This window comes from Hylobates moloch, unplaced genomic scaffold (genome assembly GCF_009828535.3).
Source record: "Hylobates moloch isolate HMO894 unplaced genomic scaffold, HMol_V3 SCAFFOLD_7, whole genome shotgun sequence".
Taxonomy (NCBI): Eukaryota; Metazoa; Chordata; class Mammalia; order Primates; family Hylobatidae; genus Hylobates; species Hylobates moloch.
This window is the reverse complement of record NW_026652282.1, coordinates 82,874,219-82,935,301: the sequence shown is the minus strand read 5'-3', so window position 1 is coordinate 82,935,301 and position 61,083 is coordinate 82,874,219. Positions and strand designations below refer to the sequence as shown.

The following is a 61,083-nucleotide window of genomic DNA, read 5'->3' as shown; positions in this document are numbered from 1 at the left end:
CTTTGATGATGGTGATGTACAGATGGGTTTTTGGTGTGGATGTCCTTTCTGTTTGTTAGTTTTCCTTCTACCAGACAGGACCCTCAGCTGCAGGTCTGTTGGAGTTTACTAGAGGTCCACTCCAGACCCTGTTTGGCTGGGTGTCAGCAGCGGTGGCTGCAGAACAGCGGATTTTCGTGAGACCACAAATTCAGCTGTCTGATAGTTCCTCTGAAAGTTTTGTCTCAGAGGAGTACCCGGTTGAATGAGGTGTCAGTCTGTCCCTACTGGGGGGGTGCCTCCCAGTTAGGCTGCTCGGGGGTGAGGGACCCACTTTAGGAGGCAGTCTGTCCGTTCTCAGATCTCCAGCTGCGTGCTGGGAGAACCACTACTCTCTTCAAAGCTGTCAGTCAGACAGGGACATTTAAGTCTGTGGAGGTTCTTGCTGAGTTTTTGTTTGTCTGTGCCCTGCCCCCAGAGGTGGAGCCTACAGAGGCAGGCAGGCCTACTTGAGCTGTGGTGGGCTCCACCCAGTTCGAGCTTCCTGGCTGCTTTGTTTACCTAAGCAAGCCTGGGCAATGACGGGCGCCCCTCCCCCAGCCTCGCTGCCACCTTGCAGCTTGATCTCAGACTGCTGTGCTAGCAATCAGCGAGACTCCGTGGGCATAGGACCCTCCGAGCCAGGTGCGGGACACAATCTCCTAGTGTGCCGTTTTCCAGGCCCATTGGAAAAGCGCAGTATTAGGATGGGACTGACCCGATATTCCAGGTGCCGTCTGTTTCCCCTTTCTTTGACTAGGAAAGGGAACTCCCTGACCCCTTGCACTTCCCGAGTGAGGCAATGCCTCGCCCTGCTTCGGCTCGCGCACAGTGCGCTTCACCGACTGTCCTGCACCCACTGTTAGGCACTCCCTAGTGAGATGAAACCGGTACCTCAAGCAGAAATGCAGAAATCACCTGTCTTCTGTGTTGCTGGGGCTGGGAGCTGGAGACTGGAGCTGTTCCTATTCGGCCATCTTGGCTCCACCGACAAGAATCAAGAAAAGAATTTTCAACCCACAATTTCATATCCAGCCAAACTAAGCTTCATAAGCAAAGGAGAAATAAAATCCTTTCCAGACTAGCCAATGTTGATGGAGTTTGTCACCACCAGGACTGCCTTACAAGAGCTCCTAAAGGAAGCACTAAACATGGAAAGGAAAAACTGATATCAGCCACTGCAAAAACACACCAAAATGTAAAGACCTATAACACTATGAAGAAACTACATCAACTAATATGCAAAATAACCAGCTAGCATCATGAGGACAGAATCAAATTCACAGATAACAATATTAACCTTAAGTGTAAATGGGCTAAATGCCCCAGTTAGAAGACAAAGGCTGGCAAATTGGATAAAGAGTCAAGACCCATCGGTTTGCTGTGTTCAGGAAACCCATTTCACATGCAAAGACACACATAGGCTCAAAATAAAGGAATGGAGGACTATTTTCCAAGCAATGGGAAAGCAGAAAAGGGCAGGGGTTGCAATTCTAGCCTCTGATAAAATAGACTTTAAACCAACAAAGATCAGAAAAGACAAAGCAGGGCATTACATAATGGTAAAGGAATCAATGCAACAAGAAGAAGTAACTATCCTAAATATATATGTGCCCAATTCAGGAGCACCCAGGTTCAGAAAGCAAGTTCTCAGAGACCTACAAAGAGACTTAGACTCATACATAATAATAGTGAGAGACTTTAACACCCCACTGTCAGTATTAGACAGATCAGTAAGACAGAAAATTAACAAGGATATTCAAGAATTGAACTCAGCTCTGGACCAAGCAACCCTAATAGACATCTGCAGAGCTCTCTAACCCAAATCAAGAGAATGCATATTCTTTTCAGTGCCACATAGCACTTATTCTAAAATCAACCACATAGTTGGAAGTAAAACACTCCTCAACAAATGCAAAAGAACAGAAATCATAACAGTCTCTCAGACCACAGTGCAATCAAATTAGAACTCAGGATTAAGAAGCTCACTCAAAACCACACAACTATGTAGAAACTGAACAACCTACTCCTTAATGACTACTGGGTAAATAATGAAAATAAGGCCAAAATAAACAAGTTCTTTGAAACCAATGAGAACAAAGAGACAATGTACCAGAATGTGTGGGAAACAGCTAAAGGAGTGTTAAGAGGGAAATTTATAGCATTAAATGCCCACATTAAGAAGCAGGAAAGATCTAAAATCTACACCCTAACATCCCAGTTAATAGATCTAGAGAAGCAAGAGCAAACAAATTCAAAAGTTAGCAGAAGACAAGAAATAACTAAGATCAGGGCATAACTGAAGGTGATAGAGACAAGAAAATCCCTTCAAAAAATTAACAAATCCAGGAGCTGGTTTTTTGAAAAGATTAACAAAATAGATAGACCACTAGCCAGACTAATAAAGAAGAAAAGAGAGAAGAATCAAGTAGACACAATAAAAAATTATAAAGAAGATATCACCACTGATCCCACAGAAATACAAACTACCATCAGAGAATACTATAAACAACTCTACACAAATAAACTAGAAAATCTAGAAGAAATGGATCAATTCCTGGACACATACACCCTTTCAAGACTAAATCAGGAAGAAATTGAGTCCCTGAATAGACCAAGAACAAGTTCTGAAATTCAGGCAGTAATTAATAGCCTACCAACCAAAAAACGTCCAGGAGCAGACAGATTCACAGCTGAATTCTACCAGAGGTACATTCCTTCCGAAACTATTCAAAACAATAGAAAAATAGGGACTTCTCCCTAACTCATTTTATGAGGCCAGCATCATCCTGATACCAAAACCTGGTAGAGACACAACAACAACAACAACAAAATTTCAGAACAATATGCCTGATGAACATCAACGCAGAAAACCTCAATAAAATACTGGCAAACAATCCAGCAGCACATCAAAAAGCTTATGCACCACGACCAAGTCAGCATAATCGCTGGGATGCAAAGCTGGTTCAACATATGGAAATCAATAAACATAAACCACAACATAAACAGAACCAATGATCACAACCACTTGATTATCTCAATAGATGCAGAAAAAGCCTTTGATAAAATTCAACATTGCTTCATCCTAAAAACTCTCAATAAACTAGGTATTGATGGAACATATCTCAAAATAGTAAAAGCTATTTATGACAAACCCTTAGCCAATATCATGCCGAATGGGCAAAAGCTGAAAGCATTCCCTTTGAAAACCAGCCCAAGACAAGGATGTCCTCTCTCTCACCACTCACAGTGTTGGAAGTTCTGGCCAGGGTAATAAGGCAAGAGAAAGAAATAAAGCATATTCAAATAGGAAGAGAGGAAGTCAAATTGTCTCTGTTTGCAGATGACATGATTGTATATTTAGAAAACCCCATTGTGTCAGCCCAAAATCTCCTGAAGCTGATAAGCAACTTCAGCCAAGTCTCAGGATACAAAATCAATGTGCAAAAATCACAAGCATTCCTATACATCAATAATAGAAAGCCAAATCATTAGTGAACTCCCATTCACAATTACTACAAAGAGAATAAAATACCTAGGAATAGAACTTAAAAGGGAGGTGAAGAACCTCTTCAAGGAGAACTACAAATCACTGCTCAAGGAAATAAGAGAGTACACAAACAAATGGAAAAACATTCCATGCTCATGGATAGGAAGAATCAATATTGTGAAAATGGCCATACTGCCCAAAGTAATTTATAGATTCAATGCTATTCCCATCAAGCTACCATTGAGTTTCTCAACAGAACTAGAAAAAACTACTCTAAATTTCAAATGGAGGCAAAAAAGAACCTGTACAGCCAAGACAATCCTAAGCAAAAAGAACAAAGCTGGAGGCATCATGCTACCTGACTTCAAACTATACTACAAGGCTACAGTAACCAAAACAGCATGGTACTGGTACCAAAACAGATATATAGACCAATGGTATATAACAGAGGCCTCAGAAATAATGCCACACATCTACAACCATCTGATCTTCAAGAAATCTGACAAAAACAAGCAATTGGGAAAGGATTTTCTATTTAATAAGTGGTGCTGGGAAAACTGAGTAGCCATATGCAGAAAACAGAAACTGGACCCCTTCCTTACACCTTATACAAAAATTAACTCAAGATGGATTAAAGACTTAAATGTATAACCTAAAACCACAAAAACCCTAGAAGAAAACCTATGCAATACCATTCAGTACATAGGCGTGGTCAAATACTTCATGACTAAAACACCAAAAGCAACTGCAACAAAAGGAAAATTGGCAACAGAGATCTAATTAAACTAAAGAGCTTCTGCACAGCAAAAGAAAGTATCATCAGAGTGAAAAGGCAACCTACAGAATGGGAGAAAATTTTTGCAATCTACCCATCTGACAAAGGTCTAATATCCAGAATCTACAAGGAACTTAAACAAATATACTAGAAAAAAACCCATCAAAATGTGGGTGAAGGACATGAACAGACACTTCTCAAAAAAAGACATTTATGCAGCCAACAAACATGTAAAAAAAGCTCATCATCACTGGTCATTAGAGAAATGCAAATCAAAACCACAATGAGATACCATCTCACTCCAGTTAGAATGGCGATCATTAAAAAGTCAGGAAACAACAGATGCTGGAGAGGATGTGGAGAAATAGAAATGCTTTTACACTGTTGGTGGGAGTGTAAATTAGTTCAACTATTGTGGAAGACAGTGTGGTGATTCCTCAAGGATCTAGAACCAGAAATATCACTTGACCCAGCAATCCCATTACTGGATATATACCCAAGGAATTATAAATCATTCTTCTATAAAGACACATGCACACATATGCTTATTGCAGCACTATTCACAATAGCAAAGACTTGGAACCAACCCAAATGCCCATCAGTGATAGACTGGATAAAGAAAATGTGGCGTATATACACCATGGAATCCTATGCAGCCATAAAAAAGAATGAGTTAATGTCCTTTACAGGGACATGGATGAAGCTGGAAACCCTCATTCTCAACAAACTAACACAGGAACAGAAAACCAAATGCTGCTTTCTGCACTACCTACAGAGGGGTCCATATGGCGTTGTTCTGGATTCCCGTCATAACTTAAAGGGAAACTTTCACAATGTCTGGAGACCTTGATGTCCTGCAAATGAAAGAGGAGGATGTCCTTAAGCTCCTTGCAGCAGGAACCCGTTTAGGTGGCACCAATCTTGACTTCCAGATGGAACAGTACATCTATAAAAGGAAAAGTGATGGCATCTACTCATAAATCTGAAGAGGACCTGGGAGAAGCTTCTGCTGGCAGCTCGTGCCATTGTTGCCATTGAAAACCCTGCTGATGTCGTGTTATATCTTCCAGGAATACTGGCCAGAGGGCCGTGCTGAAGTTTGCTGCTGCCACTGGAGCCACTCCAATTGCTGGCTGCTTCACTCCTGGAACCGTTGCTAACCAGATCCAGGCAGCCTTCCGGGACCCACGGCTTCTTGTGGTTACTGACCCCAGGGCTGACCACCAGCCTCTCACGGAGGCATCTTATGTTAACCTACCTACCATTGCTCTGTGTAACACAGATTCTCCTCTGCACTATGTGGACATTGCCATCCCATGCAACAACAAGGGAGCTCACTCAGTGGGTTTGATGTGGTAGATGCTGGCTCAGGAAGTTCTGTGCATGCATGGCACCATTTCCTGTGAACACCCGTGGGAGGTCATGCCTGATCTCTACTTCTACAGGGATCCTGAAGAGATTGAAAAAGAAGAGCAGGCTGCTGCTGAAAAGGCAATGACCAAGGAGGAATTTCAGGGTGAATGGACTGCTCCAGCTCCTGAGTTCACTGCTACTCAGCTTGAGGTTGCAGACTGGTCTGAAGGTGTACAGGTGCCCTCTGTGCCTATTCAGCAGTTCCCTGCTGAAGACTGGAGCGCTCAGCCTGCCACGGAAGACTGGTCTGCAGCTCCCACTGCTCAGGCCACTGAATGGGTAGGAGCAACACTGAATGGTCTTAAGCTGTTCTTGCATGGGCTCTTAAGCAACATGGAAAAATGATTGATGGAAAATAAACATCAGTTTCTAAAAAAAAAAAAAAAAGAAAACCAAACACCTCATGTTCTCACTCATAAGTGGGAGCTAAACAATTAGAACACATGGACACAGGGAAGGGAACATCACACACTGGGGCCTGTCAGGGGGCGGTGGGGGGCAAGGGGAAGGAGAGCATTAGGAGAACTATCTAATGCATGTGGGGCTTAAAACCTAGACGACCGATTGATGGATGCAGCAAACCGCCATGGCACATGTATACCTATGTAACAAACCAGCACATTCTGTGCATGTATTCCAGAACTTAAAGTATAATAATAATAAAAAAAGATCAGAGCAGAAATAAAAAAACTGAAATGAAGAAAACAATACAAAAGATTAATAAAACAAAAAGTTGCTTTCTTGAAAAATAAAACTGACAGACCTTTAACCAGACTAAGGAATAAAGAGAGAAGATCCAAGTAAATAAATTCAGAAATGAAAAAGGTGATATTAAACTGATACTGCAGAAATTCTAAGGATCATTACTGGCTACTATGAGGAACTGTATATGCCAATAAATGGGAAAATCTGGAGGAAATTGACAAATTACTGGATACACACAACCTACTGAGATTGAAACAGAAAGAAATAAAAGACCTGAACAGGCCAGTAACGAGTAATGAGTTTGAAGCCATAATAAAAAGTCTTCCATCCAAGGAAATCCTGGGACCTAATGGCTTAGCTGCTGTATTCTACCAAACATTTAAAAAACTAATATCAATCCTACTCAGACTATGCCAAAAATAGAAAAGGAGGGGGACACTTCCAAACTCCCTCTATGAGGTCAGTATTACCCTTATTACCCTTATACCAAAACCAGACACAGACACATGATAAAAAGAAAACTATAGGCCAATATCCCTAATGAAAAATTCGTGCAAAAATCCTTAACAAAATAGTAGTGAACCAAATTCAACAATACCAATTCAACAATGAAAGATTATTCATCATGACCAAGTTGGACTTATCCTAGGGTTGCAAGTTTGGTTCAACATACTCCAATCAATGTAATACATATCAACAGAATGAAGGATAGAAACCATATGATCATTTCAATTGATGCTGGAAAAGCATTGATAAAATTCAACATCCCTTAATGACAAAAACACTAAAAAAACTGGGGATAGAAGGAACATACCTCAACATAATAAAAGCCATATATGACAGACCCACAGCTAGTAGCATACTGAATAGGGAAAAACTGAAAAACTTTAAGATTGAGAACAGGACAAGGATGCCCACTGTCACCACTGTTCTTCAACATAGTACTAGAAGCCCTAGATAGAGCAATCAGACAAGAAAAAGATATAAAGGGCATTCACATCAGAAAGAAAGAAGTGAAATTATTATTGTTTTAGATAATATGATTTTATACTTGGAAAAACCTAAAGACTCCACAAGAAAACTCAGAACTGATAAGCAAATTCAGTAAAGTTGCAGGATACAAAATCAACATACAAAAATTACTAGTGCTGGTTGGTTAAGATGGCCAAGTAGAAGCATCTGCGGTGCATGGCATTCACGGATAACTAAAAGGGAGAGTGAATATAGCACCTTCAACTGAAATATCCAGTTATTCCCATTGGGATTGATCAGGAAAACAACTTGACCCAAGGAGAATAAAGAAAAGCAGGGTGTGGTGATGGCCCACCTGGGAGTGACATGGAGCCAAGGGAAGCAGTGAGTGAATGTATGACCCTGGGAAACCGAGCTTCTCCTACAGATCTTTGCAACCCTTGGACCAGGAGATCCCCTTGTGAGCCCACACAACCAGAGCCTTGGGTTCAACACAAAGAGCTGTGTGGAGTCTCAGCAGAGCATCTGCTCAGACATGCACAGAGACCCAGGAGCTTTACATACTGCAGACCTAGGATCCCCAGGAAGGTGAGAGGTTCATACATAACCCTAGGAAGAAGGCTGAATCCAGGGGCTGAGCGGCATTGGTCTGTGGGCCCCACTTCCATGGCACTTCACAAGATAAGACTCACTGGCTTGGCATTATATCCAGTCACCAGCAACAGGGTGGAGTCTGCCTGAGACAAGATGAAGCCCCTGTGGGGATGGGCAGACCACCATCTTTGCTGTTTGGTCAACTCAGCTGTTCCCGCCTGTGGGCTTTGGATAGTCCAGATGGTTTGGACAAGGAAGCTTCCCTGCTCCCAGTGCAGAGCACCTGCTTTTCCAGAATGTGGCCAGACTGCTTCTTTAAGTGGGACCATAATCCATTCCTCCTCACTAACTGGGACCTCCCAGCTGGGGCCTCCAGCCATTGCCACCCACCCATATTCTATGGACGAGCTCTGAGCTCTCCCTGGAATGGAGTTCCCAGGGGGAGGAGTGAGCCACCACCTTGGTTGTTTGGATGACTCAGCAGTCCCAGCCTGTAGGCTTTGAAGAGTCCAAGCTGACCAGGGAAGAGGTGAGGTGGTTCCCTAGCATGGCATGGCTGTTTTGTTGAGGCATGGCCAGACTGCTTGTTTAGGTGGGACCTCAATCCATTCCTCCTCATTGGGCAGGACCTCCCAGCTAGGGCTTCCAGCCACCCTTGCCCACCCATATTCTATGAACAGAGCTCTGATTTCTCCCTGGGAAGGAGTGCCCAGAGGGAGTGGCAGGCTGCCATCTTGGTTGTTTAGACGACTCAACTGTTCAATCCTGTGGGGTTTTGAGAGTCCAAGCTGATGGGGCAGATGTGGCTTCCCAGCATGGCATGGGCGTTTTGACGAGGTGTGCCCAGACTGTTTCTTCAAATGGGACCCCAGTCTACTCTTCGTGGGGTGGGTCCTTCCAGTCTGGGCCTCTGTCCACCCCTGCCTGTGTTCTGTGGCTGACAGAGTTCTAATTTTTCCCTGGGACAGGGTGCCTGGGGGTGGGGCAGCCTGCCACCTTTGCTGATGGGCTTCTCAGCCAGTCCAGCATGAGGGCCTTGGAGAGTCCAAACTGATTGGGAGCTGAAGGGATCCTCAACACGGCACAGCTGCTCTACCAATATGCAGCCAGATTGCTCCTTTAAGTGGGTCCCTGATCTCATTCCTCCTGGACTGGGTGAGACCTCCCAACTGGAGTATTCAGCTACCTCCTACAGGCATGTTCAGGCCGGAAACAAGTAAGTACCCCCCTGGGACAGAGCTTCCAGAAAAAAGGGACTGGCTGTAATCTTTGCTGTTCTGCAGCCTTCACTGGTGATGCCTTCAGGTACTGGAAAAACTGAGATGACTAGGGTCTGGAATGGACCCCCAGCAAACTGCAGCAGCTCTACGGAAGTGTGGCTTAACTGTTAAAAGAAAAACAAACAACAACAATAACAACAATAAAAAATACAAAAACCCCATCCAAAGGTCAGCAATATCAAAGATCTAAGGTAGATAAACCCACAAAGATGAGAAAGATTCAGCACAGAAATGCTGAAAACTCAAAAAGCCAGAGTGCCCTCTTTGTTCCAGATGACCACAACACCTCTCTAGCAAGGGTTCAGAAATGGGCTGAGGCTGAGATGACTGAAATCACAGAATTAGTCTTCAGAATGTGGATAAAAACGATGTTCACTGAGCTAAAGGAGCATGTTTTAACCCAATGCAAAGAACCTAAGAATCATGATAAAACAATGCAGGAGCTGACAGCCCAAATTGCCAGCATAGAGAGGAATGTAACTGGCCTGATAGAGCTGAAAAGCACATTACAAGAACTTCACAATGCAATCACAAGTATTGATAACAGAATAGACCAAGAGGAGGAAAGAATCTCAAGAGCTTGAAAGCTGTCTTTCTAAAATAAGACAGACAAGAATAGAGAAAAAAGGAATAAAAAGCAATGAAAAAAACATCCAAGAAATATGGGATTATGTAAAGAGACCAAATCTGTGACTCACTGGGGTACCTGAAAGAAACAGGGAGAGTTGAACCATTGGAAAATACATTTTAAAATATCGTCCAGGAGAACTTCCCCAACCTAGACAGGCCAACGTCAAAACTCAGAAAATGAAGAGAACCCCAGTAAGATACCCCATAAGAATATTATTCCCAAAAGGCATAGTCATCAGATTCTCCAAGGTCAAAATGAAAGAAAAATGTTAAGGGAAGCCAGAGAGAAAGGCCATGTCACCTACAAAGGGAAGCCCATCAGACTAACAGCAGACCTCTCAGCAGAAATCTTACAGGCCAGAAGAGATTGGGGGGCCAATATTCAACATTCTTAAAGAAAAGAATTTCCAACCCAGAATTTCATATCCACCCAGACTAAGCTTCATAAGCAAAGGAGAAATAAGATCATTTTCAGGTAGGCAGGAAATGGCAACTGGCTGGAGGAGCTGGTTCTGTTGCTGCTGTGGGGTAAGTGGGAAAGACACCATGTATTGTCCAGTCGGGACCATTACAGGAGCCTGAGGACACTTCTCTGTTGTCACAGTCAGTTTTATATGTGGCGCCCATAAAAGATGAGGCTGAGAACATGGAAAGTTCTCAGCAGTAAACACAACTCACTGCCAGAGCAAAGAGGAAGTATTCATAGGTTGATGATAGCCTGCCTTCAGGAGGAGAAAAACCACCAAAGAATGAAACTGGCTGGTCTTCAATTAAAAAATTCATTAAAGGAAGCACACCTAAGGAAGAGAGAAAATCCTTCAAAATGGACTATAATTGAATGTGATATAGATAATAATTTGATTACATCAACACTAAGAGCAGGAGAGAAACCTAACAAATAGATATCTTGAGTAAGACAGAAAAGTCAAGTAAATGGGGAAACTGGTAGTTATGAAATGACAAATCAAAATGTAAAATAAAATGAAAAATTAGAAAATAATCCTTCCTCTGGCAGTCCTCCAAGGACTGCTTTGTTGGAGCTGAAGAAATAGTAAAACAACTTAATATGGAACGGATGGATGAGATCACTACCCATTCTACTACATCAACTAATGGAGCAGCTTACTCAAATCAAGCAGTTCGGGTGAGACCATCAATAAATAATGGTTTAGCAAACACTGCATGTTCTCACTCATAAGTGGAAGTTGAACAATGAGAACACACGGACACAGGGAGGGAAACATCGCACACCAGGGCCTGTCACGGGATGGGGGGCTAGGGGAGGGCTAGCATTAGGAGGAATACACAATGTAAATGACAGGTTGATGGGTGCAGCAAACCACCATGGCACATGTATACCTATGTAACAAACCTGCACATTCTGCACATGTATTCCAGAACTTAAAGTATAATTTAAAAATACAAAACAACAACAACAGCAACAACAACAACAAACCACAATGGTTTAGAAGAAGCAGAAGAAACAGTTAATTGTTGATAGCCCACCCCTTACAGGACCAGTCATTGCAGATAGTGGTTATTCATCAGCCCACGCAGAGGCCACCTATGAAGAAGGCTTGGAAGTATTTGACCCCTATTATTTCATCAAACATGTCCCACCACTGACAGAAGAACAACTAAATAGGAAATCTGTTCTTCCGTTGAAAACAAGAAGCACGCCGAAATTCTCCCTAGATTTAGACTTGGATGAAACAGTAGTGCGCTGTAGTCTAAATGAGGTAGAAGAGGCAGCACTTACTTTTCCAGTCCTTTTCCAAGATGTCATTTATCAGGTTTAGGTGATATTAAGACCATTTTGTCAGGGAATTCCTGGAATGAATTTCTCAGATGTATGAGATTATTCTTTTTACTGCTTCTAAGAAGGTGTATGCAGGCACATTACTGAACATAGTAGACCCTAAAAAGCAACTGGTCAGGCACCGTTTTTTCCATGAACATTGTGTTTGTGTACAAGGAAATCATATAAAGAACTTAAATATTCTTGGAAGAGATCTTTCAAAAACTAATAATTGACAACTCACCACAAACCTTTGCATATCACCTTTCTAATGGAACCCCTATAGAAAGTTGGTTTATGGATAAAAATGACAATGAACTCCTAAAATTGATTTCATTCCTGGAGAAGCTTGTAGAACTGAGTGAAGATATTCGACCACATATCAGAGACAGATTTCACTTGCATGATTTGCTGACCCAGGATTAAGTACAAAGACTTGTCAAATCACTGAAAGGGGAGAGATTGCAGGACCCTTTTGGACTAAGACAAAAAGATTGTCATTACTGTTGAAATTTTGCATTTTTGTACCCCATCTTTTCTTACATTTGATGCCTAATAATAATCAAATGTTACAGAAAGAGGCTTTATCTATCTTAGATTGAATACATACGGTAGGTAAGCTAAAACAGATGAGTCTTTAGAACTAGTGCAACTCCTGTGAAATATTTTTTTATGTATAGGACATCTGCAGTTTATAAAGAACTCTGTTTCTGCCACCAGAAGTTTGGCCTGTAGTCACACAAGATTTTATGATAATAACAGAGATGAAAATGGACTTTTATTTTCTCCCTGTTTGGTGTTCTTGGTGGGTTTGTAGCCACTTTTCTGTTACTTTATGGTTCTCATTTCAACAGGAATGGCCAGCAAAAGTTGTTTTATTTTTCCTGTTAAGGTTCATAAACTTTTTACATTTTTGACCTGTATTAGATTAGAATTTCATTATGCATTCTTTTTAGTTGAGGTATTTTATAGTTTTCTGGAAATAGTCAATTTTGAGTTAAAAAAAATTTTATGTTACTTTAAGTGCTAGGGTACATGTGCAGAAAGCACAGGTTTGTTATGTAGGTGTACATGTGCCATGGTGGTTTGCTGCACCTTTCAACCTGTCATCTAGGTTTTAAGCTGCCCGTGCATTAGGTATTTGTCCTATATTCTCCCTTTCCTTGCCCCTTACCCCCTGACAGGTCCCAGTGTGTGATTTTCCCCTCCCTGTGTTCATGTGTTCTCATTGTTCAACTCCCACTTATGAGTGAGAACATGCAGTGTTTGGTTTTCTGTTCCTTTGTTAGTTTGCTGAGGATGGTGGCTTCCAGCTTCATCTATGTCCCTGCAAAGGACATGAACTCATTTTTTTCTTATGGCTGCATAGTATTCCATGATGTATATGTACCACATTTTCTTTATCCAGTCTATCATTGATGGGCATTTGGGTTGGTTCCAAGTCTTTGCTATTGTAAATAGTGCTGCAATAAACATACATGTGCATGTGTCTTTATAGTAGAATGATTTATAATTCTTTGGGTATATACCCAGTAATGGGATTGTTGGGCCAAATGGTATTTCTGGTTTTAGATCCTTGAGGAATCGCCACACTGTCTTTCACAATGGTTGAGCTAATTTACAGTCCCACCAACAGTGTAAAAGCGTTTCTATTTCTCCACATCCTCACCAGCATCTGTTGTTTCCTGACTGTTTAATAATCGCCATTCTAACTGGTGTGAGATGGTATCTCATTGTGGTTTTGATTTGCATTTCTAATGACCAGTGATGATGAGCTTTTTTTCATATGTTTGTTGGCTGCATAAATGTCTTTTTTTGAGAAGTGTCTGTTCATATCCTTCACCCACTTTTTAACGGGGTTTTTTGTTTTCTTTTTGAAAGTTTGTTTAAGTTCCTTGTAGAATCTGGATATTAGACCTTTGTCAGATGGATAGATTGCAAAAATTTTCTTCCATTCTGTAGGTTGCCTGTTCACTCTGATGATAGTACAGAAGTCAAGAATTGAGGTTTGAGAACCTCTGCCTAGATTTCAGAGTATGTATGGAAATGCCTGGATGTTCAGGCAGAAGTTTGCTGCAGGGGTGGGGCTCTCATGGAGAACCTCTGCTAGGGCAGTGCAGAAAGGAAACATGGGATCAGAAACCCCACACAAAGTCCCTCCTGGGGCACTGTCTAGTGGAGTTGTGAGAAGAGGGCCACCATCCTTCAGATCCCAGATTGGTAGATCCACCAAAAGATTGCACCTTTCACGTGGAAAAGCCACAGACACTCAACACCAGCCTGTGAAGGCAGCCATGAGGGAGGCTGTACCCTGCAAAGCCACAGGAGTGGAGCTGCCCAAGACCATGGGAACCCACCTCTTGAATCCATGTGACCTGGATGGGAGACATGGAGTCAAAAGAGATCATTTTGAAGCTTTAATATTTGACTGTCTTGCTGGATTTTGGACCACGCGTGGAGCCGGTATCCCCTTTGTATAGGGCCAATTTCTCCCATTTGGAATGGCTGTATTTACCCAATGCCTATACCCTCATTGTATCTAGGAAGTAACTAACTTGCTTTTGATTTTATAGGCTTATAGGTGGAAGGGACTGGCCTTGTCTCAGATGAGACATTAGACTTTTGAGTAAATACTGAAATGATTTAAGACTTTGGGGGGCTGTTGGGAAGGCATGATTGGTTTTGAAATGTGAGGGCATGAAATTTGGGAGGGGCCAGGGTGGAACAATATGGTTTGGTTGTGTCCCCACCCAAATTTCATCTTGAATTCTCATGGGTTGTGGGAGGGACCCAGTGGGAGGTAATTGAATCATGGGGGCAGGTCTTTCCTATGTGTTCTCATGATAATGAATAAGTCTCATGAGATCTGATGGTTTTAAAAAGGGGAGTTTCCATGCACAAACTCTGTTCTCTTGTCTGCCGCCATGGGAAGTATGCCTTTCACCTTCCACCGTGATTGAGAGGCCTCCCCAGTCACGTGTACGTCCAATAAACCTCTTTCTTTTGTAAATTGCTCAGTCTTGGGTATGTCTTTATCAGCAGTATGAAAACAAACTAATACAGCCTTGCACCCTCTGAAGCAATGGCCCGAGCTGAAGTGGTTGGGATTCAGGGCACCAAGTCCTGAGGCTACAGAGAGCAGCCAGGACCCAGGCTTGGCCCAGGAAACCATCTTTTTCTCCTAGGCCTCTGGGCCTGTGTTGGGAGGGGTTGCTGCAAAAATCTCAGGAATGCCCTGGAGACACTTTCCCCATTGTCTTGGCTATTAACATTCGGCTCCTTATTGCTTATGCAGATTTCTGCTTCTGGCTTGAATTTTTCCCCAGGAAATTGGTTTTGGTTTTTCTTTTCTATAGCATAGGCAGGCTGCAAATTGTCCAAACTTTTATGCTCTGATTCCCTTTTAAACCTAACTTCCAGTTTCAGATCATCTGTTTGTGAACACATATTACTATATGCTGTTAGGAACAGCCAAACCACATCTTGAACACTTTGCTACTTAGAAATTTCTTCTGCCAGATACCCTAAATTATCCCTCTCAAGTTAAAAGTTCCACAGATGTCTAGGACTGGGGCAAAATTCGACCAGTCTCTTTGCTGAAGCATAGCAAGAGAGACCTTTACTCCAGTTCCCAGCAAGTTTCTCATCTCCATCTGAGACCACCTCAGCCTTGGCTTCACTGTCCATATCACTATCAGCATTTTGGTCACAACCATTCAACAAGTCTCTAGGAAGTTCCAAACTTTCCCACATATTCCTGTCTTCTTCTGAGCCCCCGAAATTGTTCCAACCTCTGCCTGTTACCCACTTCCAAAGCCACTTCCACATTTTCAGGAATCTTTATAGCAATACCCCACTTCTCTTGGTACCAATTTTCTGTAGAAGTCAGTTTTCATACTGCTATGAAGAACTACCTGAGACTGGGTAATTTACATAGAAAAATGGTTTAATTGACTCACAGTTCTGCATGGCTGAGGAGGCCCCAGGAAACTTAAAATCATGGCAGAAGGCAAAGGAGAAGCAAGGCATGTCTTACATGGAGGCAGGAGAGAGAGAGAGAAGGGAGAAGAGCCCCTTATAAAACCATCGGATTTCATGAGAATTCACTCACTATCACGAGGATAGCATGAGGAAAATCTGTTCCCATGTTCCAATTTCCTCCCACCAGGTCCCTCCTCTGACACGTGGGGATTACAATTCAAGATGAGATTTGGGTGGGACACAGAGTCAAACCATATCACCCTCCCAAGACTGAACCAAGATGAAACTAAATCCCTGAATAGACCAATAGTGAGTTCTGAAATTGACACAGTAAAAAATAGCCTATGAACCAAAAAAAGACCAGGACCAGACGGATTCACAGCTGAATTCTACCAAAGGTTCGAAGAAGAGCTGTTACCATTCCTACTGAAAATTTCTATTCCAAAAAATTGAAAAGGAGGGACTCCTTGCTAGCTTATTCTATGAGGCCAGCATCATCCTCCTACCAAAACCTGGCAGAGATACAACAACAACAACAACAAAAAACCTTTAGGCCAATATTTTTGATGAACATTGATACAGAAATCCTCAACAAAATACTGGCAAACTGAATCCAGCAGCACATCAAAAAGTTTATCCACCATGATCAAGTAACCTTCATCTCCAGGATGAGGATGCAAGGCTGGTTCAGCATACACAAATCAATAAATGTGATTTGTTACATAAACAGAACTGAAGACAAAAGCTACATGATTATATCAATAGACACAGAACAGGTGTTTGATAAAATTCAACATCTCTTTATGTTAAAAACTCACAATAAACTAGGTATTGAAGGAACATACCTCAAAATAATAAGAGCCATATATGACAAACCCACAGTCAATATCATACTGAAGGGGCAAAAGCTGGAAGCATTTCCCTTGAAAATTGGCACAAGACAAGGATGCCCTCTCTCACCACTTGTATTCAACATAGTATTGGAGGTTCTGGCCAGGCAATCAGGCAAGAGCAAGAAAGGGCATTCAGATAGGAAGAAAGGGAGTCAAACTATCCCTGTTTACAGAAAACATGGTCCTATATCTAGAAAACCCCATAGTCTTGGTGCAAAAGCTATTTAAGCTGACAAACAACTTCAGAAAAGCCTCAGGATACAAAATCAATGTACAAAAATCACTAGCATTCCTATACACCAACGACAGTCAAGCTGAGAGCTAAATCAGGAATGCAACCCCATTCACAGGAATGCTTTTACACTGTTGGTGTGAGTTTAAATTAGTTCAACCATTGTGGGAGACAGTGTGGTGATTCCTTAAAGATCTAGAGGCAGAAATACCATTCAACCCAGCAATCCCATTACTGGGTGTATACCCAAAAGAGTATAAATTTTTCTATTATAAAGACCCATGCACTTGGGTGTTCATTGCAGCACTATTCACGATAGCAAAGACATGGAATCAACCTAAATGCCCACCAATGAGAGACTGAATAAAGAAAAAGAGGAACATATCCACCATGGAATACTGTGCAGTGATAAAAATAAATGAGATTATGTCCTTTACAGAGACATGGATGGAGCTGAAGGCCATTATCCTTAGCAAACTAACTCAGGAACAGAAAACTGAATACCACATGTTCTCACAAGTGGGAGCTAAATGGTGAGAACACATGGATACATGCAGGGGAACAATACACACTGGGGCCTATTGGGGGAGGTGGGCAATGGAGGGAGGGAGAACATCAGGAAGAATAGCTAATTGATGCTAGGCTTAATACCTTGGTGATGGGATGATGTGTGCAGCAAATCATCATGGCACACATTTATCTATTTAACAAACCTGTACATCCTGCACATGTACCTCTGAACTTAAAGTTGGAAATAAAAAAAAAATCAGTAGCATTTCTATATGCCAACAGTGAACAATGGGATAAAGAAATAAAAAAAGTAATTCCATTTATAATAGCCACACATAAAATTAAATACTTAGGAATTAACCACAGAAGTGAAAGATTTCTATAATGAAAAATATAAAACACTGATGAAGTAATTTGAAGAGGACTCCACAAAATGGAAAAATATTTCATGTTCATGGGTTGGAAGAATCAATATTGTTAAAATGTCCCTATTACCCAAAGCAGTCAATCTACAGATTCAATGCAATTCTTATCAAAATACCAATGACATTCTTCATAGAAACAGAAAAAAGAATCCTAAAATTTATATGGAACCATAAAAGACCCAGAATAGCCAAAGCTATCCTGAGCAAAAAGAACAAAACTGGAGGAATCGCATTACCTGACTTCAATTTATGCTACAGAGCTATAGTAACCAAAACAGCATGGTACTGGCATAAAAACAGACACAAAGTCCAATGGAACAGAATATGGAACTCAGAAACAAATCCACACACATAGTGAACTCATTTTTGACAAAGGTGACAAGAATATACACTGGAGAAAAGACAGTCCCTTCAATAAATGGTGCTGAGAAAACAATATTTATATGCAGAAGAATGAAACTTGACCCCCATCTCTTGCCATATACAAAAATCAAAATCGATTAAACACTTAAATATGAGACCTCAAACTATGAAACTACTACAAGAAAACACTGGGGAAAATCTCCAGGAGATTGGTCTGGGCAAAGATTTCTTGAGCAATAGTCCACAAGTACAGGCAACCAATGTGCAAAATGGACAAATGGGATCACATGAAGTTAAAAAGCTACAGTACAGTAAAGGAAACAATCAACAATGTGAAAAGAAAAACCACAGAATGAAAGAAGATATTTGCAAACTATCCCTCTGACAAGGGATTAATAATTAGAATATATAAGGAGCTCAGACAACCCTATAGGAAAAAAATCTAATAATCTGATAAAAAAAGCCACAGAAGATTTGAATAGACATTTCTTAAAAGAAGACACACAAATGGCAAACAGACATATGAAAAGGCGCTCAACATCATTGATCATAAGAGAAATGCAAATCAAAACTACAGTGAGATATCATCTCACCCAAGTTCAAATGGCTTATATCCAAAAGACAGGCAATGACAAATGCTGGCGAGGATGTGGAGAAAAAGGAACCCTTGTACACTGTTAGTGGGAATGAAAGTCAGTATAACCACTATGGAGAACAGTTTGGAGGATCTTCAAGAAACTAAAAATTGAGCTACCATAAATCCAGCAATCCTACTGCTGGGTATATACCCCAAAGAAAGGAAATCACTATTTTGAAGAGAGATCTACACTCCCATGTTTGTTGCATCACTGTTTACAATACCCAAGATTTGTAAGTAACCTAAATGTCCATCAGCAGATTAATGGATAAAGAAAATGTTGTACATATACACAATGGGTTAATATTCAGCCATGAAAAGAATTAGATCCAGTCATTTGCAACAACATGGACGGAACTGGAGTTCGTCATGTTAAGTGAAATAAGCCAGGCACAGAAAGGCAAAACACTGCATGTTCTCACTTATTTGTAGGATCTAAAACTTAAATCAATTGAACTCATGAACACAGAGAGTACAAAGATAATTAACAGAGTTTGGGTAGGCATTGGGGAGGAGATGAGATGGCTAATGGGTACAAAAACAGTAGAAAGAATGAATAAGACCTACTATTTGATAGCACAATAGGGTGAATATAGTCAATAATAATTATATATTTTTAAATAAAATAATGTAATTGTTTGTAACTCGAAGAATAAATGCTTGAGGGGATGGATACCCATTCTCCATGATGTGCTTATTTCACATAACGTGCTTGGATCAAAGCAGCTCATATACACCATAAATATATATATATATCTACTACACACCCACAGTTTTTAAAAAAGTTGTTAAAAATTAAAAAAATAGACACATGACACATTTCAAGTAAATTTTTATATGGTGTAAGGTAAGGATTAAGAGTATTTTTTAAATGTAGATATCCATTTTTTCAGTATAATTTCTTTACAAGAAAATTTTTTCCTCAATGAATTAACTTGGCACTTTGTTGAAAATTAGTACTATATATGTGTGGGACTATGTGTACACTCTACATTCTGTTACATTGATCTTTTTTTAATCTTTAATACTAAATTTTCTTTAAAACTTACTATAAAGATGCAATAATCAAATAGTTTAAACCTTTAGTTTTGTTCTTTTTCAAAATTTCTTTGACTATCTTAATTCGTTTGAATTTCTATAAACATTGTATAATCAGCTTGTCGCTTTCTATTTTAAAAAAACTTGCTGAGATTTTCGTTGTGATTACATTGAATCTACAGATTTATTTCAGTAGGACTTATGTCTTAACAAAATTGTGCCATCCTCTCATGGACTCAGTATTTATAGCATCTCCATTTATTGAGGTTTTCTTTATATCAGCGGGAGTTTGTAGTTTTCAGTGTTTCCAAACTTAGGGGGAAGCATTCAGTTTTCCACTATCTAATATGATATTAGCTGTAGGAGTTTATAAATGCCCTTTATCAAGTTGAGGAAAGTCTCCTTTGTTTTTAATTTGCTAAGAGTTTCTATTATCAATGGATATTTTATTAAATAGGTTCTTTTTGGCATCAGTTAACGTTATCATGTGATTTTTCTTTTTTAGACTGTTAATATGTTTGATTACATTGGTTAATTTTTCAAATATTGAGCCAGCCTTGTATTCCTTGGATAGAATCCACATTGTTGTGATGTATTATACTTTTTATATAGTGCTGGATTCAGTCTGCTAATATTTTGTTGAAAATTTTTGTGTCTGTGTTCATAAGGGATATTGTTCTGTAATTTTATTTTTTGTGTGTGTCTCTGTCTAGTTTTGGTGTCAAGATAGTAAAGGCCTTGTAAAATGAGTTGGGATGTGTTTCCTGTAACCATATTTTGTGGAAGATGCTGTACTGTACTGGTATTAGTTCTCCTTTAAATGCTTATTAGAATTCACCAGAAATGGATAGCTAGACCTAGAGATTTCTTCGTTTTTGTTTTCTTTACTACAAATTCCATTTCTTTAATAGTTATAGTGCTGTTCAAGCTATCTATTTTATCATGGGTGAGTTTTGGTCATTTTCAGTTTTCTAAGAGATAGTCTTTCTGATCAAAGTTGTTAAATTTTTGTATGTTGAGTTGTTTGTAATATTTTCTTACTGTCCTAATATCTGTGCATTCTGTGGTGATATCTCATTTTCTATTCCTCATATTGGTAATTCATGGCCCCCCTCTTTTTTTCTTTATAAGTTTTGCTATGGGTTTATAAATTTTATCAGTCTTTTCAAAGAAGCAGCTTATGAGTTAATTAATTTGTTCTATTGTTTATACATTTTTTGGATTTCATTGATTTTAGCTTTTATCTTGATTACTCCCTTCTTTGTTCTTGCTTAGGGTTTATTTTATTTTCCTTTTTTAGTTTTCTTAGGTGAAAACTTGGATGATTTGCTTGTGACCTTCCTTTTTTTCTAATGTAAACACTTAATGCTATAAATTTTCTTTTAAGAACTGCTTTAGCTGCATCTCACAAATTTTGATATGTTATGCTTCATTTATATTAAGTTCAAATATTTTAAAATTTATCTTGAGATTTTCTCCTCGACCTGTGTATTATTTAGCAGTGTATTAATTTTTAATTGATTGGAGATTTTAATCTATTTGTTATTGATATCTAGATTAATTACATTGTAAAATAGTATACTTTATATGATTCCAGTTATTTTAAATTTGTTAACGTTTGTTTTATGACCTACAACAGGGTCTATTTTGGTGTATTAGTCCATTCTTACACTGCTGTGAAGAAATACCCAAGACTGGGTAATTTATAAAGGAAAGTGGTTTGATTGACTCACAGTTCCACAGGGCTTGGGAGGCCTCAGGAAACTTACAATCATGGCAGAAGGGGAAACAAACATGTCCTTCTTCACATGGCAGCAGCAAGGAGAAGTGCTGAGTGAGGGAGGGGAAAAGCCCCTTGTAAAATCGTCAGATCTCATGAGAACTCACTCACTATCACAAGAACTGTATGGAAGTGAATCATGCCCCCATGATTCAATAACTTCCCACCAGGTCCCTCCCATGACACAGGGGGATTATGGGAACTATAGTTCAAGATGAGATTTGGGTGGGGACACAGCCAAACCATATTATTCCACTGCTAGTCCCTCCCAAATCTTATGTCCTCATATTTCAAAACACAATTATGCCTTCCCAACAGTCCTTTAAAGTTTTAATTCATTCCAGAATTAACTCAAAAGTCCGAGTCCAAGATCTCATCTAAGACAAGGCAAGTCCCTTTTACCTATGAGCCTGTAAAATCAAAAGCAAGTTAGTTACTTCCTACATGCAATGGGGGTACAGGCATTGGGTAAATACAGCCATTCCAAATGGGAGAAACTGGGCCTATACAAAGGAGGTACAGGCCTCAAGCAAGTCAGAAATCCAATAGGGCAGTAATGAAAGCTTAAAGCTCCAAAATGATGTCCTTTGACTCCATGTCTCACATCCAGGTCACACTGATGCAAGAGGTGGGCCCCCACACACTTTGGAAGCTCTGCCCCTGTGGCTTTGCTGGGTACAGTCCCCCTCCTGACTGCTTTCATAGGCTGGCATTGAATGTCTGTGGTATTTCCAGGTGCATGGTGCAAGCTGTCGGTGGATCTACCATTCTGGGGTATGGAGGATAGTGGCCCTCTTCCTACTGCTCCACTAGGCAGTGCCCCAGTGAAGACGCTGTAGGGGACTGCTTTCCATACATCCTCTGAAATCTAGGCAGATGTCCCCAAACCTCAATTCTTTATTTCTGTGCACCCTCAGGCCCAACACCACATGGAAGCTGCCAAGGCTTGGGGATTGCACCCTCTGAAGCAATGGCCTGAGCTATAGTTGGCCCTTTTTAGCTACAGCTGGAGTAGCTGGGACTCAGGGCACCAAGTCCCAAGGCTGCACACAGCAAGGGGACCCTGGACCCAGCCCAGGAAATAACTTTTTCCTCCTAGGCTCCTGGGCCTGTGATTGGAGGGGCTTCTGTGAGGGTCTCTGACATGCCTTGGAGACATTTTTTTTCATTGTCTTGGTGATTAACATTTGGCTTCTTATGACTTATGCAAATTTCTGCTCCTGGCTTGAATTTCCCTCCGGAAAAAGGAGTTTTCTTTTCTATCACATTGTCAGGCTGCAAATTTTCCAAACTTTTATGCTCTGCTTTCTCTTGAATGCTTTGCTGCTTAAATACTTCTTCTGCCAGATTCCCTACATAATCTCTCTCAATTTTAAAGTTCCACAGATCTCCAGGGTATGTGCAAAATGCCACCAGTCTCTTTGAATAGCAAGAGTGACCTTTACTCTAGTTCCAGGCAAGTTCCCTGTCTGCATCTGAGACCACCTCAGCCTGGACTTCATTGTCCATATCACTATGAAGCATTTTGGTCAAAGTCATTCAACAAGTCTCTAGGAAGTTCCAAACTTTCCCACATTTTCCTTTTTTCTTCTGAGTCCTCCAAATGGTTCCAACCTCTGCCTGTTACTCATTTCCAACATTGCTTTCACATTTTCGGGTATCTTTACAGCAGTGCCCCACTCTCTGCAGTACCAATTTACTATATTATTCCGTTCTTATGCTGCTAATAAAGACATACCCAAGACTGGGTAATTTATAAAGGAAAGAGATTTAATTGACTCACAGTTCTGCAGGGCTGGGGAGGCCTCAGGAAACTTACCATCATGGCAGAAGAGGAAGCAAACACGTCTTTCTTTACATGGTGGCAGCAAGGAGAAGTGCCAAGCAAAGTGGGAAAGCCACTTATAAAACCATCAGATCTCATGAGAACTCACTCGCTATCATGAGAACAGCATGGAGGTAATTGCCCCCATGATTCAATTACCTCCCACTGGATCCCTCCCATGACATGTGGGAATTATGGGAGTTACAATTAAAGATGAGATTTGGGTGGAGCCAAACCATATCATTTGGTTAATGTCCCATGTGTCTTTTGAATAAATGTGTATTCTGTTGTTGTAGGTTGACCGTTCTATAAATGTTAATTAGATTCAGTTGTTTGATTGTGTTATTCAGTTCTTTTCTATTATTGCTGATTTTATGTCTACCACTTCTGTCACTGAAAAAAGGAGTGAATAATACTTCAGCTATAATTTTGTATTTGTCTATTTCTCTTTTTGGTTCTGTCTGTTTTTGCTTCACGTTTTCTGAATGTTTGTAATTAGGTGAATATGTACTTAGAATTTTTATGTCTTCTTGGTTAATTGACTCATTTGTCAATATGTAATGTCTGTTTTTAATCCTCTGAGTTTGTTTTCTCTGAAGTCTACTTTTATATTAATGCATCACTTCAGCTTTATTTTGCTTTGTGCTTGTATGGCATCTTGTTATTTTCCTTTTAATATATTTATATTACATTCGAAGTAAATTTCTTTAGACAGCATATAATTGAATCATGTCTTTTTCATCCTTTCAGGCAATTTCAACCTTTTATTTGGTGTGTTTAGATCATTTACACTTGGTATAATTTTTGATATGTCTACCATTTTATTATTTGTTTTCTCTGTTCCTTCTGTCTTGTAGTCCCCTGTTTCTCATTTTCATCCCTCTTTTGAATTATTTGTATAATTTTTAGTATTCCATTTTAATTTATCTATTAAAATTCTGACTATGTATTTGTATAATAATTTTAGTGGTTTATCTAGGGATTACAAAATACACACTTAACTTTTAAGTCTATTTAATATCAATATTTTACTACTTTTATTGGAATGTAGAAACCACCATATAAGTACATTTTCCCTTCCTCCTCTACACTGTAGGCATCTTTTCTACATAACATCTATATACATCTTCAGATCTCTTCAGAGAATGCTATATATTTTGGTTTGAACTATCAAACATGTTTTAAAGAACCGAAAAGGAGAAAAGTAGTATTTTACTCGTAAAACTTGTATCTTGTATCTCGCTGGTAAAAAATTGTATCTTAATGGTGAAAATAGTTATTTACCATTTCTATTGCTCTCCTTCTTTCCTTATGTTCCAATTTTCTTTCTGGTATTATTTCCCTTTGCTTTAATAACTTACTTTAATAAGTCTTTAGAGCATACCTACTAGTAATGAATTATATTTTTCTTTCATCTAAAAATATCTTGACTTCCCCTTTATTCCTGAAGAGTAATTTTGATGGACACAAAATTCTGGTCAATTCTTTGTCAAAATTCTTGACAATTCTTTGCTTTTAGCATTTGAATATTATGGTGAAACTTACCTTTTTTCTCTTGTCCCTTGGTTTTTAATAAGCAATCATTATCTGTATGAATTGTTATTCTTGTTTATATGAGGTATCATTTCTCTGTCTACTTTCAATATTTTTTGTATTTAGTTTTTAGCAGTTTGATTATGATGTACCTGAGGAGTGTAGATTTTTGGGGGTTTCTTATGTTTGTGATGTGCTCAGCTCCTTAATTATGCAGGTTTATGTGGGAGGCAGAATAATTTTTCTCCAAAGATGCCCATACTGTTATCTCCAGAACCTGTGAAAAACACACACACACACACACACACACACACACATATATAGTTATCTGGCATATGTAACTAAGGTTACCAATGAGCTTATTTAAGATAGGCCAGATAAGTTCAGTATAGTTACGTGAATCCTTAAAAGTAGAAGCGGAAGAGAGAAAAGTCATAGAGATATGGCAGAAGACATGTGTTATTGAGATGAGGCAGAAGGACAGGAGTCAGAGAGATTTGAAGCATGAGAGAAACTAGATTTGCATTGCTGGCTTTGACAAGAGCCATGAGCCAGGGAATGCAGCCAACTGAGGACAAGCCATGGCTGGCAATCAGCAAGAAAGTGGTGACCTCAGTAGTTCTACATGAAACTTTATTTTACTAGAGCTAGGAAGTGGATTCCAACCCACAGCCTCTAGCTAAGAGACCAGGATGACTGACACATTCATTTTGGCCTGTGAGACTCAGCAGATAAAACAGCTAAACCACAGTGTACGTGACTTCTGACCTACACAACAGTGAGATAATAAATTTGTGTTGCTTTAAACTGCTAACCTTGTGGTAATTTGCTACAGGAACAATAGAAAATTAATACAGTGTATACCTTTCATCAAACTTGGTTAGTTTTTGGCCATTATTTCTTCAAAAATTTTTAGCAGCACATTTTTTGTCCTTTTTATCTGGGACTTTCATGACACGGATTTGTACTTTGTGTTGTTTTTCACAGGTATTTGAAGCTCTGTTTGTTTCCAAAACATTTTTTCTCTGTTGTTTATATTGAATAATTTCCATTGATCTGTCTTCAAGTTCATTCACTCTTTTATCATCTCCATTCTGTTATTGAATCCATCCAGTGAGTTTCTTTATTTCAGTTTTTATAGTTTTCAGTTTAAAATTTTCTATTTGATTTTTCTTCATAAGTTCTTGTTTTTGGCTGATTATTTTCTGTTTTAATAGTTCTTTCAAGAGTGTGATTACTCATTTGAACATTGTAAATGGATGCTTTCAAGCATCTGTATTTGTTTAATGTTACTATTGTATGCTGATTGTATTTTTCCATGCAGTTAAAATTTTCATAGCTATACATATGCCAAATATTTTGGATTATATTCTGGACATTTTAGATATTAGTTTGAGACTCTACGTGTTGTTTCAGTATTATAGAGGATATTGATATTTTTGTTTTAGCAGACAATTGACTTCCTTAGGTTCAGATTGCAAGGTCCAACTTGCTTTCTAAGGGCTGAGATTCCAATGTCAGTTCAATTTTTGATGCTATTTGAAACTTTTCCATGTGTGACACCCAATGGTCAGTCTGAAACATGGGCAGAAGTCTATTTATTAGCTGAGTTCTCAAAGTCTTCTTATGCTAACTAGGATAATATCCATCCACGTGCAGGTCAGGGCTGTGCCCAGGTGTTCTTAACAACTTTATGGGTTCTCTTTCCGAAGCTCCTCATGCTCTATTTTTCGGTACTTGCTGGTTCCCTGGTGCTTCTTTATAAATTCTTCCAGTCAGAAACCACCAATATTGTGCTGCTTCTGGGGATAAGGTGTGGGAGGACAGAAGAGAGAGAGAGAGAGAGAAGGAAAAAAAGCAATGGAGTTTGGTCTCATCCTCTTGATTTCTTAGCTCCCCACCTAATGGAGAGGATGTTTTTCTTGCCATTGTCACTACGGGACTACTTGAAAGCTTGGATGGGAGAGAACAGAGAAAATGAAGAGAAAAAAATTCCTAGTGGTTCTCTCCACTTTCTTTGAGGTTTACCAGTTCTCTTTCCTACTCCTTGAGTCAGGTTTCTCCTGGATGTCTCTCTGTTTGCACCATAGTACTCACTATTGTGTTTCAGACTTCATTGAGTTGAGGATCGAAATACTGGAACAAAACAATTGGTAAAATCACCACTGGTTTTGTTTTACTTAGAATCCTGGTATCCTCCAATCTGTTGTAATTTAATTTTCTCTCTTCAAATGGCTGGTCCATGAATTCTCTCTGGGTTTATATTTGTAATCAGTTGGACAGAAAGAGTGGCATGTATTTATTTAATGTTACTTGGAATGAGTTACTTATTATCCCTTTAAATATCTGTGGAATATGTTGTGATGTTCCCTTCTCGATTCCTGATATTGGTAATTTGTGCCTTCCCACTCTTTTTTCTTGCTGAAGCTAGTAGAAGTATATCAATTTTATTGCTTCTTTCAAAGAACCAGATTTTGGTATAATTGATTTTTCTCTACTTTTTTCTGTGTCCTCTTTCATTAATTTCCTATCTTTATTATTTCTTTAGTTTGTATATTTTGGTTTTATTGACTCTTCTATTTGTCCTTTTCTTCTTTATTTCCTTTTACCTTCTCTTGACTTTTTTTTGGATTGTGCATTTTTAAAACATTTTATTCCATGCACTCTTCTTCTCTTATTAGCTAATGTCTTTGACATATTTTTCAGTAATTTCCTGAGTCTTTAAAATATGCATTTTATGATCTCACAGTATACCTTTTCAAATAATCTTATATTGTTATATGTATAGCATAATAACTTACAAGGGTATACTTCTATTTTCCTCCAATATTTTATGCTCTTGTTTTATACATTTTACTTTTATATATGTTACAACCTTCACAATATTATCATCATTACTTTTTTGCTTTTACAGTTAATTAATAAAGAGATTTAAAATGATAAAAATATATTTTATGTTTATCCATATTACCATTTCTGGCACTCTTCAGTGTTTGAGTGGATACACATTACTATTTAATATAATTTTCCTCTGGCTGAAGAATTTCCTTTAATATGTCCTTTACTGCAAGTTTTTTTTCAACTTTTGCTATTCTGAAAAAAAAAATCATCTGGCTTTTTTTGAAACCTATCATTTCTGAGGTTAGAATTCTAGGTTGACACTTTTTTTTGTTGTTTTCTTTCAGTGTTTTGGGAATGTGTCTCTATTATGTTATGGCTTCCATGGTTTCTGAATAGAAGTGTGATGTAATTGTTATCTCTGCTATGCTATATGTAATGTGTTCCTTTCCTCTGCCTTCATTTTGGATTTTTTAAATTATCACTGGTTTTCAGCAATTTGATTATGTTGTGCCTTGAGGTTTTCTTTACATTTCTTCTGCTTGGGATTTTTTGAGTTTCTTGGTTTATTACACTTATAATTTTCATCAAATTTGAAAATATTTTTGCCACTACTTTCTCAAATTTTTTTTGTCCCTTCTCTCATTTTCCTGGGACTCTAGTTACACTTATGTTAGACTGCTTGACATTGTCACACAAGACTCTGATGATCTGTGTATCTTTTTAGACTTTTTTCTCTTTGTTCTTTATTTTCTGTAGTTTCTATTCCCATGTCTTCAAGTTCACTGATCATTTCTTCTGCTATATCTTATTTTCTGTACAATCAAGTCTATTGTCTTTTTAATTTCCATTTGGCTTTTTAATACTTTCTATTTTTCTCCTTCTTATATTCACAATTTCCTTGACCTTTTTGAAAATATGAAAAATATTTATATTATCATTTAAAAAAACTTGTATGCTAATTTCACAATGTCTGTCAATTATGGATATTATTCTATCAATTGATATTTTTCTCTTGGTCATGGGTCATATTTCCATGCTTTTTTGTAAGCTTGGCAATTTTTGATTGTATGCCAGACCTTGTGAATTTTATATTGCTGAGTGCTACACTTTGTTTTCTTTTTTTTAAAAAAAGTGTTTTGGAATTTGTTCTGCCATACATTCATGTTACTTCTGAGCTTTGCTTTTAAGCTTTAGTAGTGTGCTTAATGGACTAATTTACAATACTAAGGCAATAGCTTTCTAAAGACTTTAACCTGTAATCTATATATTACAAGATCTCTCTATTCTTGCTGGTGGAAATGTGAATTATTACCTTTTCTGTGTGGACTCCAACAATTTTTTAGTCTGTTGATTTCCATGGTTCTTGGTAGTGAATTGGGACGTAGCTTCTTGTATTCCTATTCAAATGTTATGTGCTAGATAGCATTGATCAATTAGCTATTACATACTTTCCTTATCATTAGTATTCTCACAATGTGTCCCTATAAGTAGCATTCTCACTTGGTTGACCAATAAAGAATGAGTGATGATGGGTGATGGTGAATTCCTGACTTTTACAGCCACTCCCCTCCCTATGGCATTTCTTGGATAGAATCAGAACATGGGAAAATACAGTCAATTTTCATTTATAATAGTTATGTTTTCTAATGTTACTGCAAATACAGAGTTAGTGAATACTGAGTCATTGCCTCTAGGAGGAATACAGGGTTAGTTCCTTACAGCCTTTGACCACAAAATTTTTGTCAGTGGATCAAAATGTAACCTGGTTATATGTATTTGTGTTTAGAAACACTTTATTTAATATATATTGTTGATTCACCAACATTGAACTCATGGTCAATAGTACTATAATGACTATTATGCATGCCTGAATAAAGCTTATCTGATATATGTATTTCCTCCATAAGGCACATCACAGCCTTCTTGAGGTTAGAAACACTAGGCAGCACTTTAATACTACACTTGGGCGTCATTTAAAACAGTAAAATCACCAAGGAAAAGCAAAAAGAAAAAAAAAAGAAAATTGTGACATTAAATATACCATGAACTGGATACTTGTTTATAGTATGAGCACCAAAACAAGAAGGCAGGTGCCATTTTGTTTAAACACCATAGGGAACATGCCTGGGTGTGATGCAAATTTTTCAGTGTTTTGTGCATGCATGTGTCTGTGAATAACTGCAAAATCTCCATGAATATTGATTTTGGGGTTACAAATAAATTTTAGCAAGTAGGCAAATTCACAAATATGGAATCCATGAATAATGACTGTCAATGGTACTGATGTGTGACTTGTTTCTTTCCACTTATCTATTCTCACTTAGTAAAACTTAAAGGCCATGCTTTCTGAAGGTTGACACACTCCCAACCCAAGGGCCTTCTTTACAAGGCCTAACTAAACTCAAGAACTATATTCATCATAGAAAACTGAAACGATCAGGGCCCATCCTAATGAAACAGGGCTTGGGGGCTCTTACTTTAGAGTTTCATAGTACCCTACCCATTTTGTAACACAGGCAGCTGCTTTTGGTATTGACTTGGTGGACCCACCCTCCCCAAGTCTGTTTTGACTGAAGAAATATCCCACATGGTACCTAAATATACTTCACATCCTTTTGACCCAATTATACATTTTATTGTCTGTAATCAACCATTTTTAGTGTCTAAATAAAGTGATTTTGTTTGTATGTGCTATTAGGAAGTGTATGCACTCATCAGGCTACTATTTTTTTCAATTAACTAGTTAATTTTACCCTACAAAGGCTGCTAGACCCTCATCTTGTGAGATGCTTTAGGTTTAAGAAAATAGTTGTGTTTACAGTCTGTGTTTTAAGAAGATCACTTTAAAATTTTCTTTTTGGCTTTTTGTGGCTGTGTTATCTGTCTGTCATGTCACATTAGATTTTTTCAAGGATTATGTCATGCGTGACACTGTGAAGAGACTCAGTCCATCATGAAAATAAAGCCCTTGCATGAGGAAATGGGGGAATAAAAGGTGCACCTTGTTTTTAAAAAAAAGCAGGTCAAAAAAGTAAAAACCATTATTGGAAGATAAATTCTGAGTCCAAGAAGCAAAGGCCAGGGGGGGCAGCCTTGACATTGTTTTCAGCTTGTTTTGAGGAGACTCGTCCAGAGAGGCCAAGGGGGAGATTATTTCTATAAAAAAAGATACATTTGAGCTTATCTTCTTTTATCCTTTTGCACATGGAAGGGAAAACTTGGACTGCTTCATTTAAACAGAACTTGCTCCCTTCTGAGTGTAAGAGTTCCTGGCACCTGAAGCCAAAGCCCCTCAGTGGGCCAGATTTCAGGGTCCTGCATAGGAGCTGACTTCAAAGTGCCCTGAAGAAAGTAAAAGCAGCACAGTGTGATAATGTCCAAAGGCCTGAAGAAAACTTTGTGGAAAGTTATTTCTTGTGTGCATGTTTCCCCCTGACACGTATAAACAATAATAATAATAAATATATTTTGGAATTCAACTTGATGTGCCACTGTTTCTCTTCTCCCTGTCTTGTGTCCTCTGAATGCAATATAATTTATATATACACATGCATTTCTCTCCCTTCTCCTTTACCTGCAATATCGGTGACATACTTTTGAGTTTGTACCTGGATGTCCTTTTCTCTGGTTCTCTCCTTGATCCCTTAGAGTTCACTTTTGACTTTCCTTCCTCATGAAACTTCTTCCATAGGCTTAAAAAAAAGTCTTTCTGTTGTCCATGTTAAGAGAGTGCTTTTCTGTGCTAATCCTATTTGATAGTCTGCTGCCCCAGACATCAACTGTCCCTCCTCTGGGTTCTCTGAGTTCATGCTCTCTCAAGGGAGGGCCTGTCTATCAGTGTCTTCTTCTTTCAGCTGCTCCCTTGAAATGCTTCAGGTCATCCCTCCCTCGCCTTGGCTTTATTCTGAACGTTTTAAGGCTCTCTCTTTTAATATCATTAACATCTCTCTCTCTTTCACTGACTTCTTCCCTTTTTCCTATAAACAAGCTCAGTTCTACAAGCCGTTTAAAACTGTAATTATAAAAACTCTGATCTAAAAGAATCCTTAATTTATCTTATGTTTTTCTTACTAGCAACTGTCTAGTTTTTTCCTTCTTTTACCACCAGATTTTTCAAAAGAATAACTTATTCTTGTTACTATGATTTCCTTTACACACAGTCTATCTTTTGTCCCCACCACTCTAAATAAAGTATTCTATTCAAGGCTCCTAGTGACTTTAAAATCATCACATATAGTGGCCTGTCCAAGTCTTTCTCTTCTTCCTCACTCCTCCAACTTTGCCGTGGGCAAATCAACCTTCCTTGGGGAATGATTTAGAGAGGTGTAAAATAAAAAGTGAAAGTTACCCAACCTTGTGCTGGATCCCTCATTTCTATCCCAAGAAGCAATAACTGAAACAATTTATTGTATATCCTTCCTGAAATGTTCTATGCATAATCAAACATCTGTTTATACAAACAGGGTCACATTATGTATAATATGTTCCATAGATTTCTTTTTCCACTTAAAAATAAGTCCTGTAGAGTATTCCATATTGATAAACAGATTTATCTCTTTAAAAAATGACTGAGCGGTGATCTCTTGTAAGGATGAATCATAGCTCATTGAACTGATTTCCCATCAACGGATATTCAGGTTGTATCCAAATTATTGCTATCACAGTGTTGCAGTGAACATGCTTATACAAGCAAATGCATTTGGATTTGATTGCTTGTGTGAATATATCCATAGTATAAATTTCTAGATTTGGAAATGCTATTAAGTTCTCTCTCTCTTTTTAAACATGGACAGTTTAATAATGTAGCAAATACCCATGTAATCTCCATCAGATTATGAAATAGAATATTTGCCTACCTTCTATTTCTTTTCCCTACATCCTCCTCCCTGCCCATACTCCAAGTAATTACTAATTTGAAATTTGTATTAATAATCCTCTTGCTTTTTAAAAAAACATTTTCACACAAGTCCTCCATTTTAGAAGTATTTTCTCTGTTGGTTTTCTATCATCCTGGATCTGTTTTTACCTTGCTTATCCTTCTTCTTTTGTTTTCCTTCCTGATTTCTTCCCACATCTTCAGTGTGCTTGTTCTCTGAGCTTTAGTCCTCTGCTTTTTGTTCATCTCAATTTCCACTCAGTGGTCTTATGCCTTTGTTATATTTTTTATTTCCATATTCATGTGGATGACTCCTAGACCTGTATTTCTGTCTCTAACCTCTTTCGTGAGCTCCAGTTTACCACCTTCAACTTTTTTACTTGAATATTTTGCTATAGCACCTTAAATTATACTGGAGTCAAATAGCTTTTAGTGGGTATGTTTTTTATTCCAGACCCTATGCTAGGTACTTAAGATTCAGAGAAGAATAAGACATGGTTCTGCATTTTAGTAGGACAAACAGATATAAAAACCTGCATAACAGTTGACGTGAACTTACTGTATTCGCTTAGACTATCTCTGACTCCAAAATTTCCTACATCCTTAATAACACCATCATTTTCTTCCTCACCAAGGTTCATCTAGTTATCTTGGCATTTCTTTTCCCTGAGCTGTCTTCTTCCTTTGTTCTTTTCCTTCTTGCTCCACATAAGAGTTCAGTCACCACACTGTGCAAATTCTTTACTCTTGTATATAACCCTTTCTCTTTTTTCCCCTTTAATACCACTCTTCAGGGTCTTATCTCTTCATACTGGGGCTGTTACCAAATTTTTTTTTTGACCTCAAATTCATTCTGTAAGATGTACACTGCTTCAGGTTTCTCATGTCCAGCTCTCAATATTGTTGTTCCTCATCCACTCAAATACCTTTAATAGCAGTAAGCTACCTGTTAAATAAGGTCCAAATTTCATATTCTCACATTTAGAGCCACCTATAGTCTGACCCCAAGCTCTCTCTTGAACTCCCTCTCCTCTCACTGATTTCTTTTGTGAGGGTTTGGAAACTCAAGTGCCCATAAACATCAGGCAGGTAACGCAAATTGGTGAGTCTGGTTTGGTGAGGACTGTGGCAACCTGGGAAGCAAATTTTCCATTTGAAGTATACAGCTTGTGGGTAAACTTAAGCTGATTGTTGCCATGTGGGGATTGCAAGCCCAGTGTTGCCAGAGTTTTTCATTTTTAAAAGAGAAATTGGAAATCCAGATTTTTATATAAAATCTTATCATTTTTAGATGGTACTAACCCCTTTAAAAAGCTGTATGGTTAAAAGAACACATGGTTGAGGGTTGCCAGTTTATGCCTTCTTCCCTATGTAAACTCTAGCTAGGCTGATAAGCCATTTGAATTCTCACCTCTGTTCTTCCTTCCTAGGATGCCTTTAACCATTATTTAAGCTTAGAATTGGCTAAATCCTAGATATTTTGGGAACTTTTCTCTGGCCATATTACCTTTTTTTATATTCCTTCTTTGTATAGCTTTACGAATTTGGATACTTCATGAATAATCTATTCATGAATAATAGATTCATGAATCTATTAGGGGTTTTGTGATTGTTGTTATTTATTCAAATGAGCTCTTTATATATTATTCTAAATTCCTGAACATATTTCAAAAATTTTCAGTTTGTTTAAATCTTTTTTATGTAATCCTTCTCGCTGGAGAAGTTTAAACATTTTAAATGTTGTATCTATCAATCTTTTCCATTGTCTTTTCTTCTATTGCTGTTAAGCTGAGTAAGTTCTTTCTCACTCCAAGAGCAGGTTAATATGTTAATATTGACATGTTTTCTTCTTTAAAAGTTGTTAAAACACTTTACTCTTTAGTCCATTATGTTGATGTAGGATGCAAAGCTTCAAACGGATTATTTCCTGACATAACTTACCTTCTGTCTTTATAGAATAGACCTTGCTTTTACTCATTTATGATGCACTTTATTTATTTATTTGATTCATATGGTGTCTTAGCTCTAGAGTCTGTTTGCGCTTTTCTTCCATTGATATATCTGTTTGCTTTTGCACCAGTTCCAAATTATTTTAATTAATGTAGCTTTTTAATTATTTAATTAATGTAGCTTTGGAGTGTTTTAGTATAGAGTCAATCTTCCATCATTATTCGTGTTTTAGTATACATCATTATTCTTTTCTCCCCCCAAAATCAAATGTTTTTATATACATATCCCAAAGAGACGGTTAGCTATTTAAGGACAAAGGCTGTGCTTTATTAATCTATTTATTACTCCCACCCACCACTATTTTGGCCAATTTAGTGTCTTGCACAATTAATTTTGGTTCAATTTTTAGATTGTCTTTAATGATTGCCAAATTTATGTTTGTATATTCATGTTATAAATATTCAAATCTCCCTCTGCACCTTAGGATCTTTGGAATTCAAGCTCGTGTAAGAGTGTTCTTTGGCTACTTCTTAAGTCTGAGTGCCCTTTTGGACTCTGGCAGCTATGATTTTTCCAGAGTATGTTTGTCTTCCAATGTCATGTCATACATTTAACAAGTTTTAATTCTATGCAGACTCTTCTAGGGAAAAGTAGAGGCAACATCCTGACAAAACTGAACCCATTATGTATTAAGTGGGACTTGACGTTTTTTTTTTCCTTTTTCCTCCCCATGATCTGTAGCTTTATCTCAAGATATTTGGACTCTTTTTAAAATGCCTCATTTTTTCCTTCCTCTCTAATCCAAGCCGTAGTGCTTACTAAATCTAGACATTTATTTAAAACTAGGCTTACGCAGTCATTTCACTTTAATCCCACTGCTAAAATCCTGGGCTATTATTATAACTGCGCCTGACCATAATCCTCAAAACTATTGTTTTTAGCCTTCTTGCAAAGTACTGCTCATTCTACAAAATATGCAAATGGCAGCAGTTCAGATCATTACCATCCAATAAGTAGTTTATTTTGCTTCTCTCTTAAAATATTCCAGGCTTTGGTGTGCCCTCCACTTGTAAGCCCTTTCGGTATCTGCCTATGAAGCCAACTAAAAGCTCACTTATCAAAAGGCTCACTTATAGAAAGATGTCTGAGTGCTGTTTTGGCCTCTCTGTATGTATGTGGGAAGGTTGTGCTATGTTTGCTAGAAGAGAGAGATGTTTTCCTCTTCCATCTGCAATAGATATTTTCAAATACTGTTTCAAATACACTTGCATCTTGTATCTTTGGTCCCACTATAGAGACAACGCCATAGTCACATTCATCCTGTATGCAGGAAGAACATGCAGATTGTTGGCTGATCTATGCATTTCTAGGGTGTCTGCCACTAAGTATTTTGACAGATGTTAGAGAGAAAAACTCAAAGTGACCTTGATAAATTAGGAAAAAAGTATCTTACTGGAAAAAAGATGAAAGGATGGGCTATCACAAGGAGATGAAAACCCAAATTCACAACAGAGTTGAAAAAGACTGGTTCATCCCAAGCATCACAGACAAAGATCTGAGAGTCACAGTTGATCTCAAGCTAAATATGAACAGGCAATGCAGTACCATGGAGAAAAAAACAACTTGTGCTAAATGCATGAAGTGATTCTCCTGGTAGGTTGAGGAATCCAGTTTTAAGAAAGCATCCTGTTACATTATTATTACTTAGAATAATCACTAGTATTTGTTTTACATTGAGCAAAGTCTTCTTACATGCATTATTAGTTTATTTGGTCCTGACAACAATCCTGTGAGTTATTCATTAGTATATCCCCATTTAACAGAAAAAAACTCAGAAAAGCCAAGTGAAATGCCTGAGGGCATACAGGAAGTTTTGGGTTTAAATTCAGGTCTTCTGCCTTCAAATCTGATGTGGTTCCTACTATGTCATATTGCCTCTTAATAAAAAATTAGAGAAATATTACTCATGTTAAAAACACTTTTTAAAATTTTGAAATTATTTGGCTATTCTCCAAATAATAAGCTGTCCTGGAGAATTTAATATAGAAATAGATTTGTATTATTTCATTTCACAACCAACTTTTTGTAAGGAAGCTAATTGTGTAAGTACATTTAAACATAGTTATCAATATATATGGCACAATGACTCGGATCTTGATTGTCTCGCTGAAATAGATATGAAGATATCACTAGTCAAGGAAACTGTGGCCTAAAGATTAGAAAAATAGGTCTTATGGACAGGAAAAAAAATTGGGAGCTGTTTAATTAGTAAGGGACAAAATGAGAGAACTAAAGTTGGTATTTGCAAGAAAGGTTTTATGAGTAGAAAGCTGCTCTGCTTATATATGAAACAGTATACAATTTGCTTCATTCACTAATTCATTAAAATGTCTCCTTCAACTAGGCTGGACGTGGTGGCTCACACCTGTAATCCCAGCACTTTGGGAGGCTGAGGCAGGTGGATCACCTGAGGTCAGGAGTTTGAGACCAGCCTGGCCATCATGGCGAAACCCCATCTCTACTAAAAATCCAAAAATTAACCAGACATGGTGGTGGGTGCCTGTAATCCAGTATCAAGGATGAGGCAGAGATTCTTGAACCAGGAGGCAGAGTTGCAGTGACTGAGTCGTCCTTACTCCAGCCTGGTGACAGAGTGAAATCAATCTCGAAAAAAGAATGTTTCCTTCAATTTTCTAATATGTGTCAGTCACTCTGCCAGGTGTAATGGACACAAAGATAAATTGTATCCTACCTCTGTTGGTGTAATGGCAAATATATTAAAATAATTATTATATAAATAGGGTAATAAAAGTATGTGTGCCTAGAATGCTGAAGGGTTAAGGAGTTAACTTAATCTAGGGGTATCATAGAGAGTGGTTTTTTAAAAGCTGATTTTGAAGTTTGAATAGAATCTTGCCTGCTTAAATTGAAGCAGGGGAGGTTTCAGTTGGACTTCAGGAGGAACTTTTAAATACTAGCTTAAGCATTATAATGGCCCATTAAAAAAGGTAAGAATTTTTTTAACCTCAGGAAGATGTAAAGGTAAAAGATAAACTTTCCAAAGCCAGGGGGGAAAGTGCCATATAATCCTTTAAGCAAGGCATCTTCTTCTAGCTCTGGTGGTTTTTTTTTTTTCCTGATAAATTGAGAGCTGATTCTGCATGCCCAATGATTTGCAAAATCAGACAGTAGACATAATGGAAATCATGCAGTGTACCTAAAAGCGATTCAATGAAAATGCTCCTATTCTCTTTTTGCTTGGTTTTTATGTGAATCTGTATTTGAGGAGAAATTAAGTGTGTTTGTTGTAAGCAGATGTTCATGTGCTCTCAGCTAAGTAATAATGGGTAACAGTAGAAGGAGGTGGTGCTGGGTATGAGGCAGTGGGACTGAGCCCTGTGGATGATGCCAATATACTTTATAGAAGAAAAAGAGGATTATTGCCTCCTGGCGAATTTCTTTTGAATGGTGTGTGGTTGTGTATATCAGAAAAACTGAGATAAATCTGGAAGAATATATCAAAGTAAGGGCTTTTAAGGATTACGCTCATCAGAAGATCATGAATCTTTTTCAGAACACCTTGGTATCCCAGTTCAGCTTGCTCCAGAGGGAGTGGATTTCCTAGACTTATTAAAGATTTAAGAGGCAACACAGTGTAATGTTTAAGAGTACAGAATGTAGAATGAGACTGCCTAGGTTTAAATGTTCTTACTTATTAATAATTGTGCCATCTCAGACAAGATTTTTTACCTCCCTGATTCTCATTTCTCTCATCTGTAAAACGAAGATAGTGATTGGGAAAAAGTATACTTTAAAGGGTTGTTTGAAGATTAAATGAGTTAATACATATAGGAAAACTAGAATACTACCTGGAGCATGGTAAGTGTCATGAGTTCAGCATTTTACAGTTTTCAAAGTCTTCCCTCAGAACCCTGTGAGAAAGTCTGGGCAGATTAAATTAACCCCATTGACAGATAAGGTTACAGGCTTAAAGGGGTAAAGTATCTTGCACCAGGTCATGCAAAATCAGGACTTGAACCATGCCTTCATGCCTCATCTAACATTCTTCCCACTTACTCACGCTTGTCATTGCATCCACATTTCTTAGGATGTCCTTAGAAAACTGAGGAAAATAAGTGTGCTTATTTGTATTTGTTTTCTATTGCTGCATTAAAATTTCTCAATTTAGTGGCTTAAAACATTACACATTTATAATCTTACAGTTTCCATGCATCAAAAGTCTGGGCACAGCTTAGCTGGATCCTTGCTCACGGTCTCATAAGGCTACAGTCAAATTGTCAGCCAGGCTGCCTTCTCATTTGGAGGCTCGACTAGGGAAGGATCTGCTTCCAAGCTCAATCAAGCTGTTGGCACAATCTAGTACCTTGTGAATTTACAATCCATAGCTGCTTGCTTCTTGAAAGGCTGTAATGGAGAGCCTCTGACCCTTGGACTCTCTCATTTGAAGGCAGCCCTCATCCCTATTTTAAAGGGCTTACCTGATTAGGTCAGGTCCAACTAAAATAATCTCCCTTTGATTAATTAAAAGTAAACTAGGTACCTTAATTGCATCTGAAAAACCCTTTCGCTTTTGCTTTATTAAATAACAGAAACAGGGGAGCTACATCCCATCACCTTTGCCATATTTTATTGGTTAGAAGTTTACAGGTTTTACCTCCCCTCCAGGAGAGGAGATTACACAAGGGATTGCACATTGTAGGTTACCCTAGGGCATGCCCATCACAGGGCTCATTTTTCTTGAGCTGTGGATGATAATCTACTTTGAGTGTGGTCAAGTGATTTCAAAAGTCAAAGTCTGGACTTGAATCAGAGTAGACATGAACAAATAGCCATGTACTTGGGAGGATACATAAAGGACTGCCTCCATTTTACCAGCTTATCCTTCTCAATGGTTTTTCTTTTCCATCTAGGTATACTCCTGCTTAAAATAACTCAGTCCTGGCTGAGTGAGGTGGCTCATGCCTGTAATCCCAGCACTTTGGGAGGCCGAGGTGGGCAGATCACCTGAATTCAGGAGTTCAAGACCAGCCTGGCCAACATGGTGAAACCCCATATCTACTAAAAATATAAAAATTAGCTGGCCGTGGTGGCATGCACCTGTAATCCCAGCTACTCTGGAGGCTGAGGCAGGAGAATCACTTGAATCCTGGAGGTAGAGGTTGCAGTGAGCTGAGATCATGCCACTGCACTCCAGTCTGGGCGACAGAGGGAGACTCCATCTCAAAACATACACACACACACACACACACACACACACACACACACACACACACACAAAACTCAGTCCCTGGGCTGCCATTAGATGCATACATACTTTCTTTTCACTTGATAGTCAGGGCTGTAACAGTTACAAATATGAGCAACAGTCTTGTCTTTGTCTATCTGTCTCTATCTCACTCTCTTCAAGCAACTTCAAAGGGGCTGCATACAATCTTTTCTCTCCTTTTGGTGGCTAAAGTATCTTTCTCCCCAGACATTCATGCTGGGAAAGACATAATAACAGTTCTAATAGAAATAACAATTTCTCCTTAAATAACCCCCTTGTATCTGATGCTCTCTAAGTGCTGTATTGAGGGATCGCACTGTCATTGGGAAGAGAAAGTCACAGCAAAGACATGCTGCAGCTGGGAGTGGAATTCAGGTAGGCTGGTTCCACAAACGTATGTTTTTCCCTACTGAAGCCTGCTTGTGTATTTCTGACTTAACTCTGCAGCTCTAGGGAAAGGCTGGCAGCAGGGTCTTTAGCCAGTGGGCTGACTTGCCAGGCAGCCACATATTCACGTATTTAGAGATTGAAGTAAATTCTCCTGGATCCAGCATGGCTGAGGAAATAGAAGGTTATCAGTGAGCTTATGAAATTCCATACTTTATTCTTCAGTGTATTAGAATATGATAAAATACAAGAAGAAAATTAGGCTGAAGAAAATTCCTTTCTGTGAAGATTTAGAAGGCATTTTCAAACTGGCACAGAGCCATGAAATTAGCATTGTGAATGCCAGTGAACACCATGTTGCCGGTGATTGGCTGTGCTGAGGCACTTAGGTAAAGAAAGCACAAGATAATGGAGCTGAGAGTAGATGGCAAGTTTTGTGTATCTATATTTGGGGGCTTTTGAGCCCAGGGTCATCCTTAGATGGATACGGGGCTTGGGGTAAAATTGCAATGTGCGTCTTTCCCCTTCATCATTTGTATGTAGACAAAATTAGATTGAAATGAACATTTATATTGTCTTCAGGGATGGAGGTAGTGGGAAGGCAATCAAACAGGGGTCATTAGAAGCAGTATTGAGAGAGGCCAAAGCCATTTTTATGTTTTGAGTCCCTTGGCACATGAAAAAGGCCCAAGAGGAGGATTAAACAAATAAGTACAGGTTGTCAACAACTTGTATAAAACTATCTAATTTATTAGAATAGTGCCCCCTCATATACATGTCATTCAAAAAAGGCCAAGCACTTTCTCCACTGTGTTGTTCCAATCTCTATCAGAATTGGAATTAGATCTACTAAAGGTCAAGGAGCAAAAATCTGTTGAATTTAAATAGATTTTGAACCATTTAGGTCATGAATGTAACACTTAAAGTAACTTGGTCCAGACAGAAAACAACTGTCCATGCTGTGACTCCAGATGGAGGAAGTTGGCAGTCTCAGGAGAACTACAGCAGTGCCCCACAATAAGGATAAAGAAGACCAATTATCTAGCAAGTTAAATTTTCTGAAATAAATTGTCTGAGGAATCAACTTTTGAAAGGCTCAGGATGTACCACGGTTTCCTTAAAAATGTTTCACCCCAGATATTTCAGAATCTCATTTCCACCTGTATTATTCTCTTCTTCCTCTCTTGCTTTAATGGTAATAGAGAAGACATATTTATCACACCAAGCATATTAAATTTTCAACCCCAGAAAGTAAATCCATTTCAAGTGTGTTTTCCCAAATGGCTATAGCAGCTTTAAAGGCAAACAAAGAAGAGGTTAGACCATTGGCAGGGAAACTGGGAAAGAAAATGAAAGTTGTCCAAGCCAGAAGCAAGGCCTGACCTTTCTAGGCAGCCAGATTTTCCAGGGGTGACCTTTGTAGTCCAGAGAATTGTCTGGGGTTTATATGGAAATCCCAGGGGTCATCAGAAACCAGGTGCCTGTCAAACTGAGGAAAGGAAGGGGAAGTGGAAGAGTCAGGAGGAAGGTTCTTGGTTATTTTTACTGATTTTATCAATGCACAATATTATAAAAACAATAAGAACACAGGAATGAAAAGCATAATATCACTACATATTGTTTTTTTTTCCATGTGCCCTTCACATATACACAATTGTATGAAGTTGTAAACATAATGGAGATGCTTTTGTGTGTTCTTTTTTATGTGGTATTATACCATAAAGAGTTTCTCATGTAGTACATATTCCTCATAATAATTTCTAGTGGCTGTACAATATTCCCTTAGGGCAATTCAGCATGATTTAGCTAGTCTGTCATGGGTCATTCTGGTTGTTTCTTATTTTTTGCTATTATAAACAATGTGATGAACATCTTGTTGCATAAAACTTTTGTAACCCCTTGAATTATTTCCTCAGCATAAACTTTTAGCAGTTTAATCGCTGGTTGAAAGGGTATAAATATTTGGATTTTTCTTGAAAAATACTGCCAAATTGATTTCCAAAAAAACACTGGAATAATTGACCGATTTCACCCCAACCTTGTCAGAAAACTAGAAAAAAATTAAGTCACTAAAAATATTACCTCATTATAGTTTTAAGTTAAACTCTTCTGACTGCTTCCAAGATTGAACATATTCTTGTATCTTTGTTTGTTAGTTATATTTTCTCTTGTGAGAACTGCCTTATCATTTTTTTATTGGCCATTTGTCTACTGAGGGCTTGTAATTTTTCTTTATTTTTTGTTTGTTTTTTTTGGAGACAAAGTCTCACTTTGTCACCCAGGCTGGAGTGCAGTGGCTCAATCATGGCTTACTGCAGCCTTGACCTACCGAGCTCAAGAGATCCTCCCAACTCTGCTTTCCAGAGAGCTGGGACCACAGGCTTGCACTACTACACCCGGCTAATTTTTGCATTTTTTTGTGGAGATAGTATTTTACCATATTGCCCAGGCTGGTCTGGAACTCATGGGCTCCAGCGATCTGCCCACCTTGGCCTCCCAAAGTACTGGGATTACAGGAGTGAGCCACCGTGCCTGGCCAGGGGCTTGTAATTTTTCTAATTAAAATGTTGAGTAATTATATAATGTAGGAACTGTTTCCCTGTCATACTTTCACTAGTTTGTATTCTTGTATTTGAGGTACTTTCTTAAACAAAAGAATAAAACATGAAACACACATGATTTTATATTCGCTTTGTTCAGGATGACTCTTCATTGTAGCTTTTGTATTTTAGTGTATAGACTGCTGCATGCAACACCAAAAAGAATATCCTGAAAGGAAAAGAACACAAGATTCTAGTTTGGAAATCAGAGAGAAAATATAATTCAAATCTGGGGCAACATGGATGATTTTATTAAATTTAAAATCTTTTAAATTTTAATCAGTCCTTTTAGTGCCATAATAATGTTAATTTCGTGGGGCCTTGATTTGGTGAACAATAAAGCTGAATTGCAGGAAGAAGTGGTGTTAAAACCATGGCATCTTCCACATCATGTGAAAAAGTACAGTTGCCCTATAGCCAATCTTTAATGCCCTGAGCCTGTGACCTTGAATCTGACTTACTGTGTAAAGGGAATCATCATGCAAGATGATTCTTAAGTCTATTTCTCTTTCAGGCAAATCTTGAAAAGAGACCCTGTCTTCGCAATTTTTTTTATTGCATTTCCAATGCTTTCATGTTTGTATCAGAACTTGGACAATGTCCAAAAAAAAAAAAAGCGAGAGAGAGGGAAGAAAAGAAAAAATCCTAGCTGAAACATACTGGATAGGCCCTTGCCATCTTTAGGAGTATGTAGTTGCTGAGGGAGTTTGTCAAAATTCATTTCCACTTTTGGGCTGTCACTCATTCTGATAGCTCTTAGCAGCTATGCTCTGCCTTCTCTCATTTGTTCTGCAATTTTTGAGCATAAGAAAAATAAACTAACAAAGAGTTGTTTTTTTTTTTTTTTAAAGAGAGGGACTACTGCTGGCAGATGGTGAAAATAACTGTCTGGACAGGGGATAAGTAGATTTAAGAGCAGTTCATTAGAAAAATCTTAGTAATTGATATTTAACATTGCAAAAATACTCTGGCATTTTTTATTTAATTTTGTTGTCAAAGCTTTTTAAAAATAATAATTACTCATATAGTATACATGTTTACTCTTCCTTTCATATCTTACAGAACACTAGAATTTCTGACAACATAGGCTATTCATGTTCCATAAATTCTATATACTAAATTTTTATTGTTTTCTTGACACATTTCTTTTACTGTCCTCTTTCGCACAAATCACAGATTTTGTTTCCTTTATCACTTAAAACGCTCGAATCCACTCACTTTCTTTTTTTTGTACTTGTAGACCTAAATTTCTTTCTCTAGCTCAGGCCCTTCTACTGAGCTCCGAGTGTATACATCCAACACTTCCTTCATGTCCGCTGAATGTTTCAGAGGCCCTTTAAACTCAACCCATCCCTAACCAAGCTCACAGTCTTCTTCTACAAGCATGAACCTTTTCCAGTGTTTCCAATATCATCCATCTAGTTCAATCTAGACACCTTAGCAGCATCTCTGCATCTTCCGAGTGATCTCTCACATTCTATAGCCAGTCTATTACCGAGCTTTGCTAATTTTCCTTTTTGATATGTCTCAAATCTAATAATTTCTATCTATTTCTGCAGTCATTTTTCTAATCTATGCCTTCATAATCTTTTTTTCTGTTTTTCTTTTAAACTTTTATTTTAAGTTCAGGGGTATAAGTGCAGGTTTGTTACATAGGTAAACATGTGTCATGGGGGTTCGTTGTACAGATTATTTCATCACTCAGTTATTAAGCCTAGCACCCATTAGTTTTTTGCCCTGATCCTCTCCCTCCTCTCACCCTCCACCTTCCCCTCTATGTGTCCATGTGTTCTCATAATTTAGTTCCCACTTATAAGTGAGAACGTGTGGTGTTTGGTTTTCTGTTCCCGCGTTAGTTTGCTAATGATAGTGGCCTCCAGCTCCATCCATATTCCTGCAAAGGACATGACCTCATTCTTTTTTATGGCTGCATAGTATTCCATGGTGTATTTGTACTATTGTGAAAGCTTCTAATTCCTTACCTCCAGTCCTTCCTTGTTCCAATTAAAACTAGCTTGGCTTTTCTAATGAGCAAATCTGATAGTTTCACTCTCTTGCTTAAAGATCTTTGAAGGCTTCCCATTGTCTTTGGCATAATTGAAAGACCTATTTTCTGTCTCTTTCTGGCATCATTTTCTACTAAACTCTCCTACATATTCTATGATCCAGTCACATTTAATTGCTTTCTGTACTCCAAGTACACCATACATCCTCATACCTTCATACCTTGTTTCTTTCCTGGACTAGTTGGCCAACTTCTAAGAAACCTTTAAGATTCAGCTCAATGTTCACTTTCTTTCCTTACCTCATCCCCCACAAAGTTAGGTAGTCTATCATTCCTCTTATTTCTATAACAGATTGTACATAATTGATTATAGCACGTATCCCACAGCATTGGAATGTTGTATTTATTATTTTGTTTTCTACACTAGATAGGACATCTTTGAGAGCAGAGGCTAGCATTCATCTTTCATACCTCCACGCTGCTTAATGTGGTGGCCTCCATACATATTTATTTAATTGATGAGGAATGAACAAGTTATATGCTTTATCCTTTCAGCTGCTTTTTCTTCTGGCTCTCTAATTAGTTTATAGGCATTGGAATTTCCTTTGTTTTTTTCTCTCCAGAGGGTCTTAATACCCAAGATCATAATTATTTTACCTTTTTCGTTCCCTTTCCTTTAAAAAAAGACTCTATGAAACATTTTAAAACTATAGTTTGACTACTTTTTAATTTAATTAATTTATTTAATTGTATTGGGTTTATTGCAATTCTAGAATCAGGAAACACTTCATTCCATAAAATAGAATAAATGTTCTGATGAGTTGAGCAGAAGAGGTTGGCTTTGTAGGCAGAGAAGAGCTGCAGAAAGCAGAAGTAAAGAACAAATAGTGTATTCGTTGTTTCAAAGCTACTTTTCTTATAAGACAGGGACAGGAAGACAGATCAGAGAAAATAGCTGATTAGTTAACATCAGGTTACTTCAGGCTGCTTCTTTTGCATAAAGATTGAAGCAGAGAGAATTTCATTATCATGCCGATTGAAGATTTAGCTGGTCTGTTTGCGAAGGTCAGATAACAACCGAGTTTGGGTTTGGTGACTCAATTTTTATTTTTTTGGTTTGGTGACTCCATTTTGATTGATATTTAGTCTGTCCTGTTGGGGCCTAGTGCAGAGCTTAGTCAAAAACAATTACTTCCTTCTGGGTGTGATAGCTAATTCCTGTAATCCCAGTACTTTGGGAGGTCGAGGCAGGTGGATCACTTGAGATCAGGAGTTTGAGACCAGCTTGACCAACATAGTGAAACCCCGTCTCTACTAAAAATACAAAAATGAGCCAGGTGTGGTGGTGCATCCCTGTAATCCCAGCTGCTCGGGAGACTGAAGCAGGAGAATCACTTGAACCCGGGTGGCAGAATTTGCAGTGAACCAAGATCATGCCACTGCGCCCCAGCCTGGGTGACAGAGTAAGACTTCATTTAAAAAGAAATTACCTCATATAACTTTGATTTAATACTACCTTATAATTATTCAAAGTGTATTAAATTATATTTTCTTTCTTTTTATTTATTTATTTATTATACTTTAAGTTCTAGGATACATGTGCACCACCTGCAGGTTTGTTACATATTTATATATGTGCCATGTTGGTTTGCTGAACCCATTAATTCATCATTTACATTAGGTATTTCTCCTAATGCTATCCCTCCCCCATCCCCCCACCCCACAGGCCCCAGTGTGTGATGTTCCCTGCCCTGTGTCCACGTGTTCTCTAAATATGCTAAATTGTCATGATGTAACATTTTTAGAGTCTATTACCTAAGGCTTATATGTAAAAAGTAACTACTTACATATAAGCCTTAGCCAATAGACTACAAATGTTACATCATGACAATTTAGCATATTTAAAGATCAGGTATTGCTGTGTTTCCTCCTCCACATGCTATTCTTTTGGGTAGAGATCTTTCCTGCTGCCCTCACATTTTAACTTCCTGTTTGTTATTAGAATGTTCTACAAGACTCATCCTCACCCTCACCCTGGTCATATTCTATTTCTTTCTGCTTCTTAGACATTTTTTAACGTCCTCAGGAGTCCATCAATTTTTACTTTATGAGCCTGGTTCCTCTTTGATGATTCTTTGTGTAAAACTTTGCTGATACTACTTTCTTTTTTTTTTTTTTTTTTTTGGATCTTGACCTTTAGCTTCTGTCGTTTTCTTTACCACATCTTTTTTGTCTTTATGCTTTTCTTTCTGTGTCTTTTGACATGCTTCAAATTCTGTGTTACTTCCCTCCTTCTGAGAGCTCTTCCTCTTCCCGCCTATTGTTTTTACAGATAGTCAGCTTCCATATAGAGTAAGGTCTATTATTCTCTTTCACTTTGGTCTTTCCTTGTGCCCCTCCCCACCCTCACCACACATACATTTACTCAAGTACTTTCGTCCATTTTCTCGTCTGTGTAACTTTACACAGTCTCTTATAAGCAATGGAAACTCATCACATTCCCTCAACTGTCCTGCTTGCTCATCTCTGATTACTGTGTCTTCTTTCCCTTGCTTCCTCTGTTGTCTTTACTCCTTTCTACTTTTTGCAGAAATACTCTTCTTTATCCTGCATTGTCTGGATATTCCGTGTCAGTTTATCTTTCATGAAATCCTTAAAACATACCCAATTAATTAACACACTTGGTATATGATAAAGGATCATAACAAATCAGTGAGGTAAGAATTAGATTATTTTGCAATGTTGAGAAAACTGATTAACTATTTGAAAAAGAAAGCCTCACCTCACATCATGCACTAAAATAAATTCCAAATTAATTCATGAGCTAAATATAAAAAATGAAACCATAAATACTAGAATAAAGTATAAGTGAATAATTAACTGATAATAGGTTGGAAAAGAACTTTCAAAGCATAAAAGCAAAGAGGAAATCATGAAGCAAAAATTCAATGTGTTTATGTATGTAACTATTATATTCTTTATGCACTAAAAAGCATAAAAATATATTATAATCAGAAAGCAAGTTAGGAAAATGTTTCTGATGGATATGGTCAAAGACTAATGCTCTTAATATGTAAATAACTAACAAGACTTTAACAAAAATGACGTTGACTAGACAAAATACATAAATAAGAGAGTTCACAGAAAGTTTAAAAATCAAATATAGTGACTTAAAAAATACAACTTAAACAAAACTATTGCTCATGTAATACTGGCATGCATAAAGTGAAATGAATATTTTCATGTATTGTTGGGAAGAGTGCAGGCCATCTTTCTGGAAAACAATTTTTTCTCTCTCTCTCTTTCCAAATGTATGTTTATATACACATATGCACATATAACACACAACAGATATGAAACTATAAAATGTTCACATTTTATGTTTGCATTCTTAGAATGCATGCTAAGAAAATATTAAACTATGTAACATTATTTATAATGATGTAAAGTCAATAATTAAATATCCAACCATAGAAAGATGATTATAAACATTTATAAATGGAATACAGTGCAGCTATTAATAGTCATGTTTTCAAAAAATATTCACTTCTTGGGAAGATATTAATAATATAATTATAAACAATAAAAATGCAGATATACAATCGCATGTACAAAATCATACAAATTAAAAATATACATTGAGTGAGTCAAGTAAATACATTAGTGTTAATGATGTTGAGACCATAGATAATTTTAACTACAAAAATATTTACCAATAATTTTCAAAATTTCTTATGGCCACATTTTACTTCTGAAATTAAATAAATAACAAATGTTACTTTAAAAGGGAAATGTATGGCCCTGTTTGCTTTCTTTTTGTTGACATGCTTATGGTTAATTTGCATTGCTTTGAAACTCATGAAGCTTTTAAATTAAAAAAAAAATTAACAGTACTTTCTTCTACTCTTTTAAGCATGATTTTGCCCCCAAATTTCTTATAAGCCTCTGGCCATTTTTTATAATTGCTGATCTGAAGATCATATTCAATGAAGGATCTAAATTACTGCAAGTGCATTCTTTGGAAACATTCCAATTAAAATATTAATTGGGAAGCCCACCACCAATTCTTGGGGTAACTCATTTGTGCTTTCACACAAATAAAACTTCTTTTGAAGGGATTCTCCCCTTGTCCTTTTTCACCCCTTTAAAAAGTCCTGCTTCCAATGGATAAATTCCTGGACACATCCACCCTCCCAAGTCTAAACCAGGAAGAAGTCAAATCCCTGAACAGACCAATAACAAGTTCTGAAATTGAGGCAATAATTAATAGCCTACCAAGCAAATAAAGTCTAGGACCAGACAGATTCACAGCCAAATTCTACCAGAGGTACAAAGAGGAGCTGCTAACATTCCTTCTGAAACTATTCCAAACAATAGAGAAAGATGGACTCCTCCCTAACTCATTTTATGAAACCAGCATCATCCTGATACCAAAACCTGGCAGAGACACAACAAAAAAAAGAAAATTTCAGGCCAATATCCCTGATGAACATCGATGCGAAAATCCTCAATAAAATACTGGCAAACCAAATCCAGCAGCACATCAAAAAGCTTAGCCACCACGATTAAGTTGGCTTCATCCCTGGGATGCAAGCCTGGTTCAACATATGCAAATCAATAAACGTGATCCATCACATAAACAGAACCAATGACAAAAACCACATAATTATCTCAATAGATGCAGAAAAGGCCTTCAATAAAATTCAACACCCCTTCATGCTAAAAACTCAATACACTAGGTACTGATGGAATGTATCTCAAAATAGTAAGAGCTATTTATGACAAACCCACAGCCAATATTATACTGAATGGGCAAAAACTGGAAGCATTCCCTTTGAAAACCAGCACAAGAAAAGGATGCCCTCTCTCACTACTCCTATTCAACATATTATTGGAAGTTCTGGCCAGGGCAATAAGGCAAGAGAAAGAAATAAAGGGTATTCAAATAGGAAGAGAGGAAGTAAAATTATCTCTGTTTGCAGATGAATGATTGTATATTTAGAAAACCCCATTGTCTCAGCCCAAAATCTCCTTAAGCTGATAAGCAACTTCAGCAAAGTCTCAGGATACAAAATTACTGTGCAAAAATGACAAGCATTCCTATACACCAATAATAGAAAAACAGAGAGCTAAATCATGAGTGAACTCCCATTCACAATTACTACAAAGAGGGCTGGGCGCGGTGGCTCACGCCTGTAATCCCAGCACTTTGGGAGGCCAAGGCAGGTGGATCACAAGGTCAGGAGATTGAGACCATCCTGGCTAACATAGTGAAACCCCATCTCTACTAAAAATACAAAAAAACTAGCCAGGCATGGTGGTGGGCACCTGTAGTCCCAGCTACTCGGGAGGCTGAGGCAGGAGAATGGCATGAACCCAGGAGGCGGAGCTTGCAGTGAGCCAAGATCACACCACTGCACTCCAGCCTGGGCCTGGGCGACAGAGTGAGACTCTGTCTCAAAAAAAAAAAAAAAAAAAAAAAATTACTACAAAGAGAATAAAATACCTAAGAATACAACTTACAAGGGATGTGAAGGACCTCTTCAAGGAGAACTACAAACCACTGCTCAAGGAAATAAGAGAGGACACAAACAAATGGAAAACATTCCATGCTCATGGATAGGAAGAATCAATATCGTGAAAATGGCCATACTGCCCAAAGTAATTTATAGATTCAATGCTATCCCCATCAAGCTATCACTGACTTTCTTCACAGAATTAGAAAAAAACTACATTAAATTTTATGTGGAACCAAAAAAGACCCCACATAGCCAAGACAATCCTAAGCAAAAAGAACAAAGCTGGAGACATCATGCTACCTGCCTTCAAACTATACTACAAGGCTACAGTAACCAAAATAGCGTGGTACTGGTACCAAAACAGAGATGTAGACCAATAGAACAGAACAGAGGCCTCAGAAATAATGCCGCACATCTACAACCATCTGGACAAAAACAAGCAACTGGGAAAGGATTCCCTATTTAATAAATGGTGTTGGGAAAACTGGCTACCCATATGTAGAAAACATAAACTGGACCCTTTCCTTACACCTTGTACAAAAATTAACTCAAGATTGATTAAAGACTTAAACACAAGACCTAAAACCATAAAAACCCTAGAAGAAAACCTGGGCAACACCATTCAGGACATAGGCATGGGCAAAGACTTGATGAGTAAAACACCAAAAGCAGTGGGAAAAAAAAACAAAATTGACAAACGGGATCTAATTAAACTAAAGAGCTTCTGAACAGCAAAAGAAACTATCATCAGAGTAAACAGGAAACCTACAGAATGGGAGAAAATTTTTGCAATCCATTCATCTGACAAAGGACTAATATCCAGAATCTACAAAGAACTTAAATTTACAAGAAAAAAACAACCCCATCAAAAAGTGGGCATAGGATATGAACAGACACTTCACAAAAGAAGACATTTATGTAGCCAACAAACATATGAATAAAAGCTCATCATTACTGTTCATTAGAGAAATGCAAATCAAAACCACAATGAGATACCATCTCACACCACTTAGAATGGCGACTATTAAAAAGTCAGGAAACAATAGCTGCTGGAGAGGATGTGGAGAAATAGGAACACTTTCTCACTGTTGTTGGGAGTGTAAATTAGTTCAACCACTGTGGAAGATAGTGTGGTGATTCCTCAAGGATCTAGAACCAGAAATACCATTTGACCAGTCCCATTACTGGGTATATATCCCAAAGATTATAAATGATTCTACTCTAAAGACACATGCACACGTGTGCTTATTGCGGCACTCTTCACAATAGCAAAGACTTGGGACTAGCCCAGATGCCCATCAATGATAGACTGGATAAAGAAAATGTGGCATGTATACACCATGGAATACTATACAGCCATAAAAGGGATGAGTTCATGCCCTTTGCAGGGACATGGATGAAGCTGGAAACCATCATTGTCAGCAAACCAACACAAGAACAGAAAACCAAACACTGCATGTTCTCACTCATAAGTGGGAGTTGAACAATGAGAACACATGGACACAGGGAGGGGAACATCACACACTGGGGACTGTAGAGGAGTGGGGGGCTAGGGAAGGGATAGCATTAGGAGAAATAACTAATGTAGATGATGGCTTGATGGGTGCAGCAAAACATCATGGCACGTGTATACCTATGTAACAAACCTGCACGTTCTGCACATGTACCCCAGAACTTAAAGTATAATTAAAAAAAAACCCTACAAAAAAGTCTTGCTTCCTTTCCTTTCCTCCTTCTCTCCCTTCCCTTCCCTTCTCCATTGCCTTCCTCTGCTTTCCACTTTCCTCCCTTCCACTCCTTTACCCTCTCTCTGTGCCTTTCTCTGGCTTCTGCTCTCATCAACTCTATGTACTTTTACTTCCTTCACTTATGCTTCTATATTTATCTTTGTTTTATACTTGTTTTATTTTTTCCTATGTGAATTCTTTTGATTTTGCACTTCCCTGTACCCCACTTATCTATTATCTTTTAGGTTGACACCCTGGACAGACATGCTGAAGTTCTTATAGACTACCATAACCTTTCCCCTTTTTCTTCTATTAGGAAACAAATTCATTTTTGTAATTTGATCAGCACTTGCCTTTGGGGTTTGACAGTCCTGTTGCTGATACATGTTCATTTTACTTTCTACTATAACCCTTAGACTCTCTTGTAATTCCATTTTACATTGGTGCATTTGATTATTCTTTGTGAATCACATTACATTTATGAATGCTTTATTGAATCTTGTTTTATTGATTTCTGTCCATTTAAAAAGTTTATCTTGCTCACATTCTATTTTATGCCTATCCTGCATTGTGCAGGAACACCTGCAAATTTTATTAGTATCCTCTATCTTCTATTCTAAAGTAGTAAATGAAAATATTGAATTGTATTGAACTCAGAGAGGACCCCTAAGGGACCTACTTGACACCTCCACCCAATCCAATATTGACTGTTAGTAACAACTCTTTTTACTCAATTTGCTTGAACTAGTTTTACATCTAACATATCCATCTATGGAACTTTCACCTAATTTGCCTCTTTAAAAAATTATTTGCTAGCCCAAGTTTCCACCAAGTTTTTTTTTATATATATACTAAACTTATCCTGTTGAAGGAAGGGTGAAATTGTGGTTTCACATGGTTTGTTTTTGACAAACTCATGCTAGCTTTCATGTGCCTCCTCATTTCTTTAAGGTCTAAATTGATCATTATTAACAGCTTCACATATTGTGTTAGTTGTTCATCGAGCTGATTCTGTAGTGAATTTACTGAATTGTTGCTCTCTAGAGTCATGTTTTTCTCTATATACAGCACTTCTATACTATCTGGAGGCCCTGGTTATTCAACAGGCAACCAAAATTGTTGCTTCTTGATCTGTGCAATTCATCTGTTAGCTCTTTTAGGTTCAAAGGATCATCCCCTGGCCCGTAATATATGCTAAAAACATAAAGTATCTTCTGGTTATCCTAGTGAGAGTTCAGCTTTAAAACATTTCATTTGCACTTTTATTTAATAGGGTTGGTCCTTTTGTTTTTGTTTTATATTTGTTTCTTCAGACCAGATCTTTATTTTGAAGTTATCTTTATAATTCCTATTTTGCTCCCCTCCACACACCAACATAAAGCCCCCCCAAATCTTTATACTGTAGAGAGGGGATGCTTTTTGATCTGGGTGTGGCAAAAGCATTTCTAACTATGACATAAAATGAAAATAATCAAATATTAATCATATTATTTCTTAAAAATAAAAAATCTTTTATGGCAAACCACCAAGCCAAAATTTAAAGATAATTGACAAACTGGCAAAAATTTATTTGCAGTTTATATCCATGATGGGCTATTATCTCTAATATATAAATGTTTCCTATAAATCAATAAGAAAATACTAAAAATCAATTGAAAACTGAGGAAATAATACGAAGAAAAGGCTCTTAGTCATATGAAAAGATGCTCACCTCACTCATAATTAGAGAATGGCAATGAGACACCATTTTCACCTTTTTGTCAGACATGAAAACAATTTGATAATATTCTGTTGGTATGGCTGTGAGGTATATGAAGCTGTTTTTGCATTGCTACAAAGACATACCCAAGACTGGGCAATTCACAAAAAAAAAAAAAAAAAAAAAAAAAAAAAAAAGAAGAGGTTTTAATTGGCTCACAGTTCTGCAGCCTGTATAGGAAACATAGCAGCATTTACTTCTGGGGAGGCCTCAGGAAGCTTCCAATCATGGCAGAAAGCAAACGGAGAGCAGGCACATCACATGGCAAAAGCAGGAGCAAGAGAGTGAGGGTGGGAGGTGCCATGCACTTTTAAATGACCAGATCTTTTGGGAGCTCACTGTTATGAAGACAGTACCAAGCCATGAGGGATCTACTCCCATGACCAAACACCTCCCACCAGCCCCCACCTCCAGCATTGGGGATTATGATTCAACATGAGATTTGGGCAATGACAAATATCCAAGCTATATCATGGAGAAATAGACATTCTTACTTATTCATTATTGGTGGAATGTAATTGATACAATCCCTATGGAGGACAATCCACCAAAACCATAGTGTATTTGCCTTTTAATCTAGCAATATATTTTCTATGAACATATCCTACAAATATATTCTCGTGTAAAATGACATATGTTCCATATTACTGATTGTGGCAGTGTTTGTAGTAGGAAATGATTGGACAAATTCTAAATTTATATTGGTAGGGAACTGGCTAATAAAGTATGGTACATTGAGGCAATAGAATACCATGGAACGGTAACATTTTTTTTTAGAGGATGAGGATACTCTTTAGGTACTGATAAGAAACTATTTCTAAGACATATTGCTAAGTAAAATATTTAAAATTCAAAGTGGTAATCTATGATTGGGGTAGGAGACAGAGAAGAAAATATATTTCTATTGGTCTATAAATGCAATAACAAAAATAACAAAAAAATAAAAATAACAAACTCTTGAAAGACAATAAAAATTATTAATAGTGGTTACCACTTAGTGGCATGTGAACTAGAGATGGAAGAGCTAGGGTTAGGAAGAAGATGTTTTTGCCTTTCATTATTTGAAAAACATGTATTATCTAGAAGGCAAGAACAGCCTAATAAACCCCACAGCCATACAAACGGGATATTATCAAACTGTTTTCATATCTGCCAAAAAGGTGAGAAGATGTTCTAAGTTGGTGTGATGAGAATCCAGCATTATACATCAAGGCATGTGGGGTTCTGGCAGAGGGGTATAAAATAGTATTAACATCTCCTTCTGCTTCTTTATGAAATTAGATTTTTCAACTTATCGTACAAAACATAAAACAATAGAATTGAACACTCCCTTGTAAATTTATGTTTTATACTTGATTTACTTGTCGTTTCCACAAGGTATCTCCCAGTTACATTGATTATATTGCCAGATCATCTGATGATTAAGGCCATTAACAATCCACTCTTGAGTAGTCAACATAACAATGTTTAGTTGCCTTGCAGTAACAATTAGGGAATGAAGTGATTTACCATAATTAGGTACTATCTGAAAAAAAGTATCCACATTAAGGGAAGTTAAAAAGACTTCCTTTTTTATGGTTAGGAACGACTAGTTAAAAAAGCGTTGTTTTCTGAATTACAAAGAAAATTATTGCACTTTTAATTTGCTCATTATTGCAAACACAGAAACAACAAATGGTTCTTGTTCAGAGTTTGCCCCATGTGGCTTTGGGCAAGTTTCTTAACCTTTCTCTGTTCTTGTTTCATGATGTAGTAGGCAATGATAATAGTCATACCACAGGCAGATACTGATAGGTAATTAATGTTTGCAAAGTGCTTTGAGATCCTGGGAAGGAAAATATTCTACAAATTCAAATGGAAGATTTACATAATATATTTTAATTTATTGTAATAGGCTTATTCAGACTTAAGACTCAGCAGGGAAAACCCTTTGTTTCCTGTTCTTAATTTCCCTTCATCAAATAAGAACATTTAATGTATTTTTCATATTTGTAATATCTTTTCTAGTTTTTGAATGGTGTTCTCTATTCTTGTAGTCTGTCTGGAATAAGATCAGCATTTGCCTTTTGGTGTTGTTCAATCATCCAGGAACTCTACCCAAATAAGGTGGGATTACTCATTTGTGAAACAGAATTTTTGCCCGTTTGTTTTTAGAAATACTGCCCTAGGGAGGACAGGACATCTTATTTAGACATTGCTTTGCATCACTAGATTTTATACCTTGTCTGTTCCTGGCATCCTGGGTCAACTAGAGAAGGAAAAGGTAGAGGACCACAGAGCTTCAGTTAGGTGGGTTGGCCATGATATTCCAGAGATAGACATTCTATCTTAGTCACAATTTGGAAAACTTGTAGGTATTGGGGAACCTGGTTAGTCTGGTGGAACACAGATATGGAACGTCAGATGTTAAGTCAGTCAGTTGGTACTCGGCTCGTCATCTCATATTTCTCTTCACGTCTGCCCAAACCTAGAAGAGGATTGAGGTATTAGGTTGTGAAATCTAGTAGGGATTCAGAATAGTGACCAAGTCAGAAGCTTAGTGAACAATGTCAACATGGGAGTGGGTGTTGAAGGAGAGAGTGGAAAGAAGAGCTACAAATTAGAAAGGGAGAGGGGAAACATTTCCCTGAGAAAATGGATCTCAGACTTTTAAAATTCATTACCATGAACATGAAGTGCTTATTATGTGCCAGGCATTAAGCACTTTACAAGCCTTCTCATCTTTAATCCTCTCAAGAAGTTTATGAGCTAGATACTATCATTGCCCCATTTTATAGATGATGAAACTGAGGAATATCGATGTAAAATGATTTGCCCAAAGCCACACAGCAAATAGTTGACAGAGCTAGAATTTTAACTCAGGCAGTCTAGCTTCAGAATCCATGCAAATAATTACTGTTCACCACTGACTTTTATTGCTGGCCGGTAGGTAGCAAAGGGGATGTGGGAGAAAAGGCAAAAGCCTTGGGGATGTTAACTGAGCCATCAGATCTCAGGGAGGCTGATCTAAATCCAAACGAAAATGGATGGTGCATCTGGATCTGCTGATATCTCCTTCAATTTGAATTGGATCAGGAGCTGGGAACAATTTAGGTTTGCAATTTAGGGCACCATTGTACTCAGCTATGAGGAACCAAGGAAGGAAATAGGCAGAGAAGCGTAAGTGGGAGCAATAGCCACCTCATAGTACAATACCGTAATTAGAATTTTTTATTCTGCAGCTTTTCAGTGTCATCTACATAATCTTCATTGAGTCAAGTTGGTTATGACTTGTGGGTGAGCTTTAGAATTTAGTAAAACCCACAGAACTATGCTAGAATATTAGCTTAGCCCTGACTCAAAAAGAAGGTTGCTGCCTTCCAGCTCAATAAATCTTGATTGTTTACTATGATCCTCAGTACAACCATTGACTAATCCTATCCTTTTTAGTTAATGAGACCAGGTAAAAATCACAACCTAAGTTTGCCTGGGAGAATCATATATATAGAAACTTACCTTTTCACCTCCAATATTCTTGATGCTTGAACTAGATTTGCATGATCTTCCTGAAATGTAATTTACCAATTTGAACCTTCCAAAAATAGTCAACCCTTTTGAAATGAAGAATATACACATATATATAAAACTCACATATATAATATATATAAACACATAATATATAAGTGTATATAACTCTTAATTTATGTAAGCTTCTCAACTGAAATTGTAAACTGAATCCTTGAACTGTAAAATTCTTATGCCACTGTAATGTCTGGAGGTAAGAACGGAAAAGGAGAGTGGAAAAGACTTGATTGGGCTGGTGATATAATTTACGGAAGGGATAGGGAACTAACATCTATTGTGTGCCTACTCTATAATGGGCCTATGACAAATGAGTTACATATACGGTATGGTCTTAAAATAACTGAGAAGGAATAGTATTGTCTTCATTTTACAGGTGAGAAAACTGAGGCTCAGGGAGGTTAAAAAATTTGTTCAAGGTCACACTGCTGGTAAGTGATCAAGTCAAGTTGTGAATTCAGATCTGTTGATTGTGAAGTATAATGCTACAATGGTCCTTCATATTTTTTTCATTGTTTATTCTTCTCTATTGGTCTAGTGTCAACTTAAAAGTACAGCTCATTTGAAAGTCACTTATTTTATCCATTTTATGCCACAGTTGCTACAGTCTATTTTTGAGGCTAGTAAAATTATAATGATGATTCTAACAACAATAATAATAATAATGTTAATAGTAACAAAAGTCATTTAGTGATCTGTACTAAAGCCAGACAGCGTAAGAAATACTTTCCATGGATAATTTCATTTGGTTCTTTACAACAAACATTGTAATCTAGGGACAGTGATGGTTCTTATCTGAGTAAACAAGCTCAGAAAGGTTACCTGACCCTTTTTTTTTTTTTTAAGACAGAGTCTCGCTCTATTGCCCAGGCTGGAGGGCAGTAGCGGGATCTCAGCTCACTGCAAGCTCTGCCTCCCGGGTTCACGCCATTCTCCTACCTCAGCCTCCTGAGTAGCTGGGACTACAGGTGCCCGCCACCACACCCAGCTAATTTTTCTGTATTTTTAGTAGAGACGGAGTTTCACCATGTTAGCCAGGATGGTCCCAATCTCCTGACCTCATGATGCACTCGCCTCGGCCTCCCAAAGTGCTGGGATTACAGGCGTGAGCCACCGTGCCCGGCTGGTTACCTGACCTTTTTAGCATGAAATAGCTGATGAGTATCCAAGTCAAGACAGAAATTCAGGTCTGTCTGCTTACAAAGCTCAAGTTCTTTGCTGTTACCTCTTCATGTTCTTCTGAAATATTTGTGAGTTACATTCATCACAGGTAAAAATCTGGGCTTTAAGTATCTTTATGCAGCATCGTCTTCTGTGATGGCTTTTAACCTGTGTACTGCTGGAATGAGAAATGACACTTCAGCCTATAAAGTGGTCCTGTGTTGGAATCCAAAAAGAAGCACTATGAGTCTAGTGGGTAGTCCCTTTTCTTTGTTAGTCCTTAAGTATGCTTCACTCTTACTTAAAAGTAGTATCCTGAGTGTTAAGTTCAATGCTTACACATCTGGGTCATTTCAGGTCTGTTTTCTGGTTGCACTCTAGAATGTCACTTCTGGGAGTAGAATTGAGATGGGAAGGTGGGGTTACGGTGATTTTCTTTCAATAAATTTTGGTGTGAAAAGTGGAGAAAATTAATAAGGGGGTCTAAAGTGGACAGAGCAGCAAGAGGAATTTGTCACAAGATCATTAAAATTACTGCCACAGAGGAAAGGCCCTCATGAAAAGCCACAAAGCTTCTTGCTGTCTTGCATAAATAAAGCTTAAAGGTTTCTATTTCATGCGGCAATTCAAAGTGCTTTTCATCAAGAAGGCACAGCAGTGCCTCTCATTGCAAAATATAAAGCCCCTAAAAGTTAGATTGCTCTCTCCAGTTTTTAAAAATGGAGGACACTGAAATCTCACCACTTTGGAAAGTAAAAACTGATACTTGGAATTCATGCTAAGAAGATCTGAGGTACAAAGGAAGCCAGTGTGAAAGCATCCCACTCATCCATAAAGCCACATGCAAGCTGAGGTTTGGGGAATGCTTTTTAGAAGTTTTGGCCACGAGTTAATAAGTTCCCAAGATGAGAATAATTGGTGCTGTCTTGGTGTTACTTGTGTAAGAATTTCTTGTTCAAAGGACTTGCGCCATGAAAGACATAGGTGACAACATTAAAGGTTGCAAGCCGACATTACAAAACAAGTGTGGTAAGGGACCTGTCAATAACAGGTACAAGCAAATATGTTATAGCCTGAGTCAGGCTGGAGCCAGGCTGCTTGCATGCTGTTCCCTTCTGCAGATGGGGAAACACTTGGTAAAGCTGAGATGGATTTGAAATTTTAAACTACGTGGTGATTTTAGTATTTCATTATGATTCAAAACCAAACCAGATGGCCATGCAGCTACTGTGAAATATCAGCCACAGGCCAACCTTTTATTTTTCTTTAGAACATTACCTCTTACAACAACCTTACTTTCCAAAGTGTCTTAAATACAGCAAAATACACTTCACTGGGGGAGAGTCTATGATATGCCTTTTTTTTTTTTTTCTTAAAACTGCCATTAGAATTCTTAGAAGATCTAATGCTTCTCAGAACTCAGAAAGCCAGTATGTACTCAAAGGCTGGAGAATGTGGAGCAACTTGATAATCATCAGGAGTGGGTTCAGGGGATGAGAGGTTGTTGGGATTGCACTTTGTTGTCTGCTTTTCAATTGATTTTGTTTCCGACTAAAACTGCAGAAGGAAGCACGATGAAGACAGTTACAGAGCTGGGAAAAGAAACTTTAGCAGGCCTAGCAGCCGTTATAAGGTTGTTTTGGAAGAACTCTGTCAACTAGAAACATGATAGCCCTGCTAACTGCTGTTCTCTCTTCCCTTTTAACCTTTTTCCTTCCATATTTTAACTTTATATTTTGAAATACTTTTAAGCTTACAGAACAGTGGGAAAAATAGTAGAGAAAGTTCTTGTGTAACCTTCACCCAGCTTCTCCTCTCATTAACATCTTACATAACCATGGTAGATTTATCAAAACTAAGAAATTAACATTGATACATTATTATTAACCAAACTGCAGACTGTATTCAGATTTCACCAGTCTCCCCACAAATGTCCTTTTTCTGTTCAGGATACGATTCAGAATTTCATGTTTTATTTTGTCATCATGTCTGCTTAGTTTCCTCCAACCTGTGACTTTTTTTTTTTTTTTTTTTTTACCAATCTTTCCTTGTTTTTCATGACTTTGACACTTTGAAGAACACTGAGCACAATATTTTGGAAAATTTCAGTCAATCTGGGTTTGGCTGATGATTTCTCATGCTCAGACTGGAGTTACGGATGTTTGGGAAGAATGCCACAGAGGTAATATGCCCTTTCTTATTCACATCATACCAGGATATAAATGATAACAACTTGAGTTATCATTCATGATGTTAGTCTGGATCAGGTCTCCTTTTTTTTTTTTTTTTTTTTTTAACTTTGAAACACTTATTTACCTTCCCACATCACCAATCATCAATTGTGTCATGATTGTGACTATAGCTTCTCATGGAGAACATCCGTCTTTGGTCAGTACATTAGAAGCCCCCAGTTTCACAGCCCCACAAGCCCTCTTTGCAATGACCTGGGTCCCCTTATTTTAAATAATCTACCTGTAAAGTGGGTTGCTTGGGTAAGTGGATAACTTGATAGGACAAA

The 61,083-nt window shown here is 37.8% G+C and overlaps 2 pseudogenes; both read left to right on the top strand.

The window, feature by feature from the left end:
• The first annotated feature begins 5,116 nt into the window (after positions 1-5,116).
• Positions 5,117-6,041, top strand: LOC116811134 (small ribosomal subunit protein uS2-like; annotated as a pseudogene).
• Positions 6,042-10,523: 4,482 nt separating this feature from the next.
• Positions 10,524-12,101, top strand: LOC116811133 (CTD small phosphatase-like protein 2; annotated as a pseudogene).
• The last annotated feature ends 48,982 nt before the right edge of the window (positions 12,102-61,083 follow it).